At 47.6% G+C, this 72,089-nt stretch overlaps 1 protein-coding gene across 1 annotated transcript; it reads left to right on the top strand.

Annotated features, from left to right (window-relative positions):
- Positions 1-39,860: 39,860 nt before the first annotated feature.
- On the top strand, positions 39,861-70,899 carry LOC147722868 (uncharacterized). The gene is made up of 3 exons (XM_086967403.1): positions 39,861-40,713; positions 45,049-45,058; positions 65,070-70,899. Exons 1-3 carry the CDS (start codon positions 39,861-39,863, stop codon positions 70,897-70,899), a joined length of 6,693 nt encoding a protein of 2,230 aa, XP_086823529.1.
- The last annotated feature ends 1,190 nt before the right edge of the window (positions 70,900-72,089 follow it).

Raw genomic sequence — 72,089 nt, 5'->3', positions numbered from 1 at the left:
TGAGGGTGAGTTTGAGGGGTTGAGGGTGAGGGTGAGGGGTTGAGGGTGAGTGAGTGAGGGTGAGGGGTTGAGGGTGAGTGAGGGTGAGGGGTTGAGGGTGAGGGGTTGAGGGTGAGGGGTTGAGGGGTTGAGGGTGAGTGAGGGTGAGGGGTTGAGGGTGAGTGAGGGTGAGGGGTTGAGGGTGAGTGAGGATGAGTGAGAGTGAGGGTGAGTGAGGGGTTGAGGGTGAGTGAGGGGTTGAGGGTGAGTGATGGTCAGGGTGAGTGAGGGTGAGTTTGAGGGGTTGAGGGTGAGGGTGAGGGGTTCCTCTCGGAAAAGCTAGCAAATGCCCCCTGGCCGCATGAGAACGACACAACGCTGTGGCCTCCGCAGAGGGTGTTCCATACACACAACCACTTGCTGTAGTGCTTTGTCCACTTGTAACGGAATCTGGAGAAGGCCGGGGGTGAAATGTCAACAGAGGAAAGAAAGCAAACTCAACCTGGGGGCCGGAGCTGGAAGCCATTTTATTATCATAACACCCCTCTTAGCGCTGTATAGACAGATAAGACAGAAACGGGGCTCCAGTTACGAGACGCATGTCTTCAAAATTGCACCCATGACATTTTGTTCTAGTGTTCCTGGTGTCCCGGGTACATGTATTGACACAGCCCCCTGTATTAAACTGAAGTAGCCTATAATTGGGTACATGCACTGAGCTGTCATGAATCCTACCCCCACCACACAAAGGTGGTCTCTTACCCCTTAAAACGGTTCAACACACTGTGTAGAGGAGACGCCAACTTCACGCATATCTATGCGAACAACAAATCTATGGTTCCTATCGTGGAGTTTAAGAAATTCTTCAAAATACACCACATGGGTTCGTGTGGTGTTCGAATTCTAAAAAGTCAGAAAAAAAAACGATCTATTAGTAGATCGATCCCAGTACTGAAAGCTACTTATCTAATTCAAGCAGTGTCCAAAAGATATAAGATAAAGTCCGCAATATAACACCAACCAACCGTACCTGTGTAGAATCACCCTCGATGAGACTCGCGTCCTCGACCCGGAAGTGACTACCACCCGACCCGGAAGGCAAGGTTATAGCCTCCACAGGTAGAGAAAGCCTAGAATGCGAACCTCCGTTGTGGATGGCGAGATAAACAACGGGCTGAATTACCGCTGCGGAGGTTAAAAGTCCCGAAAATATAATTAGGGAGGTTCGGAGTCTCGTTAGTAAAAGTGAAAACCGACCAGTCAAAAGTATAATGAAGTGGCTCCAACTAAATCTTAAGGCCGTTTTACGGCTATCCTGACAAAAATGCTCATGTACATAAAAGGCCACCATTAGTAGCACACAAAGGTCCCCATGTAACACAAAGAAAGCGGAAAAGAAAGGGCATTGTGAATAACGAGAAGTTGTAAAACGAAGAAAGAGTGTTATAGCAAGGCAATATGAGAGGCAGGCATGGGAGGAGAGGAGGAGGGGGGAGGAGAGTAGGGGAGGCACGGCCTAGCGGCCGTGCAATCAAGTAGTGAGGGGGCGGAGTTGTGGGAAGGCTGAGAGAGAGAGTAGGCGGCTGGGTGCATGTGCACGCGCATTTAAGCTCAATGCGCATGCGCATTGAGCTTAAATTTATCGTGCACTGCAAGGAATCGCCACGATTCCTTGCAGTGTGGATAAAGAGCGGATAAGTGCCAATACTCTCGCCTTGCTCGATGCGCATGCGCATCGACAGGCGAGACCTAAAAACCACAAATGCAATGGAACCATGCAACAACTAAGCAACCACAACCAAGGACTCTGGGAGCGACCCACAAATACTTAACTCAAAGATCAATGACGTCACCAGGAAGGCCCGTCAATCGTCTCGCTGTACCAAGGTCTACGCCAGGCGCCAAAACAGGTCTACAGTCAGGGCAGCAGTCCGTCGCAGCCGTCAGGAGGCGGGAATCTTCGCGGGAAAAGTCGTCGGGCCACTTATTTCGACAACAGGATCGATGAAGCGGAGTGCACCTTCCCTCGGAGATTTCACACGAAGTTCCTCACGATCGTCGGGCTTGGACCGGTACCACTGATGCAGCCCCACATTGGGCGCCAACTGAAGGACTGGGTTATTTAAGACCCAGCGGTGCCAGGGGACAACACCTGAAACCTTCGTGGGTAACCTGTTCCGGTGTACAAATGACAGAGACACGGGACACTTCCTTCGGCGTCAAAGATTCGAGGTTTATTTACTGCAGGGAACACAGAATTCACGAGAAGTACACAACGGGTATGTTTTCGGGATCTGCTTCAATTTGCTACTGTGGATCGCTCCTTTTTATACACATTTCTCTCATAGGCTAACATGGTACACAAAGGTTTACAACTTGGTTCCAATAATTATCCCCGAGAGGGGTCGCTTTGATGCATTCAAGGTCCGGAACATAAGTACAGAAACATTTGTGGTTCCCAACTGTAAAAACCCATCTTCCCACCATTAGTACATTCCAATCGGCAGTAAACAGATCGAAAAAGGAACAAGGACAGGTGCAGAGGAAGGCAGAAACAGTGGGGAGATCGGAAAGGGTGTAAAAGGGGTGGTATCGGGAAACACGAGCTACAGGCATCAAAGAGACGTGCCTAATGAGATGCACGGCTGAGACAATAGACCGGCACGGCAAGATGAGCCTCGAGCGGGGCCATCTGCCTTACAACATCATCCCCCTCATCATAAAGACACTTTCAAAGGAAACGTGTCTTCCGCAAGAGTCTTGGGAATCCCAGGGTCGCGAAGCGGACAGCGTCCGTTCGCTGGCTACTTGAGGGCAAGAGACAAAATGGATGCCACATCTAAGATGGAACCCGTGGGTACAGATGTATAAACCCACAAAACAGACGAACGGTTTAGGTTAGCACAGCGAAACTGCGCACACCCACTAAACTCGTCATTTGCGGTTTGTAGATACCAGACTCGACCATATTCGTGCGAGTCGGAAACATCACTTACAATTGTCACGGAACCTCACTTCCTGTAGGTTGGTTCTGGCGGTGGCTGGGTCGTTGGTGAGGGAGAGGATCAGTTGGGTGTCGTCAGCGTAGGAGATGATGTTTAGGCTGTATTGGTGTGCGATGGCTGCGAGGGGGCTCATGTAGACGTTGAAGAGGGTGGGGCTGAGCGAAGCTCCCTGTGGTACGCCACAGATGACTTCGGTGGCCTCGAATCTGAACGGGGGGAGGCGAACTCTCTGAGTTCTTCCAGCGAGGAACGAGATGATCCACTCCAGTTCCTTCTCTTGGATTCCAATGTTGCTGAGGCGCTGCACTAGGGTGCGGTGGCAGACCGTGTTGAACGCTGCGGAGAGGTCCAGGAGGATGAGGGCCGTTGTTTCCCCCTTGTCGAGCAGGGATCTGATGTCGTCAGTGGCTGCGATGAGGGCGGTCTCGGTGCTGTGGTTAGCTCGGAAGCCGAACTGCGAGTGGTCGAGGGATCCGTTCATCTCGAGGAAGGCGGCAAGCTGTGAGTCTTTATCGGCACATATGCAATTGGCATCCTGCCTTCTGACCAGGGTCCTGCGTTTAGCTCTCGGGCTTACAAGGAGGCCATGGCCAGCATGGGCATTGCATTGCAGCATTCTAGTCCATTCCATCCCGAGGGAAATGCGGTAGTGGAGAGAAAAAACCAGGACATAAAGCAATCTATAACAGTGAGGGTATTAGGTTCGGGTAACGGCTGGGTCAAACATCTAATAAGTGTCCAACGTAGTCTTAATAATATGCCAAGAAATTCTCTAGGAGGTACCAGTCCATACAAACTTTTATTTGGTACTAGAATGATCATTCAGGACTTGGATTGTCAGACTTCAGTGGTGCAACAAAAAGCCTTTGAAATCAAAGATCGTTTGGCTGTTTTACAGGACTTAAATGAAACACAAAAAAGTCTGAGTAACGAAAAGCTAAAGCCAACTACCACTGAATAAAAACCACCTGTCCCAGCAAGTCCTGTCTGGATTCCAAAGATTGGGGATCTGGTCAGAGAAAAGATCGCAGTGAAGAAGGAATTTAGGCCTTCTTACAGAAAAGCAGTACCTGTCTTAGCTGTCAGCGGAACAAGATCAGTTGTACTACCGCCCTTTGCTGGAAAAAAGGAGAACCAAGTTGTATCAATCGACCTGGTGAAACCACAACCATGTGGCCAATAATAAGTCGTAGGCCCAGTGGACTCCCAAGAAATAGCAGAAGACCAAATCTTGCTACAATCCAAGAGGTTCAAACTGAAAGACTAATCTCATTTGACAAACCTGCAGTAACTAAAAAAGGACTATGCAACAAAGCCATGGAACTTGTGCCTCTTGAAACCCAAATTGCAACCATTCATCAAGAAACACCAGTCTACAACGATGTAGCCTCGGACTATACAAATGTAACAAAAGAAAATGCAAAGATCAATGGAAATCCGGAAGCAATCCCACCAATTGACAGAACTGCATCTGGCTACTTTATCAACTTTGATGACTTTTCCGATGATCCAAGAGAACATGGAAACAAGCCAGCAACAAAAACATTCAAAGAAAAAATCACAGAACTCTTTCATCAACTCAGAGAAACATATATAACTTCACAATGGATTAAATGATGGATTGTGTTAGGCGTATTTTTCCTCCTTCTATGGCTCATCTTGGTTTTTAAGTTTGGGTAGATTTATTGATGGAAAATATAGTACAATGGACACAGCAAGTCAGAACATCAACTTGGTCCTGAAACCACATAGATCATAACACATCAAAAAAAGAGAACTGTCATCAGTGAACATCACAGCCATCCCTATACCTGGTGGTATAGCATGGGACAAAACTGACTATGAAATGTATGGCCCGGTTGAGCTCTTGAAATATCCACACCAATTTAAGATTTCTTTAAATGACTTTGTATAACCTAGTACTTTCTCTGATGATTGGGACTTTGAAAATTTTAATAATATGATGTCAGATTTAGAAATTTCAGCAAAATTTACAGAACATGATTATTTACAGGGTTCGTCGAATTATGAGGAAATGTACTGTTTCAACCACTCTGGGCATCATTATCTGCATAAATCTGCAAATCCTAGAAATATTTTCAGTTATAATCAATGGGAACATTTTCCAACCCCGCCAAAAGGCAGCTCAAAAACATTTTATGAGAAATTCCCATACTTCTCGGGGTTTAATGTCACTGATCCTGAAACATTCTATTTCAAACTGTTAAATAAGACAGGAGTGAAAAACATGTTGACAAATACAAAACTGATTTATTCTGTAAAATTTTATGAAAAAATGTCTACATGTGGTTTTGAATTTTGGAAAAACAACATTGAGACAAAAACCATCTGGGGTACAAAAGAATGGCAGGTACAAGGTTTAGAAGCATTGTTCAGAGCCTGCATGATCCCAGAACAAATAATATTCCTGAATGACACAATTCAGCAAACAACCTGTCTTGGTTTAGCCAAGATAAAAGATTTAAACAACCCGTCTATACCAAAGCCAATGCCTGATAGAAACACCACTACAGACGAGGGGTTAGTCGTGGCCTATATTTTAAAACACTTCCTGATTGGAACAAATGGTTGATCTGGCCTACAGACACTAATAAATAACTGTCATGATAGATTCCTGAACAAAATACAGGGGTTCAAACAGAACAGGCCAGACCCAAGATATTCCCAGAGACAACATCCAGGGATAGTTACAACATACAGTGTAGGAAAACTATGCCTCGACTGGCTACAGAGATCCACACTTCCCGAAATTAAGCAACACTTAACTTTACTTAAAGACGGTGCTGACTTGCGAGATTTCATACTGGGACCTCGCAAACAGCGTCAAAAACGTTTCATATACGCTGGTATATACGCAGCTTACAATGAAGCTTGGAAATTAAATCAAATTGATACTGCTGAAAAAATACGAGAAATTGATTGCATTCATTTGGAAAAAACACTTTCTGCAGTGGACAATGGGTTAACGACTCTATCCTCCAGAATCTATTCACTGGACAGCTGTATCATCTGCTATTGATATAACAGAAACGGATATAATAATGTTACAACATGGTCAGTCCTAATTGAGTTCTATTGTACAGCTAGGCTGGACGTTACAAAACCTCCGTTCAGGTCACGTGCATGGCGTCTAATCAACATAACGTCATTATTTTCTATCTTTATACTTACTGATAGACAAATCTCGTTGGCACAAAAAGGAGCAGACTATATGGTGCTGAGCATTGAAAAACTTGAGAGATTACCATTGACAATGTCAGAAAGACCTGTCATTGAATGGATAATACATGGCACCATTATAATCCCGATAACAACTTTTCAGTTTCAATACTGCCAAAAGTATATACCAGCAGGCCTGTATGAAAGGTTGGGTAAAGGATACATCAAATCAACCTGGAATTTACCTTATACACATAGATGTTGGAGTGGGGGAAAGAAAGAGGTATTTCTTAGTGGTAATAATTGTAAAACATCACTGAGCGGTACACTCCTATGCCAAGGTACAAACTTGCATGGATCTTGCAAAGATTCATCAAACAACCTTTCATGTCATCTGCACGGCACCCCAGCTACACAGATAGAGCCCTTTTTCAGACAACTTTCCAACGGTAGCTACGTTATATTAAGTGACCACAGCTGTTGTGGCTTGATGTCAGGAAAACCCTATCTCGTGAGTGTTACTTCCAGGGTCATTTGTTGTATGCAAGTATTGTATCCAAACAGCAATCCCGACATGGAGGCGGCATTATGGCCTTCTGTGAATATCTCTTCTATTCGAATTGATACTTTAAGCAGAATGAAGTCTATTCTTTTACAGACAACTGTGCCTTTAACCTTATCCAAAGAGACGTATGCCCTGCAAGTTGCAAGGACAGCGGCAGAGATACATACCCTATTATCGACAAACTGCCCCGTGCATTTCGTAGAAATGTTAAGCCAAATTTTGAACATGTCAGATACCAGTGGCATCACACATGTATTTAAGACAATTTTTTCAAGACTGTTATAAGCATGGGCGAATTTTGCGAATCTCGCGTTCGCGAATTTTGCGGATTTGCGAACTCGCAATCCGCAAAATCCGCGAATTCCCGCGAATTTGCAGATTTTTTTTTTTGTGTGTTTGCGCGTGTTTCTGCCAGTTCGCGAGGGTTTTTACAATTTCGCAATTTGCGAACTTACCTGTCGGGTCGCAAGTTTTGCGAACTTGTTGTTTCTACGTGTCCAGCCTGTTTGGGACACTCTTCTTCATCACTGCCACTCTCTGTCACCACTGCCACTCTCTGACTACTCATGCCACCCTCTGGCCCACCCATGCCACCCTCTGTTTCATCACCACACCCTCTGGTTGTCCAGTGTACATTATTTTCGGCAAAGCAAAGCACACCTTCCCTGCCTCAAGTGACCTGAATTAATTTGGGGCTGATTAATGTGTCACAGAATATTTTTTTAGCTGGCACCTGCTTCCTTAATGCTTCCTGATTAGTGATCTTTTGCACTTGCTAAGTGCTTTCATTGTTGCAAAATTAGTTACAACACCTGCCCTGCCCCAACTGACAATAATGAATTAGGGGCTGATTAATGGATTTTAACTTCCAGCCTGGCTCCTGCTTGTCTCCCTTAGCTGTAATTCAGGACCTTTGTGGCATATGTGTAACTATTCTGAGGTTCAGAGCAGGGTCACATAATAGTTGCAACTAGCAACTGAACTCTGGAGAGGCCCCTCAGGAAGCACTACAGGAAATGGCTACTAATGATGAGCCTGAACTTTTGAACCTGGTAAGTAGTTTCAGTTTTGCTAAGATCGTATTTCTGCAATTTAGCACTTACTCGCGGGGTGCGAAGTTGTACTGGCAAGCCGCGAACTCACGCGAACAGTGCGAGCAAGCCATAAAATCCGCTGCTCGCGGATTTGCGGATTTCACGGGAAATTCGCAAATCTCGCGGATTGCGAATTTACCGAAAATCCGCAAAATCCGCGAGCGAAACAGATTTTCCGCCCATGCTTAGACTGTTAACACCTTTTGAAACGGTTCTGGGCATCTTCCCGAATTTTGTACACTCTCTTTTCGGTGGCCTGCCTCTTATTTTGGGACTCATAGCAGGAATTTTATTTTTGTTCCTTCTGGTACGGTATGGCAAGCCAAGTCACAGACAAAACTCAGGCTACGATGGAAGAAACGATCCTAGCAATACGATACCGAGACCGTATCACTAAGGTCCTCAGATTGGCCCGGCTAAGAGATCTGAATACTACCTGGTTTCTTTCATTCAGACCGATCTGGCAAAATTGCATCTTACCTGTGCTTCGATGTCTGCTATGCAGAGAAGAATGCGTGTTGGACGTCTGTCTTACACTACCATCAGCAGTACCAATGGATATCGACGCTTTGCTTTGTCCAGTAACGACTCATGCAACGTGTTATCCCCAGCGGCTACCGATTCTGATGACGGCATTCGTTGAGACTTCACCATTACGATTAGGTGGCGGTGAAGTACGAGATGAAAGCGGCAGCACACAGGTACAACCCTCTGTGAACATTGCTGATCTAGACACCGATGATGGCAATGTATTGCATATATGCACTATTTCAACTTTTTCGGAGTTGGCCCAACTTTCACCTACTGTGGTAGACACGTTTTTTGCTGGCCTATCTGAGGTAATGTTCTCTCCTAACAACGAGAATAACAATTGAAATAGCGAGCACACAGCGTTCCCTGAACTCTGAATTCGGCCTTCAATTTTTATAAACAACACTGCTAAAAACACGTGGAACTATTTTTTCCCTTGAAAGCAACATTTCTTTTCCCAACTTTCAAAATATTTACTTTTTTTGGCACAAGGTACTCTGCTTAAAGTAGAACTATTCTTAGAGAACAGAGCTTCTATTCCTAGAGACTCTATAGACAATATTTTGAATCAGCCTCTAGCACATGTACAATCTTGTATAAATATGTGATGAAATGGTCTCGACCTTCTCTTCTGTATTAAGAGCCATTTCATAAATGTAATTTTCGCAATTCATTCAGCTGATACTTATATTTGCATTGTTTGAATGATACCACTGCTTGAAAGGGTACAGTATAATACTCATTTTCGTGTATCTATACCATTTCAAATGCATTCAATGTATTTTGGGGTGGGCTGGGAAACACATGCATACCTAAATGTTTATATATTGCTTAGTATTTAGTAATGATTGACATTATACGGGGAGTGGGAGTTGTGATCGTATCTAGAACCCTAATTAAATATTCCCGATGTATGCCCTTATGTGGTTATAACAAATTATACCCTTAAAAAGGCATAAGAATCATATCCATATTTAGTAATAGCCAATGCAAACCAAATATGGCAAGGCTATTTCTTTAGACTCCTAGAAAGTACAACGAGTTCTTTCAACAAACCAAACCTCCAGCAACCTGGGAATTCCCCATGCTTTTGTTTTGATTTGTCCTAGAACTCCTGCGAGTCCGAAAGAACGGCCAGTTCTTAGTGACATCTTTTATTGACGTCTTATATCCAACCTTACGTCAAACACGGCACCTTCCAGGTATAAATATACCAGCGTTTGCCTTAAGCAGCACACGGTGCTGTGGAGCAGAGCGGCTATCTACTTATCCGAAGCCCAGCTGATGCGAGTGCCGAAGGAAGCCGTCCCTCCCATTTGACGCACTGAGAAAGACGCTGTCTTTTTCTCCCGCCGAGAAAATCCAGCTCCAGTGTTTCCAGTCACCCTTTCGGGTTACAGTGAGATCAAGTCCTGAGAGCGAGATGCAAGACCTCCTTCATTCTAAATCCAAGGTACGGAGCTGATTAGATCCTTAGAGAATTCTTGAGTCAGATTCTTGGCAAAACGAATTTTTTTTTTTTTGGTGTTCAAACCGCTTAATTATGCATTGCGTACATTACACTGCTTCATTCGCCCACAACCCGGAGGCCAGCAGCATAGGATGTAAAAAAAAGACATAAGGATTCTCATAGTAACATAACACAGCCGTATAACCGGAATCCCAGAGGCCCGGTGGCGTAATCTCTCATCACGTTATGAGTATCTGATAGTCAGTGCAAAGTGAAGAGTATAGTCAAGGATGTAACGCAGTAGAACAGGTTTTTAGTGCATTTTTCTACCTTCCCAATCCCCAACAAGAAACAAAGATCAAAAAACCATAGAGGAAACATAGTCTCTGTCCAATAAAGAGTCTGGAGTCTATACATAAGATAACAGTTCATTGATCGTGTCCTGCCACACAGTGAGTTGTCTATAGTAGCGATATGAAGTGTGCATCTGGGGCCTACAGGTCCCGCGGATCGTCCCAAGGGTGGCTATCCAGTGTGATGATAAGAGTATATGAAAGGGGTAGGGCGACGGGTGCTAACTAGTGGGTAAGGGCTCAGTGGTGCCTTCTACATGTACAGTGTCGTATCAGTAGTAAGTGACGCAATGCCAGGCTAGGTAGCGCTCTGTAGAGGTAAATGCGGTGGATCGCGGCATGATTGGAGGAATGTATCCCGTGTGCACCCGCGTATAAATCTCCCAACTAGGGTGACCAACTGGCATTGGTGCAAATTCAGGACGGTGAGTGTAAAAATTCAGGACAAAGGGTCAAAATTCAGGACACAAATTCAGGACAGGAGGTCAAAATTCAGGACAAAACTTCAGGACAATAGGTACGTTTTACAGACACATCAGAGGTCGCGCAATAGTATATAAGTAAGCCCAGCCATTTCCAAACATATTCAACCGTTTGCAAACCTATCCATCATGTATCCTTCCATCTATTATTTCACTCATCCATCCCTTCATCCATCCCCTCATCCATCCTTTCACACATCTCCATTATCCATCCATCCATCCACCATTTCACCCTATCCATCTGTACACTTATCCATCCACTCTTTATCCCATCCATCCATTCACTCATCCATTCAGCCATTTACCCTTTCACCAATCCAGCCATCCTTTCACTTACTAATCCTTCCACCCATCCACTATTTTAGTCATCCATCCATCCTCCCTTTCTCTCTCCATCAACCCTTTCACTTAGCCATCCTTCCTTACATCCATCCATCCACCCACCCATCCATCCATCCATCTACTCATCCACTCATGAATCCATCCATTGATCCTATCACTCATCCATCTATCATTTCACTCCTTCACACATCTATTCATCCTTTTGTCCATCTACCCTCCCTTTCACTCACTCATCCATCCTTACAAGCACCCTTTCACTCATACGTCCATTCATTTACCCTTGCACTTATCAATCCATCAATCCATCCATCATTTCACTCATCCACCTACCCACCCATCATCCACCCAACCATCCACCCACCCACCATACACCCACCCACTCATCCATCCTTTCACCCACCCACCATCCAATCCACTGATCCATCCTTTCACCCACCCACTATCCACCCACCCACTCATCCATCGATCCATCCTTTCACCCACCCACTCATCCATCCATCCTTTCACCCACCCACTCATCATCCATCCATCCTTTTACCCACCCACTCATCATCCATCCATCCTTTCACCCACCGACTCTCCATCCATCCATCCTTTCACCCACCCATCATCCATCCATCCATTCATCCGTCCTTCCCCTCATCATCCATCCTTCCCCTCATCATCCATCCATCCTTTTCCCTCATCATCCATCCATCCTTTTCCCTCATCATCCATCCATCCATCCATCCTTCTACCCACCCACTCATCATCCATCCATTCTTCCCCTCATCATCCATCCATCCTTCCCCTCATCATCCATCCATCCTTTTACCCACCCCCTCATCATCCATCCATTCCCTAATCATCCATCCATCCATCCTTTCACGCACCCCCTCATCATCCATCCATCCACCCGTCCCCTCATCATCCGTCCATCCACCCTTCCCCTCATCATCCGTCCTTTCACCCACCCCCTCATCATCCATCCATCCCCTCATCATCCATCCATCCCCTCATCATCCATCCATCCATCCTTCCCCTCATCATCCATCCATCCATCCTTCCCCTCATCATCCATCCATCCTTTCACCCACCCACCCATCCATCCATCCTTCCCCTCTATCCATCTCCTCATCCATCCATCCCCTCATCCATCCATCCATCCTCTCATCCATCCATCCCCTCACCCATCCCCTCATCCATCCATCCCCTCACCCATCCATCCTTCCCCTCATCCATCCATCCCCTCATCCATCCATCCTTCCCCTCATCCATCCATCCGTCCCCTCATCCATCCTTCCTTTCATCCATCATCCATCCTTCCCCTCACCCATCCACCCATCCCATCCATTTATCCTTCCCCTCATCCATCCATCCATCCATCTCCTGATCCATCCATCCTTCCCCTCCATCCATCCATCCATCCTTCCCCTCATCCATCCATCCTTCCCCTCCATCCGTCCATCCTTCCCCTCCATCCATCCTTCTCCTCATCCATCATCCTTCCCCTCATCCATCTTTCCCCTCATCCATCATCCAGCTACCCTTCCACCCATACATCCAGCTATTTACATTTTCTCTCCATCCTTCCCCTCACTCATCAATCCATCCATCCTCTCTCATTGGCCATTTATTCAATCTTTCATTCATCCATTCACCCTTTCACTAATTCATCCAGCCATTCTCCGATCCCTTCACTTACTTACTCGCCGACCTTTCCATATTAATTTTGAGCTGAGCCCTTTTGAGAAGAGGCCCATCAAGAACTTCACCCTCGCTGCAGGGGCCGTTCCAGGACTGGGACAAAAGCCACCCAGGGCGGAGACAGGATCCACCACAGGGGGGGACAAGAGCCACCACAGGTGGGGGGCAGGTGGGGGGGACAGGAGCTATCACTGGGGCGGGGCAGGAGCCATCACAGGAGGGGACCAGGATCCACCATGGTGGGCATGCAGTATTGTAGTATCATCTTGGGCTCCTCTCCTGCACAAGACAACGAGAAGACAGGCTCTCTGTCCAAAATGCCACCCCCCACTGTGATTACAGTACTTACAGGAGATACTCTAAGAGAACTGATTGAACTGATTGTCCTCCATACTTTGTTAATCAGTGTGGGTGCGATTGTGCCATTTCTTTATTTTATTACATTATAGACTGCATGTTTGAAGAACCGAGGTTTGCTTACAATTTAGTGACAGTAATTAAGCTCTGTGAAGAGAACCACGTGCTGCCTTGGTGTAATCAGGGGTGTAATCTGGCCGAGTCTCGGATGTTTGTGGCCCTGGGTAGAAATGGAATGTGTGAGCCCCCCTCTAAATAGCAGAGACATGACACATTCAGGGCTGTTTGCATGTGAATAGATGTCGCTGCTCCTGAACCGGCAGCCCCTCCCTCTCCGTCACCTTCGAAGCACCTCTCAACAGGTCATCAAGGGCTGGAGGTGTGCGGGTTGCCATCCCGCTGTGCCTCTCCAATGCTGCGGGGCATCTGAGGAGCATCGGAGTGAAGAAGGGGGGTGGGGGGAAGCTGTGCCGGCTTTAGGGTGGGGCAACCGGTGCCCTGTTAAAATGACGGACAAATGGCATCCGTTAAAGATTCCTTCACGGACAACGGACAGACGGACGAAATTACAGACTGTCCGTGAAATTTACGGACGGTTGGTCACCCTACTCCCAACTCCTAGTGTCATCAGGAAATCTGGTCATGTATGTGTCTTTAGTCTGGAGCAGTACTATCGTCCGCCTGGGCCAGCAGGTAGTCAGTCAGCGGACCCCAAAGATCTTTCGGGCGACTAGAGATTGGCAATAATTCAGCAAACGTACCGTGTTGCTCCTGACAATAAGTCATGTCTGCCATCCAGTCCTTGAATTTAGGTGCCCTGCCGCCACTCCAGCGACATGCCACTCGGCGCTTTGCCAAGAGTAGTGCATTGTCGAGAAACTTCCTACAGGCTTTCGGGATGTGTAAAGTGTGTCCCAGCAGCGTGAGGGGCGGGTCTTCCGCAACAGGCTCCTTAGTCATTGCTGTAAGCGCAGCAGTTACCTGCTGCCAGAACATGCGAACTGGCGGGCACTCCCAGGCCAAGTGTAGAAAACTCGCGTGTTCAGCATTACAGCGCTCGCACCTGTCGGTGTCTGTCAGGTGGAATCTTTGCTTTTTTACTGGAGTATAATACAACCTATGCAAAAACTTGTAATGGATTATTTTGAGTCGACTGCTGGCCGACACCCACGCCGTAAGAGCGCAGCAATATTGCCATTGATCGTCGGTGAGTTTGGTGCCCAGGTCAGCATTCCAGTGCTCCCGCGCTTTCGCCGCTAGCGGTATGCCAGCCGAACTGAGTTGTCGATACAAACCGGAGACCAAATGCGTCCCGTCTTGTGAATTTAACAAGAATTGCAGTGGAAGAAAGATCTCCGGTTCACAAGGGAACCCAGGTAGAATGACCTTCATCCCCTGTCGCAGGCGCAAGTAGTAGAATACGTCAAGCGGGGTGCGGTCTTGGGAGGCAAAAAATTAATCTGCAGTTTTAAATTTCCCATTGGCGAAGAGATCGCCCCAGGAGGCGATCCTCAGTCGGCTACAAAGCATACCAAAGCCACGTTCTTGTAACAGAGCGAGGGTAGGGTGGAATGTTCGTGGTAGTTTAGGAGAGTATAGGAAACAGCAGGATAGGCTCTTAACCATGCGGCGCCACGCGTCGAGTGTGCAAGACACAGAGGTGTTGGACGCTTGGATCAGCGCTTCTGGGCAGTGGAGCAGGCCATTGAGCGGCACTGGGTGTACTATCCAGTCCTCCACCGCCAATTGTGGCATGAAGGGCGTGGGGGCCAGTCAGTGATAAGCGTAATGTGCCTGTGCGCACAGGTAATAGGCCTCTAGGTCAGGCATGTCAAAGCCACCAGAATCATAGGGCTGGATCAACGTGGTCCACTTCAACCGTGGATTCTTACCTCCCCAAAAGAGCCGACAGAGTTCTGATTTCAATGACTTAAAAGAAAAAGCTCCCGGTAGTATGGGATGTTGAGAAAAAGGTAAAGAAATCGGGGCAGCACAACCATCTTGATGAGGAATGCTCTGCCAGCCATGGAAAGTGGAAGGGTGATCCAACGATCCACTGCTGCTGTGAGTTTTGTAATCGCCACTCCGTAATTGGAGCGGATCGTCTCATCCTTATCACGCAACACCTGAATGCCAAGGTATCGAAGCTCCGTCCGGCACCACTCCAGTGGGTAGTCAATCGGAAAGGTCGCGACCGCATCAGTAAGGGGGAAAAACTGAGACTTGGACCAGTTTATGTGTACCCCCGATATGCCTCCAAAGTGTACGAATTCCCTCAATAGCGGGTTCAGGTGTACGTCAAAGTGCTTGACATAAAGTGTAATATCATCGGCATATAACGACACATCTATTTGTCTCTGAAGGCATTGTACCGCGCCCTCTCTATGCAGTTGACGAAGCCTACTGGCTAGCGGTTCGCAAATAGTAGAGGGGATAAGGGGCAACCCTGGCGCGTCCCTCTGGTGATGGCAATGGAATGTGATAAGCGTCCATTGATGAGGACCTTCGCCATAGGCTGAGTGTAGAGGAGCTGTACCCAGGAGATGAAAAGTCTGGGAAATCCCATGGCTGACAGGACAGAAAACAAGTAGGGCCATTCTACCGAGTCGAATGCCTTGGTGGCATCCAAGAAAACAGCAGCTACTGGGAGATCAGGGTGAATGGTACGAAGCAGAGAAAACAGAGTGCGCAGGTTATGTGAGGTGGACCGGCCGGGGACAAACCCAGATTGGTCAGACAGTACTATCCTAGACATGAGTAAGGAAAGTCTGGTGGCGAGGACCTTCGCAAGTATTTTTATGTCGCAGTTAAGGAGGGAGAGTGGGCGATACGAGCTACATGAAGTAGGTGTTTTGCCTGGTTTCAAAAGTGAGTGTATGACCACCTCTCGCATGGAGCTAGAAAGGAAGCCATCCGCAAGCGATTCTTCATGCACCTCTCGAAGAACCGAAGCCATAATATCTATGTAGGTCTTATAGAAATTCGGCGGGTATGCCGACCAACCCAGGTGCCTTGCCATTCTTAAGTGACATAATGGCCTCGCGGATCTCATCTAGCTCAAAAGGGGCTGCCAGGAAGGCCCTATCGCCATCGCTTAGCCAACAGAGGGCTACGTCCCCCAGGAATGCTGTATAGGATGTATCAGCCGGTGCAGTGGTAGTGTAAAGGGAGTGGTAGTGAGTCGTGAAAGCGTCAAGAAGAGCATCTGAGTCTCTGATCGAGTGCCCTTGTTCATCAGTGAGTTCAAGTATGGTGTTGTGGTCTCGTGGGGGGCGCGTTAACACCGCAAGGGCTCTCCCCTGGTTATCTCCCTCGCAATATCTTCTGGCCTGCCAGTGCTTCCCCCTAAACTTCGCCTCCCTGATAGCCTCCTCCTTATATTTCGATAGCTTGACCCGGAACTCTGCATGTACCTCGGGACTGTCAGTCTTTACCATCTTAAGTTCCAGTGCTCTCAGGTCCCCATGTAGTGTGTGTATAGTGTTTTGTATGTCCCGCAGGACCCCAAAGCTTTCAGACATGCAATAGCCTCTGATGGTGACCTTGAAGGCTTCCCAGATGTGTTCTACCGATTCTACTGACCCTTTGTTTCTAGGAAAAAAATCTGCTATTTCCTCGCCCAGCTCAGCACAAAATAGGCCGTCTAACAATGACGCCGGTTGCAGCCTCCATTGGGGTCTAGGATTATCCCACCCAGGGATCTGTGTGTGCATTATGACAGGTCTGTGAAATGCGTACCCTCCCTTTTTGTGGGGTGCAAATGGCGCCACGTGTCTACTAATGCGCCCTCTACAATGATGCCTCCCAACGCCTCGCGAGCTCTAGGTTTGTAATGAGTCGCTCTGTCCGCCCTATCAAGGTGAGGCACTGGTGCCAAATTAAAGTCTCCTCCCCAAATAATGTGGCGGAATCCTGCATCCACTATTCTGCCCCAAAGTGCGGTAAAAAAATCAGGCATGTCTGTGTTAGGCGCATAGCAATTAACAAACGTGACCGTGTCGCGGCCCAGTCGCCCCCATAGTAAGGCGTAGCGGCCTTCCCGGTCAGTCAGGTCTCCGCACTTCTGGAAGGGTACGTTGCGTCTGAAAAGGATGGCGACCCCTCTTGCATATGTGGAGTACGAGGAGAATGTACGAATGACCGCCCATTTGCTGGCAAAGGTGGCTCGTATCTGCGGCGAGAGGTGAGTTTCTTGCAGCATGGCAATATGAACATTATGTCTATTAAGATATGCTATCGCATTGCAAAATTTTTTGGCATCATTAAGCCCCCTTACATTCCATGACATGCAGTTAAATTTAGCCTCGGCCCCTAACATTGCCATAGCCAATGGAGTGTCAATGTGTTCCCCCCCGGTAATCGGGGGGCCGCAGCGATCAATACATCCAGACGAGTCAGTGTAGCAAAGGAGACAGTGTAACGATCAAGCAGACTACGTGTGTCTCTCATTTCCCCAAAACAACCCAACCCCCACCCACTACAGCATCCCAAACATGCCAGCAGCCATCTTTCCCCCCGTTCGCCCCCCACCCCTCAACTTCAAAAACATAAAGGACCGTATGGGGAACACCCAATAGGGGTACAACATCAAGGTCGCACAGCCACTGCACAAGCCGATGGCCTCCGAGACTGTACCACCCTTGGTGGAGGCCAGGGTCAGGAGAGTGGTCCTTGGCATACGTTACCACAGGAGAAAGGAGCCAGCGTGGGTCAGCCGTGCGTGGTCGCCGCTCCTCGTACACTCGAAGCAAGAGCCAGTGAGTGTCATCGTAAAGGAATAAGAGGTCCAGTAGATGCAAGTGCTCAGTTTTCATCCGCTGCCGAGGATAGGTTGTCGTCCTCAGGGTGCGCCTCAGCATTTCTTTCTCCTCTGCGGGCCTTGCGAATCGATTTGAGGAAATCTTCACTTTCTGAGGATTAGTAAAGAAGCGTTGCTTCCCCTGGTGCGTGATCCGCAGCTTAGCCGGATAGCGCCATTGTATTGTAGGGTTTGCTTAGATCGGGCTGCCCGCAGTGCGACGTCACGATCCCGATAGTTCAATAATTTAGCAATGATCGGCCTGGGCGGTAATCCGGGCTTGGGGACAGGCGCTAATGATCGGTGTGCCCTCTCAATGATAAACTGAGGTGAGAATGCATCATCTCCAATCGAGCCTTTGAGAAGTTTTTCTACATAGATCTCCATTCTGCCCGTGTCTGTGGATTCCGGTATGCCCGTGACGCGTATGTTGTTGCGTAGGCTATGGGCTTCCAAGTCCTCATTCTTGGCCACTATGACCCTGAGGAGGTTGTCCATTCGGGCCAATTGCGTGGTGTGGGACGAGGTGATGTCGTCGGTATCAGAAATGCGCTGTTCCGTAGCTGTCAGGCGTTCCTCATGGCGATCCAATTTATGAACCAGGGCGTCCAGCCTTGCGGTCACACCATCAACCTTCTCTACCACTATAGCAAACCCCTGTCTCATCTCCTGGAACAGGCTATGCACATCTAACTCTTTACTAGGAGTGGCACCGGCCCGCGCATTAGTATCACTGGACCAGGGTCAACGGGCGTCACTTTCGCGCCTTTTTTGGCTCCATCGAATCTCAATTTTGTTTGGCGATTCTCAGGGCGCACCATGTTGCCACCCCGTGTCCCACCGCTGCTGTGTGGCCGAGTGTCCACCGAGGGGTGAAACACACAATCACAACAGCGCTCGCGCGCTCTTCCAGCGCCAGCCCAAGGCAGAGATAGCACTACTAGTGTCCGTTAGCTGCCCCCCGATAGGGTATAGGTCACTCACCACTCTCCGCCCCTCTAATCTCCCAAAAGCAAATGTTCAACAGTCAGCACTGTCTGTAATGGCATAACCACAGCTGCGGTGTAGTAATGCAGGTGCAAAGTCAACACCGCTGCATGCATGCAAGCATAGATGTAGGACACATGTTCGCGACAGACATTTGAGGCAGCATCCAATGTTGTCCGCGACAGCGGCAGGCACCCACCGCAGTCCAGGCGCGGGCTATGGCCGGGTCCAGCAAGTCGTCTCCGCGTGTGTAGTGCAGGCAAGGCCACCTCCGATGATCAGGGGCAGAGATCGCACTGGCATAGGAGCAGCAGAGGGGCCCCCCGCTGTCCGGCTGTCAGGATGAGTCGACCCCCGGGTCCTCACCGCTTGTATGGTCCACAGGGGTGGTGCCTCCCGCTAGGAGCGAACGGTGCTCACCTCGTTGCGCCCCGCGACAGTAGCAGCTGATGTCCGGCTCTTCCCTGCCGTGCCAGATGTCTCCACACCACTTCGAGCACTCCCACAGTAATCAGCAGTTCGCGCAGGCAAAGGCAGGTCCGCGACGATCTTCCAGCCAGGGGTAAGGAGCTTGTGAGGGCCACAGCGCTGTTTGTCGGCCTCAGGATCCCGGGCGGGCTCCGCTCAGGCTCCGAATACACAGACGCGGCCCGGGCCTACCTCCTCGTGGCACGCCCCGGGCTCGCGTAGTCTACCGTGGCCGACCTCCTCTGTTCGCGGTCTCCGCGGGTGCTGGCGGTCAATCTTCAATCGGCGTTTACGCCGGCTCCGGCCACAGCAGCGACCCTAATCTTTGGTCCAGAGGGCAACTATCCGCAGCAGATGGTGGGTAAATTTTCTGTGTTTTTCGCCCTGTGGCTCAGGATAAATGTCAGATATTTTGCCATGGAGCGGGAGCTACTTAGTTAGGCAGCCATACCGCTTGTGCGCCCTCTAGCGCCCCCCTTGGCAAAACTAACTTAACTTAAAAACTCCTTTACTCCTTCCCACGTACTAGGCTTAGGTTAGGTACACTTGGGTAGGCGTATCTAGAAGCATCAGTTGAGTACGTTTAGTCAAACTTTTATCATTGTATGTAACTGTATATATTTTATACCTTTTAAGTATCATATGGCTCAGAAACCATATCAATGCTTTTACAGTATTATTTCATAATACTCCTTTTACTGTACGCACTTTACTTTATAACAAGTATTGCAATTGTGGCAATTTCTTTCTCTTGCATGAGAAAAAAGACTGCTCAATAAATAACACCTTTTATTGAAAACGCCCTTCTCAATTTCTCTGCACTCAGGTGAAACTAAGTATGCACGATTGACTGAGTGACATAGCTATCTATTGTTTTCACATGACTGGAGATATACTCCTTATTCTGGGGGAGCAAAGTTGTCATGTTTATGCGGTTGTCAGAAGCTGAATCCCTTCTTGTCTGATCAGGGAAGTTCACTCCTCCCTGTTCATTCGAGAAAGTTTCTAGTGACCTCTGAGCTAGCTGGCAAACCTAAACTAAGTCTAACATATTCAATAGAGACCTAGTCGACCTCAGTCCTACGTCTAAACTATCATTTATGTTATTCCAATGCGCAGAGCCTATTGGGAAAATAGGAACTACACTACATCACAATGTCACAAAAAAGGGGAACGTCGTTTAACGACTCAACTTTTAGCACGCAGTGCTATTACAACGCGATTTTTTAAATTGCATTCTATTACAACGCATGACTCTGGGGGGCGCTCAAGGATAGGGAATACTTTTAATTTACTATCCAACACCTTCCCTAGTGTCAACGGGGACTGGTGTTGGAATAGTAAATTAAAATATTCACTATCCAACACCCCTTTGTATTATGCGTTGTAAAAGAATGCGTTATAAAAACCGCGTTGTTATAGCATGCGTGCTAAAAGCATGCGTTGTAACAACGTACATCTCACAAAAAACCTTAAATAAATCAGTGTTCAAAAACATTTAATAAAGTAATATGAAAACAAAGGCGCTCAAACAATTACACTCACAATTACTACATTCAAAAGACATAAACATATAAAATCAAAAACCAGTGGCAGAGAATAATAAACAAATTACAATATACACAATAGACAAATAATGTGATCTCTGATTTATGCCATGTACAATGCGTCGACAGCGTTTCAACCCAAAATTTCTTTAAGGGTCATCATCAGGACAAATTAGCTTCAGGAGCAAAAGCAACCACTTGATAGGCTTTCTTGACGGTCTTTCTACACGTAGAGAACATCTTCACCTGTTGTACCAATTGTATTCCAACAGGGAACCTGGCAGAATACAAAAATGCCACAGATTGGCAAACCTTCCAAATGAGAACTTGCAAAGAAGTGTCGGACACGATCATCAAAAGATTAAGTGGACAACCCCAAGGAGCAGAACATTCAGGCAATTTGGCTGGCATTTTTGGTGCAACACTCGATTGTAGGACAAATTTTCTGCTCCTTGGGGTTGTCCACTTAATGTTATTGTTTTCATCTTACTTTATTAAATGTTTTTAAGCACTGATTTATGTAAGGTTTTTTGTGACATTTTGACACTCATAGGCTTTTTCCCTTTATTATTTTCCCTTTACTTTTTGGGTGGGTTTTGTTTCCTTTCTTTTGGTCAAGTCTGATTATATTGCTCAAGAACCATTGTTTGGAGTATATTGGTTGTTACCCCTAGTTCTTGTTCTAGGGTCACCCTTGTGGTTAGTTACTTCTTAACCAAATAAAGCACTGGGTTGGACAAACAGATATAGCTCTCCTGAGTGACATGAGTTTCCATACCCCTACACCACCTCCCTGAGAAGTGTGTAAATGCTCTGCTACCACCGAGAGTCAAATGCTGAAGGGCTGTATGTGGCCCAGTTTGTGAAGCCAACGTAGTATATACTCTGCGTCATTTGAGGTAAAACACCCCTGCCCCCACAGCTGAGGCCCAGTTGCCCCTGATTGCCCTATGCTTCCTGAACTGGATCTTACACATGCTCTCTGCCAGAAAGCATATGCAGTCAGTCTGACCAACTATACACTGTATGCCACCTAAGTCTATATGTCAGTGTCATTGATTGTATACAGAATGGCTTATTTACAAGCCCATTGCTCCACCTGTGCTTCACTTTTATTGACTCACCAGCAGCACAATGGGCTTCCCCATATTTACAAGGTCATGGAAAGTTACCCTGTGTGACTTTTCATGGCCTTGTAAATATGTTTCCCTTTTACGCAGAACTCTTTGTGAAAGGGAGTCCATGAGTGTTGCGGTGGGTGTTCCCACGCAACCTCCATGGAACGTGACGCATTCCCAGATTTTCAATATTATGTAAACCTTGGGAATGCGTCAAGAATCCTACACTTCCCCATGGGAGGCATATGGAGGCGCAATGAGGAGAAATACTTTTATGTCTGCCATGCATCAAAATATTGTACATGTGGCCTTAAGTTTTCAATGGGAGTCAGAGGCTCAAGGGGATCAGGTAGGAATGGGTCAAAAGGCACTAAATGCATTGAAGGAAAAGAATCAAAACATTTCTTTTTTAAAGAAAACTAATACTGTTTTAAAAACCACTTTGCAACTTTTGAATAGCCATCAGTACTCCACAACACATGACATAACTCCTTGTGTTATTCTTGAAACGTTATTGTACTGAAATTAATGTATACTGCTATGATGTGAATTTGTAAGCACCATATTAAATGTGCTTCAATACTTCTGAGAATTACGTTTTAGGTCTGGCTGTCGCCATACCTTGTGCGAGCAACAGAAAAAAGCTTTAGAAACACAACCATCAGAGAGACTTTGGCTCCTCCCATATGTTTTCCTTAAATACAGCATTTGATAGGACAGTACTTGTGTGGTACTGCTGAGAAAGAGTGCAGTGCTACTTGCATTTCTATTGACTTCTGAGTGGTGTTTCTTCACCTAACATGGCTACCTCATAAAATGCAATAACGTGGCAGTGTGCAAGAAGAAGATCCTTCTACAATGATGTGATAGTATGGACTAAGAATATTACTCTGTGCGCCAACAACGGTATAACTGGTAGAAGTATTGGTGAATAAAGCTTCCCATCAAGGGATTTCCCCCATCTAAAATGTTTGCTATGTCCAGGGAGATGGCACAGTGGCATCTGAGCCTATTTGCCTTTTCTTCCCCATTTGCATTAGTGACATTCAAAACAAACAAGCATTTGCAATGCAATAGGTTTTGCATTAGGAAAGTGTGAGCTATTGGTATTGTAAATGACAAATGTTTTTTAATATGTGTTGGCTTTGAAAATATATAAATTAATAGCATTGTTATTCACAAAGCCAATAGCTTACACTTTCCTAATGCGAGTCCTATTGGCTATGGCAATGCTTGTTGATAGCAAGCAAGGACAGTGCTGTTGTGGTGCTGAGTGATGATATAGTTGGGCTGAGTGATGTGGTGGTGTATTAGAGTGATGTGGTGGTGTATTGGAGTGATGTGGTGGTGTATTAGAGTGATGTGGTGGTGTATTAGAGTGATGTGGTGGTGTCCCAGAGTGATGTGGTGGTGTCCCAGAGTGATGTGGTGGTGTCCCCGAGTGATGTGGTGGTGTCCCCGAGTGATGTGGTGGTGTCCCCGAGTGATGTGGTGGTGTCCCTGAGTGATGTGGTGGTGTCCCTGATGTGGTGGTGTCCCCGAGTGATGTGGTGGTGTCCCCGAGTGATGTGGTGGTGTCCCCGAGTGATGTGGTGGTGTCCCCGAGTGATGTGGTGGTGTCCCCGAGTGATGTGGTGGTGCCCCTGAGTGATGTGGTGGTGCCCCTGAGTGATGTGGTGGTGTTCCTCAGTGATGTGGTGGTGTCCCTGAGTGATGTGGCGGTGTCCCTGAGTGATGTGGCAGTGTCCCTGAGTGATGTGGTGCTGTCCCTGAGTGATGTGGTGTGTGAGGGTGAGGGTGTGTGGGGGTGTGAGCGGGTGAGTAAGGGTGAGAGGGTTGTGAGGGTGAGGGGTGTGAGGTTGTGAGGGTGAGTGAGGGTGTGTGAGGGTGCGGGGGTGTGAGGGTGACGGGGGTGAGGGTGTGTGAGGGTGAGGAGGTGTGAGGGTGAGGGTCCGCAGTAAATGGTGGCAGGGCAGAAATCATAAGACAGAGAGAAGAGACTGCATGCTGACTGCGTTGGTCAGTTTCAGAATCCGGAGGGGCAATCAGCACAGTCTGCGAGGGATCAACGTGTCTAGAGGCAAAGCATAGCGGATGTAGCATTGCAGCTAGCAAGTCGAGTGTTTTCAAGCTGAGTGTCCCTAGAGAGATGGCAACACAGCAACAGCATTTGAGGAGCAAGGCTACTCTAAACAAGCAAGGTAGGCTTTCACTTTCGTCCAGAAACAAGCTCTACAGAGCAACCCCTGCAACCTCCTCCCTGCCGCGCGTGTTTTCTTATTGCCAAAGACATCAGTCATTTCAAGGGCTGTGAGGCAGGCGGGGAACATTAATCTAGAGAACGAATCGTGTAAACAGGCATGACATCCGTTGAGTCAGTGATTCATGTGAGTGAATACATTGCGACCTTGGGAAAAGGGCATCTCTGCAGCGTCAGCTCGCATGACGTCATAGCTTCCATCGAGGCAGCAGATGCAGTGGCACTGGGACCCCTTGAATCCTGGGGTTTGCTGTATTGCCCAGTCCAAACAGCAGCCGGAGGGCCCGTTTCCTAGATCTCATGACACACTGGTTACGTCACTGGTTCCTAGTGAATGTATGACGCTACAACGCGGTCAGCTACATTGCACGCTGTAACATCGCGTCTATTATATCGCTTCTGCCATTACATCGTGATCTATGACATCGCATCCCCTTGCAACGCGATTGCATTGACTCCCATTAGCCCGAACATCACTCCGCAGTCGATTACGTCGCAGGGCAAAACAACGCGATTTCTTGTATATCCCGCATGAACCCAACTCTACCCCTGCCCCCCCTTCCCGTCCCCCTCGCCACCAAATCTTCTAATTTTCTTACTTTCTTAGTATCGTATATTATTATTTGTTAAATTGCAAGTAATGCAACCCTATTTATGTGAAATTTTTATATTACTTTTTTTTCCGAGGAACGGGGGGGGGGGGTAGGGCTGTATAAAAGGAGTGGACCCACCTCCCTCCATCCATTTTGCAGTCTCTAGTCCAGTGACCCAGACGTGAGAGCAACGTTCGTGTGCAGCGACCTCCGCCATTCGAAGTAAGTCACCTTAATTAATTGTGCATATTTACCAGGAATTACAGGCTTCACACCATGCCTTTACGCCATGGCCAGACAACGGTGGTCGAATGTTTGTAGAATATCTCTGCATAACGGCAGCATGAGCATTTTTCATATGTAGGCCCCATAATGTCCTAGATGCCGATGTAGGTAAAGAAATACCTGCACAAAAGTCTCGCCCTCCACCTTTGTAGGTAGGACAGGCCCTCCAAGCGCAGAACAATCCGTTGGCCGAAGTACACAGGTGCGCACACAGTCAAACACAGTATATGCAGGTGCACACGCTGTCAAACGTATGCATACATTCATAGAAAATGCACACAGGGACGCTTGGATAGGCACTCATTCCCATGACGATTACCATCTGTTGACAAAGAAACGCTATCCTTTGAGCCCATTAGTCTGCCCAGCTGTGCTGTTATTCTTTGCCTGCTGTGGCTCAATGCAACATGTCAAGTGGTCCACACAAACTCTTTCTCTTTCTTCTCAGTTTTACTGCACCTGCTGTTAGGAATCTGAGGATGACTGGTCATCTGTCTGTGACCAAGAAGAGACACTTTCCATAGCATTCCTTGCCCTTCTGTGGGAAACACCCGTTAAAACGAAAGCATTACATCGCGCTTCCATCGCAACGCGACTAGGACATCGCAGGAGGCTTCACAACGCATGCAATTACAATTACCCCCCATGATGTTCCCATCCACCCACCCATCATGCATCCATCCACCTATTAATCCACCCATCCTGCATCCATCATCCTGCCTCCACCCATGCATCCATCCTTCCACCCATCATGCATCCATCATCCTGCATCCACCCATGCATTCATCCACCCACCCATCCTGCATCCATCATCCTGCATCCACCCATGCATCCATCCACCCACCCATCATGCACCCATCATCCTGCATCCACCCATGCATTCATCCACCCACCCATCCTGCATCCATCCACCCATCCTGCATCCACCCATGCATCCATCCACCCACCAATCATGCATCCATCATCCTGCATCCACCCATGCATCCATCCACCCACCCATCATGCACCCATCATCCTGCATCCACCCATGCATTCATCCACCCACCCATCATGCATCCATCCACCCATCCTGCATCCACCCATGCATCCATCCACCCACCCACCCATCATGCATCCATAATCCTGCATCCACCCATGCTTCCATCCACCCACCCATCATGCATCCTGCATCCACCCATGCATCCATCCACCCACCCATCATGCATCCATCCACCCATTAATCCACCCATCCTGCATCCACGCATGCATCCATCCACCCACCCATCATGCATCCACCCACCCATTCATCCACCCATTCATCCACCCACCCATCATGCATCCATCCACCCATTCATCCACCCATCCTGCATCCACCCAACGATGTCATTCTGGGGTATAATCCGAATCAACAGCTGGCAATCATATATGCGACATATAAAAAAGAAGCATTTGTAAGTGTCGTTTTTTGATGTACTTGTAATGTTTTTTGTTATGTGGCTCAGGCGAGTCTCGAGCCTTGGTTCCCAGCACCAAAGTCGGCAGCGCTATCCGTGTTGCCACCTCCTCTCTCGCTTTGCAGGTCCGGCATTTTACACGCCTATCACTTATCCCCCTGTTGCCTCTGTATGCAATCTGTTTAATAAAATGAATGCTGTGTATTAACAGTACCGGTTATTGCAAGAGCAGCTCTCCTAGAGGAAATGAGTTTCTGACGCTCAAGCTTTCAGAGGTTCTGATTTGTGAGCGGTAATGGGTCCAGGCTTAGGCCCTACCGGGTTGCTGTTTTTTTTTCTGCTGGACTGGCAGGGTGGGGGTCCGTTTTACTGCTGGTGGTGGCCTGTTTTTTAGGCTGGGACAGGAGCAACCATGTTTGCTGTCTACATTGCTTCATGCAAAAAGAACAATTGAGGGACAGAATTAAAGCTATTCGGCACACGTGCACATGAAAAATTAATTAACACAGTCATTATTGTAAGCTGTGTAATTATTAATAAAGCTGCTTTGTGATGTCCATCAATGGGTGCATGGACGATGGCTGGATGATGGCTGAATGATGGAAGGCGGGGATGAATGATGGGTGGATGGATGGGTGAGAGGGTGGATGGATGAAGGCTGTATGATTGGACGGGTGAAAGGCTGGATGAATGGCGGATTGGTGGGAGGATGGATGAATGAAATGGTGCGTGGATGAATGGATGGAGCATTTGTAAGTGTTGTTTTTTAATGCACTTGTAATTTTTTTGTTTGTTTATGTGGCTCAGGCGAGTCTCGAGCCTTGGTTCCCAGCACCAAAGTCGTCAGCGCTATCCGAGTATTTTACACGCCTTTCACTTATCCCCCTGCATTTCTATTTATTAATAATTTCCCCCAGGCCATGCACACATATTAGGAATATCACGGGGTCGTTTTTTAATGCACTTGTAATTTTTTTGTTTGTTTATGTGGCTCAGGCGAGTCTCGAGCCTTGGTTCCCAGCACCAAAGTCGTCAGCGCTATCCGTGTATTTTACACGCCTTTCACTTATCCCCCTGCATTTCTAATTATTAATAATTTCCCCCAGGCCATGCACACATATTAGGAATATCACGGGCCTGTCACTAGCGAGGTGGAATGCCCCTGCAACCAAGATCCATGCTTTTTAAGTGCAAGTGTAATGCTATGTCGCTTTTTAATTTTTTTATTGATTAAATGAATTTATGGTAAAGTAATAGCCTGCGAATACCCCTAACCTGCGAATGCCACTGCAACCGAGAGCCGTGTTTATTGTTTATTTATTACATAAGTTCATGTTCAAGTTCAAAATTTATTTTATTAAAGGACTTTCTGTTCACGTTACATAACTTCAAGTTCAAGCGGAATGCTGCTGCCTTCAATTTCAAGCGGAATGCTATGTAATAGCCTGCGACGTGATGGTCCATGCGATGTTATAGCATGCGTCGTAATTGCATGCGTTCTGAAGCCTCCTGCGATGTTCTAGTCGCGTTGCGATGGAAGCGCGATGTAATGATTTCGTTGTAACGGGTGTTTCCCGCGGCGAATCTCTTTGTCGCTTGGTGAGGTCTCCAGAGTGTTGCAGTCTGACATCGGAACCACTGGGCTGCGGAGTCTCATGCCCGGCTGAACTACAGAGTGACACCCTCCGGTTCACTGGCAGCACCTCTGCCATTCTCCCACTGATGTCCTACAATATTTCCGAGTCTCACTCACGGATTCAAAAGTAGCACTCCCACCGTGCCTCAGTGACACACTGCAATAACTCCCGGCCGCATGGCATGGCTCAGGGCGTACCTCTCTTTGTGTCACGACCACAGCTCTTGGGCTTCACTCACTCGTGCACTCCAATGCTTTTGAGCCAGTCTCTGACTGGCTTCAGTATCCCACTGTCACTCACGGAGCCGTTTTGGATCCTTGCTCACTGACGTACTACAACACGCAGGGGTCTCACTGCATGACTCGTGAGCAGGCGGCACTCGCTGCAGCACACTGAGCACCCCCTCACTGCTGCGCTTCTGGGTGTCACTGCAACTCCACTCAGTCGCTCACTGCCATGAGTGTGCCAAGTTGAGCTGAAGCGGCTGTCTGCCTGGGCGCCTCAGAGGGCGTGGCTTCTTCGGTGCCTATATTTGCTCCCGCAGACCCGACGAGGCACCGAGTCACAGTATTATTATAGAACTTTTTTGATCAACGATATCGTTCTCATTCATGCACACATTTCTATTGCAAAACCCACTCTCCTGTACGGAGTTTGAGCTTAACCCGGTACTTATTTCAGTAACGAGCAACCATTGGTTCATGGTCCGGTTCGGTTCGGTGTGACGCTGACCAATGGACATGAGAGGTGGCGATACTTCCGGACCATAAAAGACTTGCTGTGACGCCAGAGGTAAATTTGGTGGGAGAAATTGTCAGAGTTTAGATGGAGTGGAAAGTGAGCAGGTTGTTGGGGAAAAAGGATGGCCGTAAAACCCGGTTTATCAGGAATTGCGCTTTCTAGCTCTGGTCTCAGTGAACCTCCCCTACCCCTTATATTATACATTATGTGTCGCTGTTCGTGTATTAAGGGAAGACAGGAGGGATGGGGGCGTGTTCAGACGGCAATGGTCAGTGTATTCCGGTTGTAGGCAAGACAGGAGGGGTGCGTTCAGATGACAGTGACAAGTCAGGTCCCGGGCCGGCAGCCAATCACAGTGCGGCCCAGGACAAAGGGGCGGGGCATAAAAAAGTCAGAGAAACGCCCCGAATCGCGTTTTCAGGGGAAAGCGTGATTGACAGCCTCTGTCTCCCAATGGCTAGCCTCCATTTATGGAGCTAGCCAATGAGAGACAGAGGCGGGTCATCGATCCGACATAGAACTCAAAAGGTTTTTTAGCGCATGCACACTACGTGTGCACTTGCAGGCAAAACCTAAAAAGGTTGTTTTGCCCCTTCCATGCAATCCGGAAGTGCTGTTCACTGCAGCCTTGGCCTGAGGTCCTGCATCAAAACACTCTCATCCCAGCCCCTCTTCCTACACCAACTTACAACTTCACTTCACTCTCCTCAACTTCACTGGCTCCTTTACGGAGTGCTCCCATCTCACACACCAGCTGTAGCCTCAGCACCCTCCTCCCTCCAATACCAGACCCCGCAGAGAGCTATTGCTATGGGGCCAAGAGGGCCCATTTATTGGTCTATATCAAGGCTTCAACAGCAATAAAAACAACATGTCTGGTCACAGGTGACCACCCCACATTTCTTTACAGTGGCTGTTATGAAGGACAGTGGGGCTCAGTGCAGGGCCTACTAGTACCTCTTGAGCTGTAAATTATTCTCCCACTTGCACTACACCCTTAGCCTGTAGTAGCAGTCAACTCCAATACCAGATCACAGTTGCAGTGCTTCATCCTTAGCCTGTTGTGCTGCTCCCTGTCCTGATGCCTTCGCCTGCTTTCACCACTCCCTCTTGGCTGATCCCCAGTGCAGGGTGAGAGTTGTGAAGGCAGGGTGAGTGGTGTGCCCATGTGAGAATTTGGTGACCAGCATGCACTTGTGAGTGAATGGGGAGAGTAAAAGATGAGCCCATGATACTGCATGATAACTCCTGAACCTCAGTGAGTGCAGTGCGAGCTGTGTGAATGCAGGATGATGTATCCCTAGACACTCCAAGTAATTCACCTTATCCTTTGCAGTTGAAAGTGGGGATTCAAGTGTATTTTGTACTATGATTATCAAAGCCGATTCTGCAACAAAATGTCAGCCTTTTGGACACGCAGAAAGTTACTTTTCTAGAGGTGGAAGAGTCATTGAAGGCAGACCCAGATGCTGAGCTCTGGCTGGAAAACATCCTCTTGGAATTTTCAGGCCAAGACTTCCTGTGGATTCTGCCGCCCAAGATCATATATTTGTCATAAAGCCACTTCCCCCTCATCTAGTGTTTAAATTGTGCACCGTAAAATCAGGAAACCTGGTTCCAGAAACTGTTTACCTGCTAGATAAAATCTGTTTGACCCTAGGCAATTACCTTATTTCGCTGTGCCACTGTCATCTATCCTCCCTTTTAAGAGTACCTTAAAAAAACCTCAATTTAGCACGTGCCTTCTACAAAAACCTCACTTTTATATGTTTCAATCGACTTTACTGTTGCTCCTTACGTTCTAAAAATCTAAGTGTGGCCACATGGCACATTGGTTCATTACTAGCCAAGGACACTGGAATTATGTGCCCTTGGAGGACGAAATTATGCAGCAGTGTTGACTAAATTATGTGTAAAGAAAAGGCAAAATTTGCGGCGTAGCGCAGCACATTTTCTGGTAGTATTACCTCATTATTGTCATTTTTACACAATGTAACACTTCCTCTGAGATATGTCATCTTATTAATACCAATTTAACTTCTAAATACAGCATTAACTAGCTGAAATATGACCATTCAACCTTTGTGAAGGGCCTTCCAGAGTGCAAGAACATGTGTATCGCCATGTTTTAGTAAATTATGATTCGTTTGAGCTAGAGCTACAGATTATGCAGTAGACAAAGGATTGTGTGGCAAATGTGGCAAATCCAGTATTATTAGAAAAATGCCTGAATCGCATAATTCCAGTGGCTCTTCTAATAGCATCGTCATCGCAGGCATGAATGTATCAAAGTTTACTTTTGGAAAATGAATTCTTAGAAATGCCATTCAATTCAGAAATTCATTTTAGTATACTTAAGTGAAACGATTCTAATTTAAATAAACATACTTTTTTGAAATTTGAGTCTTTGACACATTTTCAATTATGAATTATATACCAGATAAAGGGCTCGCTCGGTTCCTTTTTAGGAGTTTAGAGGCAAACCAGTCCAATGGCTAGGCAATTTATGTTAATGTGCTACATGCCCACGTTTATATTGTAAATGAAATCCTTCTAAGTTCCAACCCTGTCTCCGGCTCTGGCAGCAACAGTTCATAACAAGAGTGGGGACAGCAGGGGAGCGGTAGAATTTAAAACACTCAGAGACCCATGGACTGATAAGTGGTCTTTTAAAAACCTGTGAAGTACTTTGGATGAGGCCAGTTCGAGTCATCAGCCCCTGCCCATCCCCAACCCAGGACTGTTGAAGAACCGCCTGTGCCCTCCACCGCCCGGGCTGCGGCAGACGACGGGTGGGGCTAAGGCCATTTTAGCCTCATGGGCGTTGTGCGTCCGGTACCCAGGGTCATCGTTCGAAGCACCATATTGCCTCGTTTTTGTCTCTGCAATATTCAGAGCAAACACACTTTTAAGGAATTATCCAGAGTGATCCCAGTAACACTGTCAAAGATGTCCATTACCCCTTGTAATGATGTTATATTGTCCCCCACACAGTGCTCGGAGCCAAGGTAAGGTTCAACCAGCTTTATTTGAGAACAAGTATAACTGGAAATCATAAAGAGCGCCGAGCGTCTTGCTAGTTGCTGCAACGGTCGCTAATCACGCTCACACCTTCGCGCCTTTCTACTTATACTCTACGCAGTGCGTGCCTCGCTCTCGTCTATAGCGTGACGCGTCATCGCGTTCACGCTCGTAGACTAGAGCGCAACACCACATATCTCTCCCCTTTTGGCACAACAACTTTATTAGATAACTGGGGAGGAATCTCATATTCCGCTCATATCATAGTCTTTATATTTGGCAGGTAAGACGACAGTTCTGCCCGTGCGGGTCCGCCTTACCCGGTTGCTCTCCTCGCCTCCGCCTACTCCAGGGAGATTCTCAGTGTCTTTTCCATTGTCTCTCTCCCCTTCAACTGCGGGGTTGGAGTGGTCATTAGCACGTTCAGTAGTCTGTGTTTCACTTCTTCCTCCTTCTTCACTGTCCTCGATGGATTCTCTACTGCTTTCCCCACTTACAGGTGTCTCCTCTTCTCCTCCTATGCGTGTCTCCTCTTCCACTGGCTTAGGCCACCTTACGATCTTGTTGACTTTCGCCATGCGATCTTGGGACCACACTTTCCCGTCGCTGAGTAGCGCAGCTCTACCTCGAACTTCTTTGACTTGCAAGGGTGGACTATACTTGCTCTCTCCCTTCCTCTGTAGGGTGGGTAGTTTGACTCTAACCCATTCTCCTTCCTCCAACACAGTCTCTTTTACGTTACGCCGCCTGTCATAGTGGGCAGCGTATACCCTTTGGGCCTTTTCTAAGTTGTGCTGCACTACTGCCGGGGACCATTTGCTGGATACAGTTTTTTCTTTCCAAACTACGTTGTCTCAGGTGAACGGAAATCGGCCTCTTAGGATTTGGAAGGGGCTATATCCTACCACTGTGGGGGTGATCCTGTACGCCCACAACATGTTGTGTACTTCTGCTTCCCAGTCCTTCCCTTGCATGATGGCTGCTTGAATTGAGCCCATCAGTACGCGGTTAAAACTCTCCACCTGGCCGTTGCTCGCTGGGTGGTATATTGCAGTGTGCTTTGATATGATTCCGTTCCTCTTCATGAATCTGGACCATTTTTCTGAGACGAACTGAGGTCCTTTGTCACTCAGTATACTCTTGGGGATGCCTTCCCTTAAGAACAAGGAGGTTAAGAATCTCAAAATAGTCTCGGTGTCCATGGCCTCCTGTACGTCCACTTCCTTCCACTTGGAGTATTTGTCGATAACCACACACAGAAACTTGTTTGTTCCCCTGTTGTCCAGCACCGGTCCCAGGATGTCAATGGCTATGTCTTCCCATGGGCTTTGGGGGTTATCGAATTTCCCTAGCGCTGGTCTGAGGGGTCGGAGTATTTTGTCAGCTCCTTGGCATTGCTCACACTCTCTCACCAGTCTTTCAATTTGGGTGTCCATTCCCGGCCACCAGTACATCTGCTTCACCCGGGCCTTGGTCTTCACAATGCCTAGGTGACCTTCGTGCAATTGTTTCAGCAACGCCGGTATGAGGGCCTCGGGTGGAACGACTCTCTCACCTCTGTACAGGAAAATTCCTGCGTCACTCAGGGACAGTTCTTCTCGAATTTCATAGAACTTCCTCAGTTCCGTCTTGAGCCTCCGTTTGTCTGGCCAGCCGGATGTGAGGTAATGTTTGACCTCTGACATCTCCGTGTCTCGCTCATAGGCTGCTGCCCATTCCTGCCTGCTTATCGATATCTCATTGTCCATCATGTTCGCTACCATCTCGACCATTTCCGGTGCTGCCACTGGCGCTTCCTCCATGGCGGACGCTCTACTGAGGTAGTCAGCTACCTTGTTTTGGATGCCTGGCAGATATTCAACGTCATATGTATAGTCCAGCAATTTCAGCGTCATCTTTGCAATGCGCGGGGTGGCTGTGTCATGGCCCGAGGACGTCAAGACTTTAACTAGGGGTTTGTGATCAGTTTGGAGTTTGAACCTGGTGCCCCAGATGAACTGCCGAAACTTGCTCATTGCCCATGTTACAGCCAGCATCTCCTTCTCTATGACGCTATATTTTTGTTCCGTGGGGGATAGGGCCCGTGACGAGAAACTGATTGTCTCTACAGAGCCGTTCTCCCTCACCTGTGCCAGTACCGCTCCCAGGCCCTTGTCACTTGGGTCTGTTGTCAGGACGGTGTTCCCTGCAGGATCATAGCCTTGCAACGGGACGGCTTCACTAATGTCTTTCTTCACCATTTCAAATTCATCCTGGGCTGCCGCATCCCATTTGAATTTCGATTTGTCGCGGATGAGCAGGCGCATTCTGTACGTCTTTGTCGCGAAGTGTCTCACAAACCGACTATAGTACTCTGCCATTCCAAGAAACGAGCGTACCTCTTCTTTGGATTTCGGGGCTTCGGCTTCTTTGATGGCTCTCACGTTCGTTCCTTTTGGTGATATGCCCTGGTTTCCAATTTCGTGTCCCAAATAGGTTACAGAGGGTAGCCCTATTTTGCATTTACTCCATTCTGCCGTGAGGCCTTTGCTTTGCAGCACCGTGAGCACCTTGGTCAGTTTTCCGTCGTGATCTTCCCGGTTGGTTCCCATTACTAGGATATCATCCTGAAAGTACTGGACTCCGGGTATGTCTTTGAACAAACGATGCATTAATTTTTGGAAGACCGCGGCGGCCGATGCCAGGCCAAAAGGCATGCAGCGGAATTGGTAGCATCCAAAGGGCGTGATGAAGGAGGTGTATTTTCTGCTTGTGGGGTGTAGGTCGATTTGGTGGTATGCCGACGTAAGGTCGATGGTGGAGAAGTGGGTGACGCCTTTGGTCTTCGCCAGCATCTCATCGATTCTGGGCAGAGGGAACTTTTCCACAATGAGACATTTGTTGAGTTTCCGGAGGTCTACGCATAGACGGACCTTGCCGTTGGGCTTCTTGGCCACCACCAGGGGGGCCAACCACTCAGAACTGTCTATGGGCTCTATGATGCCCTGCCTCTCTAGTCTCTGGAGTTCGGCTTGCACAGCCTCCATCGTGGATATGGGGATGTTCCTGACTTTGTGTGTCACTGGTGTCGCTCCTTCCTTGAGTATTATTTTGTGGACGAATTTGTCTAATTTCCCTACTGTGCCATTGAACACTTTGGGGTAGGTTTCTTTCCACTCTTCGCCATTCGTGATGGGCTGTTCTTCTGTTAGGAGGATTTGTTCCTTGCCCCCTGGGTCCAGTCTTATTCCTAAGTATCCCGCATCTCTCCATCACAGGACAGAGGGACCTCGTTCTGCCACATATAACTTGCAGGTAGCTGATCTGCCTCGGAATTCAAATTTAAGAGGTCGGAAACCTATCATGGGAATGGTGTTCTCTGTGTAGGAAATGGCACGGATGTCTGGTGGGTGCAGCTCTGGTCCTACTGCGGGCACGAAGTCTCCTTCCCATATGGACCGTTGTACTATCGTCCAGGGGGATCCAGAGTCCACTGCCACGTGCACTTTCACCCCGCCGATGAACATGTCCGTGCGTGGTTTGTCTGTGCGTCTACCAGTCACATCTAGTACTTGACCTTCGATGCATAGCACCATGTCGCTATCTTCCAGGTCGTCTTCCGTTCCAACTTCTGATGGTGCTGACTCGATGCACTTCACGGTGGACCTTTTTTCCTTTTTGTGGCAAACTTTTCCAAAATGGCCGACCAGGCCGCAGAACGCGCATCTGGCGCGAAACGCTGGGCAACGTTTGTCTTGTGCCGAGTGGGCTGTGCTGCCGCACCTGTAGCATGAGAACTTACTTTCCGTGGGTGGTCGACCCGTTTGTTTTCCTGTCCATCTGGGCTCTTGCTTCTGGTCTCCGAAAGAACTTTTCTGTTTGTGTGTGGTCGGGGCTTCATCGATTTTGTTGACCATTTGTTTCAGTGTGTTTTCTCTTTTGGCTGCGTCTGCGCAGCGCTTCGACATCTCTGCTTTTTTCACCATGGCTATGACGTCTTTAAGCGATGTTTCGCTTTGTGCCCATAGTTTGTCCTGGACCGATTTGTTGGTGGTGTGCATTACTATCTGATCCTTTATGTACTCATCTTGTAGTGTTCCGTACTTGCACGTGATGGCCAGGCGCCGTAGAGCAGCTACGTAGTCGTCGATTGACTCCCCTACTTCTTGTTTCCTTTGTTGGAAATTGTAGCGGTCTATGGAGACACACACAGCAGGACGAAAGTGGTTGTCTAGATCTTCCAGCGCATTTTTGAACACGTCGTCCTCTGTTGCTTCGCGCTCTTTGGGAACTATGCTGGCGAACACCCTCACGCCTTCTGGGCCTAAGTTGTGGAGTAACAGCCTCTTCTTTCGAGCTGGGGCGTATGGACCTCCATTTTCGTCTTCGAGTGCTTCTATGTAGTTCCTGAAATATTCCCTCCAGTCTTCCCACTTCATTTGAGGTTCACCTGGCCTGGGTAAGAAGGGGATGGGTGCCATCAGCGTGGAGGCTTGGTTCGCCATCTTGGGTACGTCCCTCGGTGTTTCTATTTGGGCCCTGGGGCTAGTCGGTGCACCGGAGCTTCCTGCTCCTCCTGCGGCGTCTCCCTGGCTTCTGGGGCTGCCTGGGGTGTTGTCCTCTGTGCCTCGCGGAGGGCTGGAGATTTGCTCAGCCTCCTCTTGATTCTGGACAGTGCCTTTAGTTGCCAGCGTGCAGGCTGAGGGACCCCTCTCCTCCGGGACTGCACTGACCTAAGGTGTGGTCTGTGACTGGTCCGCTGCCGAGTAGTGGTGGTGCGCTTCTGCGGCGCTCTACGATTCCGCTTTGCTGTAGCTTCTCGTCTGCTGCTTTCTTGGCCTGGGAGGTTCCTCTGCGCTTCTGGAACCCGACTCCCAGTTTGGCCGTGTGTGTGGACGGTGGGGAAATCCCAATCCTCGTCGCCACTGTAATGATGTTATATTGTCCCCCACACAGTGCTCGGAGCCAAGGTAAGGTTCAACCAGCTTTATTTGAGAACAAGTATAACCGGAAATCATAAAGAGCGCCGAGCGTCTTGCTAGTTGCTGCAACGGTCGCTAATCACGCTCACACCTTCGCGCCTTTCTACTTATACTCTACGCAGTGCGCGCCTCGCTCTCGTCTATAGCGTGACGCGTCATCGCGTTCACGCTCGTAGACTAGAGCGCAACACCACACCCCCTCCCCAACACTTTTAAGTCACTGACAAAGCCAGGTCATATGAAGAAAAACAGCTGCAATCTGACTGCATCAACCGCGCTTCGATACCCTGTCGGGTAAATCTGATTCAGTTTGTACGGGGCAACGTATGCCCCATTCAGGCTGTGGATTTGTATCAGCTTAAATCTAACGTTTGGGGCGATATTGGTAACTTGTTCACCGGACCTTCTCCATTCAGATGCTGAATTCATCTGGGCAGTCCAATTCCCAGCGATCTCTCGCCACATCTGTGTTGCCGTCTCTGTCCGCCACCAGCGCTGCATGTATCTGTGTAGGCAGGGCACAAGTCCTATAACAAGCATTGAAAATGCAATAGGTCTCGCCTTTCATTAAGTTAAAGCCATTTAGTTTGCTGATGGTATTGTATAGCAAAGCAAATGGCTTTAACTTAATGAAAGGCAAGACCTATTGCATTTTTAATGCTTGTTACTCACAGGGTGTCATGGCACTCTGACCTTTGCGGGACATGCATGGAACCAAACACTTTATAACACGATCTATTGACTTCTTCGGTGTGGGCTTACTCATTAAACAAGAGTACAGACCACAGAACTCAATGGTTCTCACTTGATTGACCTGTCGGCGCTACTGTCATTTGAACCCGAGGCTTCAGATTGGACACATATATCGGAAATTAAGACGGAGCTAGTGGAGTGGGAAGCGATCAGCGCTCTCAGCTCTAACAAACCTTTGCTGCCAAAATCAATGATATTAGAAGCGTGATTACTACGTTTTGAACCCTGGGTACTTGTATATTTTAAAACCTGTGCTAGCGTTCACATTGTTTTAAAATTGTTTTAAAATTGCACTGAATAACCTTTTGCTCATTTGCACAATTGAGGATACTAGAAGCGTGATTACGACGTTCCTAAACTGTGTACTTGTTTACTTTTTAAACTCGCACTAGAGAGCCCATTGTTTTAAACTGCATTTGCACTATTGAATAATAACTGTACCTGTTCATTGACGCCCCATTCGTTCCGCCGCGGGAAGTCCCGTTTGTTGCGGAGGGAATATCGGGCAGTTTCGACACCAGCAGGCCACATAGCCGCCCTCTTTGGTGGGGAGGACTGGTGCCGCGCGCTCTAGCTGCCGCGACTTCCGACCTACGAGCCTATTTAGACAGGACCTAGTAGACTGGTGCAATACTAAGACGGAGCTAGTGGAGTGGGAAGCGATCAGCGCTCTCAGCTCTAACAAACCTTTGCTGCCAAAATCAATGATATTAGAAGCGTGATTACTACGTTTTGAACCCTGGGTACTTGTATATTTTAAAACCTGTACTATCGTTCACATTGTTTTAAAATTGTTTTAAAATTGCACTGAATAACCTTTTGCTCATTTGCACAATTGAGGATACTAGAAGCGTGATTACGACGTTCCTAAACTGTGTACTTGTTTACTTTTTAAACTCGCACTAGAGAGCCCATTGTTTTAAACAGCATTTGCACTATTGAACAATAACTGTACCTGTTCATTGACGCCCCATTCCTCGTTCCGCCGCGGGAAGTCCTGTTTGTTGCGGAGGGAATATCGGGCAGTCTCGACCCCAGCAGGCCACATAGCCGCCATCTTTGGTGGGGAGGACTGGTGCCGCGCGCTCTAGCTGCCGCAACTTCTGGCCTACGAGCCTATTTAGCCCTATGCTGGTCCGGACGCGCAGTGGGCGTGCCGGCGACGCGCCGAAGGCGCGCCAAAGGCAAGCCCGTCTGCGCCCGTCCGCGCCGGACCAGCGCCCAGAGCCCTAACCCCTGCCCAAATTCCAATAGCTCACATGAAACATGTCTACTCAAGAGAAACACTTACAAATCTAAGACCAATGAGTGTCAACACTTGACACAACTCCCTGATAGAGGTAAGCCGTACACTCGTTCATGTGGACCCTGTTGCTACACGTTACCACATCTCGCACCTAGCGAGCTCAATTTCAAATTCTCCCCACCCCCCTCGTTCAGCCCTCGAACTGCCGTTCTAAACCAAACATCAAATCCTTAAAAAACATACTTCTAAATGTCAGGTCAATGCCAAAGCATAAACACGAAATTTAAGCCTTCATTGTTGACAACGAGGTCGACCTGGCCTTCTTGACTGAAACGTGGGCCACTAATTCATCTGGGCCAGACTGGAACATCGCAGTACCCACAGACTACTCTTTAGCACATGTGGACAGACAGGGAACTACAGGCGGGGGGGTAGCCATCATTCACCGGTCAATTTTTAAAATACACATTCTCCATCAGCCAGGACTAGAAGCAGAGGCTCCCTGGGCGGATTCCACGAGGGGCTTATAGAGACCTCAATGGATCTCGCAAGTAGAACCTCCAATTTCTTGGTCCTAGGGGATTTGAACATCCACTTCAATCAGGTATTAGACACCACAGCCACTAATCTGCTCAAGGACCTGGAGGCCATGGACCTGACTCAAAGGGTCACTGGCCCCACGCATGTTGGTGGCAATCTTCTGGACCCAATCTTTTCCAACTCCATAGGGCTCTCAGTAAGTAACCCCCTCCCAGTCCCTTGGTCCGACCATTCAGTCATATGCTTCTCTTGGAAGCTGCCTTTAGGCATCCCCACCCCACCTCTTCACTCTTTCTCGACCAGGGTTTGGTCCAAGCTGGACAGAGAGGAGTGGGCAAATAACCTTGGGAGCACGGCCCCCCCGCCTAATGCAGATCCGGATGGGGCTAATACAGATTTCAATCAGTGGCTTGTTCAATCATTGGATAAGGTACTTCCGGTAAAAACTATGGTCAAGAAAAAAATCAATCATCACCAACCATGGTATAATGCCGAGTTTAAGACCTTGAAACAAACGTGCAAAAGAGAGGAGCGCCAATGGCGCAAAGGTTTCGACTCTGAGAAAAAGAACATCTATAGAGCATCTATTAAATTCTACAAAGCGGCGCTTACTCGGGCCAAAGCATCTTACTATGCCCAGAGAATTGAGACAGCCTCAAATGCTCCGAGGGAGCTCTTTCAGATTGCTAGGTCACTGTTAAAAACTCCTGGTCCCCCTTCCTCCCCTGATCAAGTCGGCACCCGCTGCGAAGATCTGGCGGTTTTTTTCGACACTAAAATCAAAAAAATCTTGATTTATATTCCCCCTGTTTCCTTAGCTGGCCCAGCCGGTTGTTCCGATATATTGGGAGGGAACGACAGGCCACGACTCGAGGCCTTTGACATCCTTAAGGAGGAAGCCCTCCCGGCTCTCATCAATTCTGTTAAAAGCGGGTCTCCACTCGATCCCGCCCCTATGAGCGTAATAAAATCAATGCTTCCTGCTCTATCCACACCCATTGCCAATCTCGTGAACTCCTCTATTAGGGCAGGATTCGTTCCGAAGGATTGGAAATTGGCAATGGTAAAAGCTTTAATAAAGAAGCCCTCACTTGACCCCAGTGATTTTTCCAATTATAGACCCATCTCTCTTCTCCCGGGCATTAGCAAGCTTACTGAGAAGCACATCAACCATCAGCTGGCCTCCTTCTTGGAGACCAACAACTTGCTTCACTCCTCCCAGACTGGATTCAGGAGAGGGCAGGGTACCGAGACGGCGCTGCTGAGCGTGGTGGAGGAATCCAGGAGGATTCTGGACACTGGTGGGAGCGTGGCCATTATCCTCCTGGACCTCAGCGCCGCGTTCGATACGGTGAACCACGATACCCTTCTGGCCCGCCTTAACAACTTGGGAGTCACGGGGAGCGCCTTGAGTTGGCTCAAATCCTTCCTGGAGGGAAGGGCCTTCAAGGTGTTCGAGGAAAACATCTCCTCGTGCCCGGTACCATTGCAGTGAAGGGTTCCGCAGGGATCCTCCCTGAGCCCCACGCTGTTTAATGTATACATGGCTCCCCTAGCGGGACTAGTGGCACCCTTCGGGATCCAGCTGGTGAGCTACGCTGATGACACCCAGCTTGTGGTCTCCTTGAACAGGAACGGGTTCTCCTCTGTTAATCTGAGGATGTGCCTTGAGGCGGTCGCGGGATGGATGGATCAGTCTCAGTTAAAGCTAAATGGAGGAAAAACGGAGGTGATGCTCCTGGGGAAGGGAGCCTCCCTCGACAACTCAGAGGCTTGGCCACTCTGTATGGGATTAGGACCATTGCCGAAACCAGAGATCAAGAGCCTTGGTTTCTGGCGTGACACAGAGCTTTCCTTCCGTTATCAGGCTAGGAAAACCACGGCCACTTGTTTTGGATTATTAAGGATGATCCGTAAGATCCTCCCCCTGTTACCTGAGGCAGCAAAAAGGACACTTGTCCAATCTCTGGTTCTATCAAGGATAGATTATGGCAATGCCATCTACCTGGGCGCCCCTGCAGGGGTAATCCAGCGGCTCCAGATCGCACAAAATTTTGCAGCTAGAATCCTGACAGGCACTGGCCCGAGGATGTCGGCTAAACCGGCCCCGAAGAAGCTCCACTGGCTCCCAGTGAGGGAACGGATTTCTTTTAAGGCCTTATGTATTACACATAGGGTCATGCATGGACAGGGTCCGGCCATTCTGAGGACCTTGATTAGGCCCTAGAAGTCCCGGAGAGACCTGCGCTCAGATGATCAGAATTTAGCTGAGATCCCGAGAGTCCGTAGATCTAGGACCGGGGGTCGTCTCTTTTCTCTGAACGCAGCCAGGCTGTGGAATTCGCTATCCCCCCCCCCCCCCTTCGACATGAACCCAACCTGCTGATCTTTAGAAGGAAATTGAAGACCTGGGTTTTCAGCAGAGTATAAAGCTAGATTTATACAGTGATGTAAATAGCTCCTGATCCCGTCGCTGTGTACTCTCTGGGCTCCGTACAAGCGCTGGGATGCTCCTGAGTAGCCATGCGCTATATAAGAGTCTGAAATAAATAAAAAGAGGCTATATCCTTTTCGGTCAAGTTTAACAACCAATTAATATTCACAGGCCTCCTGCTATACCGACCTCCAGGACCCAGAGGTCCCTTCACTAACGCCCTTCTAACATTCCTGGAGTCCACCTCAGATCAACCCACCTTCACTGTACTGGGAGATTTTAATTTTCACCTCGAGGATAACAATTCTACTGAAACCACTACCCTTATAGATAACTTCCGTAGCTACGGATTAACCCAACTAAGGGCTGGACCCACCCATACGGCTGGCCATACCCTAGACTCAATTTTTACCAATAATCACCACATCAAGGTCACGTCCACCATGCCTCTCCCCTGGTCCGATCACGCTGCCATCAACTTCACCCTTGCAATCACTTTGACAAATGCAAGGAGAAAGGACCTTGTACTCCCGACCAAATCCCGTCCATGGAAAAAACTAGAAGCCACCTCCCTAGCAAACACACTCAGCAGGGACATACCTGCCTTCGTTAGTACGGATAGCAATGACGGAGCCCGTAAATTCCACACCTGGCTCACACAGGCAATGGACAAGCTAGCCCCAGAAGAATCCAAAAACCCAAGATTCGTTCAGCAACCTCACAATGGTACACCCCTGAGGTTAAATTGATAAAATTGAAATGCAGGAGGGCCGAGAGGCTTTGGCAAAATGACTACAGCCCCCAGTCAAGAAAGGAGTATACTGCTGCCCTACACAAATACAAGCTAACCATAGAGCAAGCTAAGGCTGTCTTTTATACAAGGAAGATTCAAGAGTCCTCAAAGGAACTGTTCAAAACCATCACACATCTAGCCAAAAGTCCCAGGGAAACCATCTTCAAACCTCACTAAGACTTTGTCGAAAACATAGCACAATTCTTTCAGCAGAAAGTTCAGACAGTCTATGATGACCTTCGCCTGCTACCCACCTGTGAAGAGGTCCCCCACGAAAAAGATCAACAGGTGTCAGTTCCGGAACTCCCCAATTTCTTCCAGCTTAGCAACGCTCAGGTCGCCACCCTACTCCTACAGACTAAATCTGGCTCTCCGCTAGACCCATGCCCCCCTCACGTTCTACACCTGGTCCCTGAAACTATCAGCCAAGCTCTTACCTCCCTCCTCAACATTGCAATTATCTCTGGGCAATTTAACCAGCAGTTGGAGGAAGGCTTGTATCAGGCCCATCCTTAAAAAGGAGACACTAGACCCTAAGGAAGCTAAATACTACCGCCCAATATCGTGTTTACCCCTCCCTGCCAACATTCTGGAAAGTGCAATGAATCAGGAGCTAACCAAACACCTTGAGGACAACCACCTACTAGACCCCACACAACATGGCTTTAGGGCCTGTCACTCAACGGAGACTGCTCTGATCATAGCATCGGAGGACATTCGTCAGACCATGGACAAAGGAGGCAGAGCTGCTATGATCCTATTGGATCTGACAGCGGCGTTTGACACCGTTAATCATGGTGTCCTCATAAATAGACTAAGAACGCTGGGCATCACACACACTGCCCTAAAATTGCTTCAGTCCTTTCTAGAGGCACGCATCCACCAAATTCACTGGGATGGTCTCCATTCAAAGGAGTTCCTTCTACCATGTGGAGTCCCTCAGGGTTCGGCTCTGTCACCAACCCCCTTTAATCTTTATGTCACTCCCCTAGCTGCACTGATAAAAACCCATGGCCTACATTTAGTCTCTTACGCCGACGACACCCAACTGGTAGTCTCACTGGCGCAGTCGGTAGAAGCCACCGCCACCAGTTTCAGGAACTGTTTGTCAGATGTTAAGAAATGGATGAACGCTCACTTCCTCAAACTAAACACTGAAAAAACTGAGGGGATCGAGTTTGGCCAAAAACCCTCCATTTGGAACGATCTTTGGTCTCCCCCAGAAGCTGGCATCTGCCTGGCTCCGGCCAACAAGGTCAGAAACCTAGGTTTAATAATGGACAAGGACCTTTCCTGTACAGCCCAAATCAACCAGGTCACTTCGGCCTGCTTCTTTACATTTAAGGTCCTCCGAAAAATCCTGCCCTACATCCCTTTCTCCTTGAGGAAAACAGTAGTGGGAGCATTGATTATGTCCAGGGTAGATTACTGTAATGCCCTGTACATAGGTGCCGGCGAAAAACAACTTAACCGACTCCAGTCAATCCAAAATGCAGCGGCCAGAGTACTGCTTAACCTCCCCAAACGACACCCTACTTCCAAAGCAATTAGTGAACTCCATTGGCTTCCGGTCAGGAGAAGAATTCAATTCAAGGTCATGTGCCTGGCCCACAAATCCCTCTATGGGCTGACCTCCAAACAGCTCTCCAATCTTCCTCCCCCATATGTACCTGAGCGCTCACTCAGATCCAGTTCCCAAAATCTACTGTACATCTCCAGGACTAAGAGAGTCTGTTGGGGCGGCAGATCTTTCTCTCATCAAGTCCCCAAGCTCTGGAACAGTTTACCATCCTCGCTTCGTTCCGAAAAGAGCATAGCTAAGTTCAGAAAGGCACTGAAGACCTGGCTTTTCGTGCTGCCCTAATCCAACTCCTCTCTTTCCATCCTACAGCACCAAGACACCTCGGCATAATAGCGCTCTAAAAATAATTCAGTCGGTCAGAAATAAGATAAAATTCTTCAGAGATCCCTAGCTGTTGTAGTGGTAGCTGCATTCAGTAGTGCTTACCACCTCTGACGAGGAGTTGAGGTCCATAAGCCAGGCAACATGCTGCTCCCAAACAACAGGTTAGATCCGTGGTTTCCAAACTGTGCGCCGCGGCACCCCGGTGCGCCGCTATGAGGTGCCAGGGGCGCCGCGCTCACGAGTTGGGAAAGTGCACTTTTGTGTCCTCTTTCCCTCGATGCACATTTACTTCCTTGGCGGGTAAAATACCAATTGGCGTGCATAATATTAAAATAAGCTTCTGAACTCCCTTTGGCCCTGGCAATAGTTACTCCACATCCATAGTTGTTGATTATTTATTTTATCTTATGCAACTAACAAGCATTGATAAAGTAAAGCCAATAGTCCTGGCTTGTTGGAAGTGTGATTATAATATCTTCATTATTGCATCCCAATTACTTTAGGAAGCCACCAGTAAGTACTCCTGAGGTCGTTCTGTACAATTTACTCATTAGAGTGCACCTGCAGTTTTGTAAGAGACAATGGAGCACTTTTATAACAGATGGTACTGTTATTTGACACATTTAATTTCCTTTACAAACAGTAGTAAACTGGACATTGGGGTATTTCTCTATTAAGCCACTTGGCGAAGGAAGATGATGCCCCAATACTGATATAGCCGGGGACCAATATACAGGCACTAGTCCATTTTAATTTTCAATATAAATCGGCATGTTGTTATTGGCAACATTACCGGTTTCACTGTGGTCACTGACAGAACTCCCGTTCAGGTAACACTATGATTGGCGGGTGGCGGTCTTAACAGACCTACTAGGTTTGAATAACTTTATACAAACCAGGATATCAATCAATCAATCATATCATTTGTAAAGCGCACTACTCACCCATGAGGGTCTCAAGGTGCTGGGGTAAGGAATGCTGCTACTGCTCGAAAAGCCAGGTCTTGAGGAGTTTTCTGAAGGTCAGCAGGTCTTGGGTCTGCCGTAGGTGGATGGGGAGGGTGTTCCAGGTCTTTGCGGCGAGGTGGGAGAACGATCTGCCATCTGACGTCGCTCTTCGGAAGCGGGGGACTGTAGTGAGGGCGAGGTCGGCGGAACGTGGCTGACGGGTGGGGGTGTAGAAGCGGAGTTGTCTGTTGAGGTACGTTGGTCCGCTTTTTTGGAGTGCCTTGTGTGCATGGGTGAGGAGCTTGAAGGTTATCCTCTTGTTGACCGGGAGCCAGTGCAGGTCTCTCATGTGGGGTGTGATGTGGCTGCGGCGAGGGATGTCGAGGATCAGGTGTGCAGAGGCGTTCTCGATGCGTTGGAGCCTTCTCATGAGTTTGGCCGAGGCTTCTGCGTAGAGGGCGTTTCCATAGTCCAACCTGCTTCTGACAAGGGCCTGGGTGACTGTTCTTCTCGTTTCAGTAGGGATCCACATGTAGATCCTACGGAGCATGCAGAGGGTGTTGAAGCAGGAGGAGGAGACGGAGCTGACCTGTTTAGTCATGGAGAGGGTGGAGTTGAGGATGACCCCTAAGTTGCGTGCGTGGTCGGTGGGTTTTGGAGCGGTTCCCAGTGCGGTCGGCCACCAGGAGTCGTCCCAGGCCGAAGGGTTGGATAAGAGGATGAGGACCTCCATCTTGTCCGAGTTCAGCTTCAGTCGGCTGTTCCTCATCCATTCAGCAACGGCCTTCATTCCTTCGTGAAGGTTGGTTTTGGCGGTGTGGGGGTCCTTGGTGAGGGAGAGTATCAGCTGGGTGCCATCGGCGTAGGATAAGATGCTGAGGTCGTGCAGACGGGCAACGTGGGCGAGCAGTGCCATGTGGATGTTAAACAGAGTTTGGCTTAGGGATGAGCTCTGGGGTTTGCCGCAGATGATCTCGGTAGCTTCGGAGCAGAAGGGGGGGAAGGCCGAGGCTCTGTGTTCTGCCGGAGAGGAAGGAGGTGGTCCAGTCCTGGGCCTTTTCTTGGATCCCGGCGTTGTGGAGGCGTGTTTGTAGTGTGTGGTCGCAGACCATGTCAAAGGTGTCTGACAGGTCCAGGAGGATGAGGGACGCCGTTTCTCTGTTGTCCAGCAGGGACTTGAAGTCATCAGTGGCGGCGATGAGGGCAGTCTCGGTGCTGTGTTTGCTGTGGAACCCAGACTGGGAAGGGTCCAGGATGTTGTTCTCCTCGTGGTAGCAGGTCAGTTGTTCGTTGACGGTCTTCTCCATGACCTTTGCCGGGAACGGGAGCAGGCAGATGGGCCGGAGTTCCTGAGGTCCTTGGGGTCTACCTTGGGTTTCTTGAGTAAGGCGTTGATCTCAGCGTGCTTCTAGCTCTCCGGGAAGGTTGCTGTCTCGAAGGAGGTGTTGATGACTTTGTGGAGATGGGGTGCAATGGATGTGCTGGCTTTGGTGAAGATATGGTGTGGGCATGGATCTGATGGAGATCCGGAGTGGATGGTGTTCATGATTTTGATGGTGTCATCGTCGTTGATGTTGGTCCAGTAGAGCAGGCGGTTGGTGCGGGTGGTGGTCGTTGGGGCGGAGGACTCAGTGGTTGTCGGGGCGGTTATGGCGTTGAAACTGTTGTGGATGTCTGTGATCTTGCGGTGGAAGAAGGTGGACAGTGAGTCGCACAGGTCTTGCGAGGGTGGGACGTCGTTGGTGTTGGACCTGGGGTTGGAGACTTCCTTCATGATGTTGAAGAGCTCTTTGCTGTTGTGCGCGTTGTTGTCTAGGCGGTCTTTGAAGGAGGCCCTTTTGGCGGATCTGATGAGGTGATGGTGTCTACGGGTGGCATTCTTGTGGGCGGCGTGGCTGTCCGGTGTTCGTTCACGGAGCCAGATCTTCTCCAGCTTTCGGCAGGTTTGCTTGGAGGCCCGAAGGTATTCAGTGAACCAGCTGGCTTTCTTGTTCGTATTATTGTTGGAGGGTTTCTTGATCGGGGTGAGGGTGTTGGCCCAGTCGTTGATCCACTGTCTGAGGTTGCGGGCCGCGGTGTCAGGGTCGGTATGGTCGGCGGGTGGGCTCTGGGCGAGGGTGGTGGTTAGCTGGTCTTCGGTAACTTTGCTCCAGCAGCGGTGAGGCATCTGTTGGGTGCGGTGGTGGGTTTCTTGAAGGTTAAGTGGATGCAGCGATGGTTGGTCCAGTGGAGTTCAGTGGTATGGTTGAAGGAGACGTGGGGGCTTGGGGAGAAGATGGGGTCAAGCGTGTGACCGGCGGAGTGGGTGGGTGTTGTGACGAGTTGTCTGAGTCCGAGGTTGGCTAGGTTGTCAATCTGGGTGGTGGAGTTGGTGTGGTCATTGTTCTCGAGGTGGAAGTTCAGGTCCCCGAGGAGGATGTAGTCCGTGGAGGCGAGGGCTTGTGTGCTGACGAAGTCTGCGATGGAGTCACTGAACTGTGGTCGGGGTCCGGGCGGTCTGTAGATGAGGGTTCCTCTGAGGGTGGTGTTGGGGTCGGTGTGGATCTGGAAGTGCAGGTGTTCGGCGGTGCTGAGGGTGTCGTCGGTGTTGATCGAGACTCTGAGAGTGTTCCTATGGACGATGGCGATTCCTCCTCCCGCTCTGTTCTTGCGGTCCTTGCGGGTGATCTTGTAGCCTTCCGGGATGGCTATGGCAATTTCGGGTGCCGAGGCGGGGTTCAGCCAGGTCTCGTCAGGAAGGCGACGTCTGGGGAGGTTGAGTCAAGTAGGTCCCAGAGTTCAACAGCATGTTTTCGGGCGGAGCGGGTGTTGAGAAGGATGCATCTGAGGTGGTTGGGTTCTTTCCTGGTCGGCAGCATGGTGGGGCGGATGCTTGTGAAGCTGTAGTTCCGGCAGGTGAAAGCTCCGTGGATGCGCTTCGGGGCGCCCAGGAAGCAGGTGTGTGATGGTCCGGTGTTGAGTGCGTGGAGGGTTCTGGCATTGTAGCGGTGTCGTGGAGTTCGTGGTGTCCAGGGGTCCTGGCGCTGGGCGCGGTCCTGGCACGGACGGGCACAGACAGGCTTGCCTTAGGTGCTCCAGCGGCTTCCATATGATGGGATGTGGGAGGGAGGAGCAGCTGGGAGGCGGGAGCGTGGCGTCGAATGGGATTGCAGGTGGGTGGGGCCGCAGGGACGCAGCGGCGGGAAAAACTGGCGGGCCGCGGGAGAACTGGGCTCAGGAAGGAAAAACAAGTTTAGGCAAGAAAACAAGTACAAGCACAGAGGAATACAAACAAGTCTGGGCAAGAAAGCAAGTTAGGCACAGGGGAATAAAAACAAGTCTGGGCAAGAAAGCAAGTACAGGCACAGGGGAATAAAAACAAGTCTGGGCAAGAAAGCAAGTACAGGCAGAGGGGAATAAAAACATGTCTGGGCAAGAAAGCAAGTACAGGCACAGGGGAATAAAAACAAGTCTGGGCAAGAAAGCAAGTTAGGCACAGGGGAAAAATACAAGATTAGGCAAAAATAATGCAGGCAGAGCCGTGCAGCAGCGTGGGGAGCGACCTGCCTGCGAGCAGGGTCATAGGTCGCTCCATACAATTGTTACATTGGAATCATGTTAAAAAAAAAACGACGACGGTGGTAGCCTTGACACTGTTGGATATATACAAAACTTTATTGAATGTGCAAAATCATGTAGTTGCAAAATGATTAATCAAAATTGGTTTTAACATTTACACAATCATGTCTGTCAATAACTGGTTAATATTACAGATTGCCGCTCTGATTAAATGTGTAAATTGTACACTTTAATGAAATGAGTAGGGAACTATATAGTTTTCCACATCTTTCAAAAATGGCGCCCAAGTTACTTGACAGCACTGAGGTCTAGTGATGTAACGAAGTCCTTTGTCTGTGTTTACCTATGCTTTACGTTTGTATTTATGCACGGTTGTTGCTGCAATGAAATTGCGTGACCAAGACTTTGTTCGTGTTGAAACGCATAGCGGTTTTGCAGTTAATAAATCTTTGGTGAAGACATCTAGTCTCTGAGAATGCATCATTACCAAGAAATTGGATTTGCAGCAATTAACATACCAGCAGTGGGTTCCAGCCGGAGGTGCACCAACCGACTACGGGGCAAAAACCCTGAGGAGCCTGATCGTGGGTTTCAAAATATATATATATATATATATATATATATATATATATATATATATATATATATATAATAATCCACCGCAAACAAATACATTTACAAACACTTGAAGCGAGAACAGACATTGCCCCATCAGCTATGGCACAATGAAGTGTACCACCTTTTATGCAACTGTGTACAAGTGTGCTACTGTCACTAACCTACATCTAAGGTGATGGAGTACAATCCTGTTCATTCATGAGATGGTACCACCTCGCCTGCACCGTTAGGTGGCACTAAAGGCTACAGAAACTAGTAACGTTCAATTCTTTCTCTGGAAAACATGTCTTGGAATGATGTACCCATCAAATACAGCCGGAGTGGAGCTCCCGCATAATTCGATACGAGCCCCTCAAAAGACTCTATCACCAGAAACAGAGACTTGTGTTGTATTTACAAAAGTTATGTAAACGCTTTGTGCACACGTCACAGTGTGCTGCTTTATGTCCCCCTTCTCTTCCCGTAACCCTTCCCTCCCTGTTATCAGCTGAGCGTTCTGGAATGTTGACAGACCCCAGCTGATGACTCCAGTGACAGGACGCCTCCCCGCGCTCCCTTCCTGACCTCAGCTGCGTTGGTGTATTAGGCTACAATAAAGTTTTCAATTTGAACCGCTTCAGCTTCATCCTTACAAATTGGCGACGAGGGCCAACACAGCAAACACCCACGTGCTGATATTGGTAAAAGAGGCGAGGAATACTCATGAAACAAACAGTTTAACCTCGCAGCAAAATTGAAGGAATTTGAAAAACGAGGTCAGTGTATAAGAGGAGATCATTGAAAATTAAGGCGGGATTTAAGAAAGCAGATTGTTATCTGCATGACTAATGATGTGAGAGACTTTCAAGCATTTCAACTTTAATGCGCGTAATATATATTGAATGACTTGGCATCTAAATACATGAAAGTGCAGCGCGTAATACTCGAGGATTAACTCCCCAGTAAAAAATGCTTTATTTCTGATGAATTCAAGTCTTGTTTGGAGCATTCTGCGGTCCTGACAGAAACAGTCAAATGCCGAATTCCAATTGTCAGCTGTTAACTGTCAACCGCAAAATCCTCACAGTAGCTCCTTTGACACTGTCACCAGGCGGGTCGCTCCCCCCATCCGCCACGCAGCCCCCTGTGGATTGAACCGCTTTTGCCACCTGCCTGCTCGCTCCCTTTTTTATTCTGTACCCCTGCGCCTGGCCTCTGTGCCACTTTGTTCTTTTTTCATTCTGTGCTCCTGTGTTTTGCTTTCTGTACCCCTGCGCTCTGCTGTCCCTCTCCCGCCGTCTTTTCCCGCCGTTTTTTTCCCAGGCTCTCCCACGCTGCTCAGCCCCTGCGGCCCCACCCCCTTCACTCCCATTGGCCACCCCGCTCCCACCTTCCAGCTCTCCTCCCTCCCTGCCCTCATATGGAGGCCACAAAGCGGACTCGCGCAGTGGGCGCACCCCTGGCGCGCCTAAGGCAAGCCCATCTGCGCCTGTCCGTGCCTGGACCGCGCCCAGAGCCAGGACCCCTGGCCCCCGATGATGCCTGCCCACACGACGGACTTACAACGCCGCCACCCTCCACGCACTCAACGCCGCCCGGAACCCTGCCTGCTACCGAGCCATCCCGAAACGCACCCACGGACCCTTCACCTGCCAAGCCTGCAAATTCAGCTGCCTCCAAACCTGCACCGCTCCCGCCAAGCCAGACACCAACAACACTCACCTCAAGTGCATCCTGCTCAACACCCGCTCCGTCCACAGACACGCCGTCGAACTCTGGAACCTCCTTGACACAACATCACCAGACGTCGCCTTCCTCACAGAAACCTGGATGAACACCTCCTCAGCCCCCGACATGGACAGATCACAGCTGCGTCCACTTCAACTTCAGGAGAACCACGACCCACCACCACCCGCAACAGGTTCCCCGCAGAAGCTGGAGCAAGATCACCGCCAACCAACTCACCACCTCCCTCAGCCAGAACCCTCCCACCAACATGAGGGACCCCAACGAAGCAGCCCGCAACCTCACACAGTGGCTCACCAACTGCGCCGATGACCTTGCGCCACTGAAGAACCCTCCCAGCAGACCCGGCTGCAAGAAAGCCTCGTGGTTCACCAACGACCTCAAAAACTCCAAGAAAACCTGCCGCACCCTCGAGAAAGCCTGGCGCCACGACCAGACAACAGACTCGGGAGACTCGGGAGACACACGGGAGTACGGAATCAGAGTAATAAACGGGCGGCGGCGAGAAACATGGTTGGTTCACAGAATTGGCAATAAAAAGATTGGATTACCACCAATTTGATGTGAAGTGGGATACACAGAGATTTAGCCATAACGCCGCAGTATACGCCCAGCCTGTCATATACAGGACAACGGATTTGAAACGGATTTGGTACTGATGGAATCTGGAAAATTAGAGAAAGGATACTGGAGTGGAATTTAGTGGCAGAACAGGAGGTTGAATTACAAAGCCAAGTTGAGCCCTGACGAAGCCGCATGGTTGTCAATAACCTCGGCGAAACGAGTTGGCATGGGATTGGAGTTGGATATATAAACAAATAAAAGAAGAAACTCTCAAGAGCCTTTGGACTATTTGATATTGCTGAAGTGCTGAATTAATTATCAAAAGACTTTACATGTTGTGATAAGTGGAGTGCTGCAATACCATATTGTCACCAACATGAGGGACCCCAACGAAGCAGCCCGCAACCTCACACAGTGGCTCACCAACTGCGCCGATGACCTTGTGCCACTGAAGAACCCTCCCAGCAGACCCGGCTGCAAGAAAGCCTCGTGGTTCACCAACGACCTCAAAAACTCCAAGAAAACCTGCTGCACCCTCGAGAAAGCCTGGCGCCACGACCAGACAACAGAGAACATGACAGCCCTCAAGAACGCCACCCGCAAACACCACCAGCTGATCTGCACCACCAAAAGGACAGCATTCAAAGAATGTCTGGACAACAACACCCACAACAGCAAGAAACTCTTCAGCATCATTAAAGAGCTCTCCAACCCCAGTGCCTACAACAACGACATCACACCCTCGCAAGACCTCTGCGACTCACCCGCCTCGTTCTTTCACCGCAAGATCGCTGACATACACAACAGCTTCGGCCCCCACAGGGTGCTCCATGTCAACGGACTGAAGACATATGTTGACAGGGCAGACATGGGCTTGCTCATGGCTACTGATGAAGGACAGGAGGAAGAGAGTGACCCTCTCCCAGACCTGCTCTCTCAGAACCCTGATGACGGATCAGTAGATGGTGTAGCCTTGGCAGGCAGCCTCACTGAGCTGCAGCAAACTGACTGTAGACAAGTTCTGCAGCAGTTCAGACATATGTTTTCCCTGACTCCAAGTAAGACTACCTGGTGCACTCATGAAGTGGACACTGGGGGACAGCCTGCCTGTTAAACATAAGATTTACAGGCAACCTGATCATGTCAGGGACTGTATCAGGACTGAAGTCCAGACAATGTTGCAATTGGGAGTGATGGAGCCTTCAGATAGCCTTGGGCTAGTCCAGTAGTCCTAGTACCTAAACCTCACACCCAGGGTGGTAAGAGAGAGATTAGGTTTTGTGTACACTACAGAGGTCTCAATGCTGTCACTAAGACAGATGCCCATCCAATACCAAGAGCAGATGAGCTCATATACACTTTGGCCTCAGCCAAATTTCTGAGCATATTTGATCTGACAGCTGGCTACTGGCAGATCAGACTAGCTGATGATGCAAAGCCAAAAACAGCATTCTCAAACCCTAGTGGACATTATCAATTTGAGGTAATGCCCTTTGGTCTGAAGAATGCACCTGCCACATTTCAAAGGTTGGTGAACAAAGTCCTCACAGGTCTGGAAGGCTACTGTGCGGCTTATCTTGATGATATTGCTGTCTTTAGCTCCACCTGGGAAGATCACCTGATCCACCTGAAAAAAGTTTTGGAGGCCCTGCAGAAGGCAGGCCTAACTATCAAGGCTACTAAGTGCCAGTTAGGGCAGAGTCAGGTTGTGTACCTGGGCCACCTTGTAGGTGGAGGCCAGGTTCAACCATTGCAGAGCAAAATCCAGACCATCATGGACTGGGTTGCTCCAACCACCCAGACTCAGGTCAGAGCTTTCTTGGGCCTGACTGGGTACTATAGGAGATTTGTCAAGGGGTATGGTTCCATTTTGACACCCCTAAATGACTTAACTTCTAAAAGAATGCCTAAAAAAGTTCGGTGGCCATATGCACTGCACTAGTTCTGCAAAGTCCTAACTACTCCAAAGAATTCATTGTTCAAACAGATGCTTCTGAGTTGGGGGTACGGGCTGTGCTATCACAATTAAATGAAGAAGGTCAGGACCAGCCAGTAGATTTCATTAGCAGAAGGCTGACCCCTAGAGAGAAACGTTGGTCAGCTATTGAGAGGGAGGCCTTTGCTGTGTTTTGGGCTCTGAAGAAGTTTAGACCATACTTGTTTGGTACTCACTTCACTGTTCAGACAGACCATAAGCCCCTCTTATGGCTAAAACAGATGAAGGGTGAAAATCTCAAACTACTCATGTGGTCCATTTCCTTACAGGGAATGGACTATACAGTGGAACATAGACCTGGGAGTAACCATGCCAATGAAGATGGACTCTCCAGATATTTCCACTTAGAACATGAAGACTTGGTCAAGGTTAGTTTAATGTCCCTGCTTCCTATGGTTACCCCCACTTTTTGCTGTGCTTCACTGGTTTTTCCACTTTAGTATGGCTGTGGCCCTGCTGATCAGGCCCACAGCCTAGTTGTACTCTCTCTAAATTGATACCATGTACTTTAGTACATACCAGATTGGTTACTGGGTCACCCTTGTGAGCTCTGTATAGTGTACCCTAGGTACCCAGGGCATAGGTGCACCCTAGGCCTACCAGGAGCTGCAGCATGTATTGTTCCACCCCTGGTTAGCCTTCCAAACTGACACCACAGGTCTGCACCTGCAGCCTGGGTAAGGTGGTGTAATCACCCCTTACTGGGATATAGTATACCTATACCCATATATATATATATTCACTGAAAAAACCATAGGTTATAGACCATATATAGTTAGGAATTAGCATTTACAAAACCTTGAAAATTCACTGAAAAAAACATTGGTTATAGACCATATATAGTTATGGATTAGCATTTACAAAACCTTAATTTACTCGCACAAAACCATTGAAATTCGCATATATAGTTAGTTGCACTAACTATATATCGCGCACCCGCAATCCACTGCTGATGATGTCACATATTACATCATTCATAACATGGTCAGTGACATCACTGATGACATCACTGATGACAACACCCAGTGACTGTATGTTTCTGTAAAGTTAAAATATGTCTTACATATTGAAGAATGAGTGGATGTATAAGTGTCTGGATGAAGGATTTAGTAGGTGCATGACTGACTGTATGAGTGAGTGATTAAATGTGTCTCACTGAGTGCATGGGTTAGTGACTAAACTGTCTTAATTTGTGCATTATTATGTCTGTTGTTCTGTAAACTGCTGCATGTGTTAATCAGTAGCTATATGAGTAAGGTTTGTGGACCTGACTGTTTTTTTCAGTGAATTTCAATGGTTTTTTAATAGCAAATATGAAAAGCTTTAAAATGTCAAGTACGTGATAGATAAAAACATTTTCGTGTTTATGCACGCTGCACGCTGATGTGCTTTGAACGCTGCCCCCCCCTCTTTTCTTTAAGGAGTATTCTCTCTTTGCAGATAGTGAAGGGTAGGTAACGCAGGCCTTTGCCCCCGTTGTAATCCGTCGTGCCTGCTTCTCTATCCATTTCATTGATTGTTATCCAAGCATTTACTGTTTTAGAATTGGTTCTCTTTGGTTCATTCTCTATTTACAAACAAGCACAGAGTCGCAATACTCTGTTTAGTCTTTGCAGATAGTGAAAAATCGTTTAAAAAAACAAAAGGAATCGAGCAAAATCAGTAGGCCACTAATGGGATCTCTTTTTGACCTTGCTAAAATAGAAACATTAGGAACAACCCCTCATGAGAAATACGAAACTAGTGACATGAACTGAGCTCGACACCATGATGGCTGCAAGACAGCTCGGCTCCGCCACCCACCCCGCCCAAAATAACGACAAACCCTATGCAAATATTATAAATATATACAACACACCAGCAAAGTAACAGGGTAAAACGTTTTATTAAATAACTATTTACATGGCAGCCTGCTGCAACATCCATCACTATTCCTGTCGAGGTAGCATAGCTGGCGGCCTAGGGGTGGAGGACCGTTGTGCAAATTGCCCGGGGACGACACCTTGCGCCAAGACTCGTCCCCAGTACATCCAGAGCTGATGTCCGACAAGTTGTGTGTGAGGATGCCTTGCTGATGCCGCCACCCCCACCACCACCTTTTTGTTGCCTGATCCGGCTAGCTCAATCGATCGAGCATGAGACTCATGCACTCTGATCTCCTTGGCCTCAGTCAAGCATCAATAGTAACATTTTCATACGTGAGTGTAGGTTCATGGTTTTCCATCCACAGACTAAAAGCCTGGAGTGGGAGTGAAATAACCATAACTAGGTAACAAGGAAGGCAGACGCTGTGGGAAGGACTCTGGATATGGTATGTTCCTTGGTCCCTGAGTTACTTCGATGTCACTGCCTTGCACAAATGGCATAAGTCCTGGATGTTGGGTGCCATAGTTGAGGGTTCTGAGCAGCGCTTGTAACACTGTCTGAAGTTTATTTGCACCTGCTGCAGCTTCACTATTCTCAAAGTAAGTGGGGGCTGTTTGTGGACCTGACTGCATTGGAAATCAATGTGATGCGGTGCCTCCCTGAACCGCTTGACGGAGGCCCCCGAGGGGCGGTGTGATGGCGCCGACCCCCTCCCCAAGTCTTGTTGCCCTGGTGTGGCCTGAGATCGCCCCCGACATAGGCGGCCGGCTCCCGGGGTCAAGCGGAACTTTTTGCCTTTTGGTGACTCTTCCATTCTGAACATTGTCCCACAATCCGTTTGACCTGAAGACACGTCCTGCGGTGCCCTAGTCCGACCATCACATATTCCTGTGCCAGGAGACGGCGTGGGATGCACTAGAAGGGAGAGGCGGCGCGAACGAGCCTCCCCCACCTCCCCAGGTGGAGGTTTCTCAGGTACACCCCAGCACTTCACGCAACCAGCTGAGTTGCGCCCGCTCTTGCGGCTACAGCGTCTCGCCCACCATCCACTTGAATTGCGCCCACTCTTGCGGTGCAGCGATAGGCGGCTGCAACAGGACTCTCAAAATGGCGGCCGGCTCTTCGGATTTAGGCCTAGTCCACTAAAATGGCCCTGGGACACCTTGGAACTCGGACGCTTGACTGCTAGGGCATGGACCCCATTCCCAAAAGCGTCCCCTCAGCCTTGAAGATTTTACAAAAGTCACCGGGGCCCCCGACTCCCGCAGACTTCCGGTGGCGAGCGACTGCCATGATTGCTCGCGGAATGGCCACGACGTAGCCACGGGGTGCTCTCATGCTGACGCCAGCTTCAACCTGAAACATCCAGAAACACTGTAGACTACCAATTCGATCAGTTCCGGTGGAGCCCCAAAGTGACCCGGTAGAGAAGAACTTGCGCTCCCCTCTTTGACTGATTGTTCTTGTTGCCTGTCCCTTCTCTTGTCATTTAACAGAACTTTTTGGACTGCTGAAAGGGGTTGTATTCCGACCGCTGGTTGGTGGAGACATTTTGACTATATTCTGGACCTGCGTTGTCGCGTAATGCGTCATATGACGCGCCGCGTTAGCGCACCCGGAAGTGCTCCGGTGCGCAAGGCGCAGCTTCCCGGAAACGATCCAGAGCGTGGCGCGCGGCGCGCAGCGCGTAACGTAAGCATAACAGGTCATGTGACTTGTTAATAAAACTTTTCATTGGTTCATTTTACTTTTGTTATTCTAATGATGAAAGGCTTGGTCATATGACCTAAAAATAACGCTTTTCATTGCTTTCGAACATTTTTTTTTTTCCCAAATGATGAAAGCCCCACCTTTTTTTTTCTCGCTCTGACTTGTAAAGCAAAGGACCCAGATGCATTTACAGTTTATCACTAACAATGTTCCAGGCTAATGTATTTTCCCGGGAAATTTACAACTGTCCTGCAAGTAAAATATTCCTTTTTCGAGAAAAAGGGCGTTTCTTCGTCCCATGAGGGAGCCGTTGAGCAAAAGAGGCTCGGCCTGCTGTCTTAGTCGCTGATAGGCATGAATATCGGATTCTTATCGATCACTTTATGTTGCAGGAGTAGAAAACACAACAGCCCTTGACCATTTATCTTTACTGCGTTCCTGCGTATTATACCTTTTAACCGTCATGTAATTGGACTGCTTTATTTCACTTGCCTTTTACTAATTTGAAAACAGTGGCTATTATTCAAAACTTTACCAATGTAGGTACTACTACCATGTTTTTTTTAAAAAACCTTTATTGTGAAAATGTCAGTATACAAATACGGGCCTATAACCACGTAGGCTGGCCACGGAGCAAACTGGAATCGTATATGATGAGGGAACATTTACACTGTAGAAGAACGTAACGGGCGACCCATTAGATTGCAAGAACTAAGGTGTCTAACATTTGCGGAATCGGTGGACGTACATTTTATAATTAAAGTACGACAGGGCCAGTTACAATAAAATTATCTAGATATACATTTGCGGGCAAGTACCATGGGTGACGTTAATTCGAACTTTCAATAGTACAGTAATCAATAACACATCAGAACTTAATATCAATAGGGATGTCAAAATGTTCAATCAATTCTCGTTCCCGCCCGCCATGTGCTTCAAAACTGCATACGTATCTCGTGATATCAAGGTTGGGCAACCAGTACACAACAAGGAGTTACGAGTCCCATTTATACCGGCGCCATTTTGGGCGAGGCCGGGCAGGTCCAGGATATAGTCAAAATGTCTCCACCAACCAGCGGTCGGACCAGAACCATTTTCGGCAGTCCAAAAAGTTCCGTTAAATGACAACAGAAGAAATAGGCAACAAGAACAATCAGTCAAAAGAGGGGACGCTTTCGTGAATGGGGCCCATGCCCTAGCAGGCAAGCGTCCGAGTTCCAAGGTGTCCCAGAGCCATTTTAGTGGACCAAGCCCAAATCCAAAGAGCTGGCCGTTATTTTGAGAGTCTTGTTGCAGCCGGCTATCGCTGCACCACAAGAGTGGGCGCAATTCAGCTGGATGGCGGGTGAGTCACTGTACCGCAAAAGCGGGCGGAACTCAGCTGAAAGGCGAGTGAAACGCTAAGAGGCACCCCACTGCAGATGAGGTGCCTCCACCTGGGGAGGAGGGAGAGGCCCGTTTGCGCTGCCTCCCCCCCCCCCGGCACCCCACGCCGTCTTTCGGCGCAGCATTGTAGGATGGCCACACCAGTGAAACTGGCTGGACACCACCTCGGTGCCATCCGGATCTCGGCGCGTTCGAGTCACTGTACCGCAAGAGCGGGAGAAACTCAGCTGGATGGCGGGCGAGACGCTGTACCGCAAGAGCGGGCGAAACTCAGCTGGATGGCGGGCGAGACGCTGTACCGCAAGAGCGGGCGGAACTCAGCTGGATGGAGGGTGAGACACTGTGCCGCAAGAGCGGGCAGAACTCTGCTGGAAGACGAGTGAAACGCTAAGAGGCGCCCCACTGCAGATGAGGTGCCTTCACCTGGGGAGGCGGAAGAGGTCTGTTTACGCCGCCTCTCCCCCCCCCCCCCGGGCACCCCACGCCGTCTTTCGGCGCAGCATTGTAGGATGGCCACACCAGTGAAACTTGCTGGACACCACCTCGGTGCCATCCGGATCTCGGCGCGTTGTGCTGCCTTCGGCCTATTCGCACATCGGTCCGCTACTGATGCCGCCTCACAGGCCAACTGATTTTGTAGGCTTTTTATAGCCCAAAGCCGCATAACAGGTCATGTGACTTGTTTATAAAACTTTTCATTGGTTTATTTTACTTTTGGTTTACTAATGATGAAATGCTTGATCATATGACCTAAAAATAACACTTTTCATTGGATTAAAACATTTTTTTTTCCCAAACGATGAAAGCCCCACCTTTTTTTTTCTCACTCGGCAATCCAAAAAGGTTCCGTTAGATGACAACAGAGGGGACAGGCAACAAGAACCATCACTCAAAAAAGGGGAGGGCAAGTTCTTCCCTACCGGGTCACATTGGGGCTCCACCGGAACTCATCGAATTGATAGTCTACAGTGTTTCTGGATGTTTCAGACTGAAGCTGGCGTCAGCATGAGAGCACCACCATCTCGTAGCTCCGTCGTGGCCATTCCGCAAGCAATCATGGCAGCCGCTCCCCACCGGAAGCCTGCGGGAGTCGGGGGCCCCCAAGACTTTTGTAGAATCTTCAAGGCTGAGGGGACGCTTTAGAGAATGGGGCCCAAGCCCTAGCAGACAAGCGTCCGAGTTCCAAGGTGTCCCAGGGCCATTTTAGTGGACCAGGCCCAAATCAGAAGAGCCGGCCGCCATTTTAAGAGTCCTGTGGCAGCCGCCTATCGCTGCACCGCAAGAGTGGGCGCAACTCAACTAGATGGTGAGCGAGACGCTGTAGCCGCAAGAGCGGGCGGTAAAACAGCTGAATGGCGGATGAGGCACAGTGTAGCAAAAGCGGGCGGAATGGCAACTGAAACGGTAAAGGGGCGCCCCACTACAGCAGACGAGCCTCCACCACTCCGCCGCCTCCCCCCCTACCCCCTCCCCCCCCCCGGGGCGCCCCACGCCGTTTTTCGGCGCAGCATTGTAGGATGCCAAGACCAGTGCGGAAAGTAAAGGACATCACCTGGGTGCCGTCCAGATCTCAGCGCGTTGTGCTGCCTTCGGACTATTCGCACAACAGACCGCTACTGACCATTGTTGCTTCTGTTTAAATTTTTTTTTAACGTGTTTACTGTTTCTGGTGCTTTGTATATATTTATAAGTTATTAAAGTGTTATAATCCTACTACTTTGTTGGAGTGCTATATATTTTTAATGTGACACATAATTGTGAAGACTTTGATGTACAAAAAGGCATCCCTGGAATCTTCCTTTTCAGGCTCGGTCCCACACACCCTCACAGAGAGAATCCCCTCCCCAATCACAATACAGGATCGTTATCAGATAGTAGGAACGAGTGTGGTGTGACGGATCTCATCGGGTGGGGGCCTTGATCTACTGTAACTCCTTTGAAGAGGGGTGATTATTTACAGTTGAGGCCATAAACTACATCCGCAGGGCTAGGTGATAGCCTGGGACCGGCCTGGACAATCAGACACAAAGGAAGAGGAATTTCAGAGGGTGCGGTAGTGAATAGGGTGAAAGGGTGGTGTCGGGCGGGCACAGGGTGTGATTCTCAGGGAAGAGCAGCGCAGATGGGGAGAGGTTTATGGCCCATGCATAAGAGAGAGCCCGGGGGTGACCAGTGCGTGGGGGAGATGCTTGCGAGGGTGGGAAGCCATGCTGAGGATCGGCGGCGTGCAGAGAGTGGGTCTGGTCAAGGCATCTAAAATGGCTGCCGTGCAAAAGTGTGGCATTGGAAAAAAAGCAAGATGGCGCAGACAATGTTTATCAATACGGATTAATTTATAACAATTATTTTTAACAATATATTTACTCGCAGTGTCAAAATGGCGGTCAACACTTCCTGATTTCCTTCGAATCAAACGTTAACAGACGTCACGCAGCAAAAAAAAACGCTCACGCGCAGCCGCTGGAAGACAAGTATCAACATACATGAGCATCCTCAGCCACCCTCAGAAAACATAGGGGGTCAGGATACGTCTCCCGTACCCCCTTATACCCATTTCTCACATTGTTTTTCCTCCATCTTGTAATTTAATTAAAAAGAAACACAAAATGGCGAATTCCCGTTTCGCGTCCCGATTCGCTACCTGGTTCGCGAACCGGAAAGCGCTTCTACCGCAAAAAATCAATTTTTTTTTATTTGCCCCACGGGACCCTTTAATAACCCCAACATCATTCCTAGGGGGTCAAGAAGGGTCTACCTTGTCCCCTTTCATTAAATTCCCCCTTCGTTTTTCTCCTCTTCTTGTCTCTCGATCCTACCGAGAGACAAGATGGCGGCCGCACCGGACTGTTTAGAATGTTGACAGACACCGGAGAGCCAATCAGCTTCGCTTCGCAAAGCTCCGTTACGCGAAAAGTTCGCGAACCGGAGCGCTACCCGGGACGCTGTCACAGATATATCTGTTTTTTAAAACGTTAATTTCTCAAAATCGACTGGAGCACATATATTGAGACCCAGCAAAGGCACATCGGGCTAACAGTCCCTACAATTTTGCCAAGTTTCGTGCAAATCCATTCAGCAGTTCGAGCTAAAAGTGAGGCCAAACGCCCTATGGAAAACTCAATGTTAAAAACGCGTTTTGGGACTCCCCTTTTTTCTCGGCCCCCCCTTGACGTAACCCCCCCAAATTGTCTGGGGCTGCTCAGAAACAAAATGTGCCATTTTCCTGAAAATTTCAGCCGATTCCGTCCACAAACGCCAAAGTTATTAGACATAGAATTTTCAAAAGTCCCATAGAGAAAAAATCCTAACTATATATACCTACTGGCGACCGCCAGTAGGTAATATATAAACACATGTTAACCTATAAGTCACTCCTATGGCAGGCCTTGACAATCCTGGAGGCAGAGAGCTTGGTTTTGTGTGATAGGGTGCCCTAGCATAAGCTGAGCCTCTCTGCAGCTGTCGGAACCACCTCCTTATAGCTGTTCTATGATATAGCCATACCATATACTCTTAAGTGCATTATAATCCTCGCAGTTAATGCTAACTTTGGTTTGGCATTATCAAAACATGTCGTGTAAGGTGTTAAACACTTTGGAATATTACCCCCCCCCCCCCCCCCCCCCAACCAGTTCTGGCAGAGGGGGGTAGCATTCCACCCTTCTAGAGGGAGAAGACATGTGGTTACTGGTTTACCCGGTCAAAGTTAAACAGAACTGAGGCATCAGAAAATGGATGCTGCAGCCACAGACACAAGTCTGCCCTCCTGCTGCTGGATGAAACTCTGGCAGGGTAGGCCTGGACAATAGGTTTCCTGACCAGGGAGGTGCTGGCACCTCCCCAGTCAGGCTTTAGTTTATTGGGGCAGGGTGGGTTGCATTCAGTGAATGCTTTTCAGACACTGCCTGGGGCACACAAGGTGCTCCATGCATTTCCCAGTTCAAACCGGTTGCTGGGGCGCTCAACCCCAGCTCTGGCGCGAAACTGGACAAAGGGGAAGGTGTGTAACCACTCCTTCCCCAGGTCCACCCATAGGTGGGACCTTAGAGTTAGTCCAACCCCTAAACTTCCAGTATAGAACCTCAGTCACTAGGACTTCAGATTACCCTGGACGAAAATCTGCAACATATATCTTGGACCTTCGACATTCCATATTGACTGGAAGACGGAAGAAATCTCCCTTGTGTTCAAGGAGTGACCACCCTGTTCAAACAGGCACCAACTGCATCCTTGCCAGTCTGCATTTTTGAGGCTCCCACCGGATCCTGAAAAATCTGCGACACAAGACTCAGACTTCCAGCTGACCCGAGATCCCAGCAAAGCTAAGATCCATAGCGGACACGAGAGACATGGGACCGGAACTCTTGGACATCCTGCATTTTGCAAACTGCACCTACTTCCCGAGGTGTCCCGAAGTTGTGCATTGGGGTGTTTGAAGCCCCAGCCCCGAGCACCATTTGCACCAAAGCTCAGAGTCCCACACTCCACGAGTGTACCGTGGGCCCGCTTTGTGCATTTCAGCTCGACACGTCTTCGCGTTTCCTAATCCATTGGCTAGTGGGCCCCCACAAAGACTTTCCTTTGATTTACTTTGCGATCCTGGTTGCTCCAGGCTTGCTCCGACTTCCCTGCAAAGGAGAAGTTCCCCAGACCTTGCTGGTCTGCACCGAAGCCAATCTCGACATCCAGCGTGTTTTGCGTTTGCTAAGGCTTGTTGGGTCCAATCCGGATACCGACACCGCAGTCAACAAGATCCTTCATGGAACAGCTCGAATCCAGCTCCTGGCATCATCGACCCTCCTGGACCATGTGGCTGAAGAGACAAACTTCACTTCTTTTCCTGAAATCACCCGACATTGCCTGGCATCTTCCTGTCACCATCCTGGTCACTGGCAAGTGACCCAGACTCTGTCCCTTCTGCTTTCAGGTTCTTCAGATCTTTGATCCACCCTTGGATCCACCCGGACACTTTTCTTCTGGTCGCCTGAAGCATTTCTTCGCAGCTCTCCATTGGAATCAACAACGAAACCCGACACGAATAGACACCTATGCACCCGGCTTCTATAGGTGAGGTAACACGAGTACTCCGGTGCTCCAGTGGGTATTGACTCTTCATGCGTCCTAGTCTAAAAGGGCTTCATCGTAGTTAACCTCCTTGTGCCCTTAATCTTTAAAACTGTACTTTGTTTGTTCTCCATGGAAAGTCAATGGTAACCCGCTGCTGTGTTTAGACACTGCACGCGTCTCCCGTGGGCCTCCTACATCCTAACCTTTGGTTGTTCCTTGAAGCCCCAGCAATTTCACAGGCCCTAGGCCTCCTTTCTATTCCACACATGGTTCTTATACCATTATTTTAGTATATGGTTTGTGAGGCCCCTAGGGCAAAACTTATAATGTGCAGCTTATCGTATGCTAATCAAGTTCCTTGTTTTGTACTTTTACCTCTGACATCATAAAGAGTTCAGAGGGTTGTGTTTAGATTAAATACATATATATTTGATATATACCTTGTGTGGTGTGCTTACATTTGGTACTCAATAGATTATAAATGGTAAAACAACTTGCTTAACTTGCCTCTAAGTCTTAGTCTGAAGGTTGCTCTCCACAGCTACCACTATGATAGCTTTCTATAAGGTTGACTTTACAACCTACCATCAATAAGGGTTGTTTGGACTGGTGCAAGGTGTCTCACTAGAATAGTGGACATCATATACCAGGCCAACATCTCACAGTATGTTGATATGATGCTACTAAATCATGCTGTACATTTAAAAACCTCAATAAAAAGAGTTTGCAAAAAATGTCACAAACAAACAAGCAGTACATTGATAGAAGAAAACGTCCTCCTACTTACTGACTTCCCAGACTGCTAATTATCCATCCTCTGAGTAGCAACATGCAAACAGCCCTGGGGTGATCGCTGTTCTTCAAACATCGTGTCTACCTTTTTAGCAACCCAGGGGAAAGCTTTGTGTAAACGTTTTAAACTCAGAAATCCTAATGTCAATATTTTCCATCTCTGTGGTCCAAAAATGTGCATAGTAGATGTGTTTTGCTTTCTTAATTCATAAATTATCGTAGCAAGATATAACATCTTTAGAACATTGCTTGAGTTCCTTAGATCATGTTAAATAAGGAAATGTCTTTTTTGCAGATACAAAGTTCCACTGTTTCCAACTGAACTTCCTCCTATGGTTGCAGTGAAGAGACCTTGTGATCCGAAATGGAAACCAGCAATGCATGAATATCCTACAGGTAGTGAATTTAAAGATTTGCTTCCTCTAAAAAGTTCCAATTTGAAAGAATTGTATCAACGTGGACTCAGACATGCAAATGAGAGTAGTAAAATGGATAATGTTCCGGTGGACATGATTACAATAAATAGAAACAGTGTGAAACGTCTCAAACCTCAGATAACAAAGCGTACTGAAGATGTCTTTGAAAACATTTGTAAAAACATCATAAAAGAGCTAAAGTACTCATTTTCCTTAGTCAGCGATTTTTCAGAAGACTGTTTTACTTTAATCAAAAAACATCAACTTAATGAGTCCACACCTGAAGTGAATTCACCCCTTGAAATGAGTGAAAAAGATATCTCAAAACTTGAAGTGTGTTACGTTTCTAAAGATGTTACAGAAAATCTATTTGTTAAGCTAGAGTCTACAGTTGTGGACACGGGTACTGCTTCCACGTCACAGCAAGGCCACAAAAGCAAAGGGGCATTTAACATTTCAGGCAAAGAACAAATCTGCAAACAGCCAAAACAATTGTTTCTTTTTAACAGACAACAACCAACTGTTACGTTTGTATCTCAAATCACGGAAGAACTAATCCACACTGTCTCCAACAAACTGGAAGCCTTTGCTGTTTCCAAGCAAACGTGTTTTAATATAACTCAAATGACTGACATTAGACATCCACAAACATCAATTTTCAATGGACAAATTGGTAGCACAACTAGGAATATAGTCCGGGAAGTGACAAATATGATCGCTTGTAAAAGAATAACACAGCCCGATGATCAATGGGTAACCCCAGCACTTGAGAGAGAGGAGATGAAACAAAATGCATTGAATACGAGTAGTGAAAGAGCCAATCTGTTCAACTGTATAGCAGATATTTTGAAAAGTATATTAGGAAGCATTTTAAAAGAACTGGACCAGGACAATAATTCAAAAACAACTAAGCAGAAAATGTTCCCGTTGCATGAAAGACAAATTCTGCTTGGACTCGTTACCACTATTTTAAATGACATAAATGCATTGGGCAGCGAAGGTGTTTTACAAACAGTGCACTCTGAGGCCGCAGGAAAGGAAATACTATTGCAAGAGTTCTCAAGTGACCATCCTGTCCCTGTCATGATTACATCAAAACAAAACAAAATCATTCCCAGACAATCCGTCACAGATCAGTGTAATAAAATGGAAATCCCACCAGTTCATTCTGCTGGAACAGTAATTTCTTCAGATAGTGGACTCGAAGAATCCTCCACATCCATTCACATCTCTTCTACCTCAGGGACGGCTACGTCACAGAGCTCAGAAACTGAAATATCCGAGAGCAAAAGTCTGTGCGAAAACACATTACACGACATAGAAGTGATTGCAAGCAAAAAGAAAATTCGACCTTTAATAAAAGCCGTCGAATATTTTGTAAATGACACATTAGCAACGATAATGGCAGATAAACAGTTTCCTTATTCATCTTATTTTTCACCTGAGGATTGTCAAATTGCTTTGAGATGTCCACCGGAATCCATTCTGAGCAGCAAACACCCATTCGCTGCTGTGGATGTTTTGGCTTTTGTTCTGCATAACGTAGAGTCTGTCATCAAGTTGCTCAGCTTGGCTTTTGACTATAACCTCCATTCATGTGCTGCAACTTTGCCTACTATGCATTGTGCGCCTTTTATGGGACTGTGCGCCGATCTGAGGGTATACAAAGAAGGCATAGTTGATCAAATCCACGAAGTTCCAAATGAATGTGTATTACAACTTATGAACATTCTAAAGAAGATAGAAGATTGTCACAACAAAGATCCATTTGCCCATGACCTTAAGGGTAAATCCCCACTTCAAGTTGTAACACAGGTAACTATTTTAAAAGATGTTCATGAACTTATAGTACACATGATTTTAACTGATTTAATTGAGTTTCTGGAATTAAAATCTTTTGCAAACCATGAGGAAAACCAATGCAAAAATGTTTCCAAAAATAAAATTCCATCAAAGCACGCAAGAAAGCTTCAGGTTCCTGTTTCCAACAAAAACTTCTCAAAGGCAGATGTAACAAGATCACCAACGACATATGCAAAGCAAGATAAGTGTTCCTTATTAAACTCAAGTGGCAATTCAGGTGCTTCCATACAGAAGAAAGCTAACACATTATATTTGCGAACTAAGTTACGTAAATTTGCAATGGAGATTTTAAGTGCAATTTTAAATGCTATTCAAAAATCTGCAGTGGAGGAAAACCAAATAAAGGATTCAAATGTGATTACATCCACTCCTGAGAATGACACAATTAGAATAATTTGTAATTCACTTTTAAAAGCATCATCTGGTAAATCAGAGTACAAAGGAAAGGTTGAGGATTCTAGAGAGAAGTCTACAAAACCGGTTCCTAAACCTGCAAAAGGGAAACTTCGTCGATGTGTAGGTTTACCTTCTATTATTTCGTCAGAGATGGAACAAGTTGGAAAGGAAAGCCAACATGTTTCTCAGAATACTAATGGCCTTGCTAAGATGTTAAAAAGAAGGTCACAGATCCTGTCCGAGAATAAAATGAAAACTAAAAATCCTCGTCTCTTGCTGGAAAGGGTCTCAAAACTAAGTGAGCACGATGGTGTTGTGTGTATAAACAAGATGTGCCCAATAGTGAAGGCAGCCAAAGCGGTGGTAGTGGACACCTTAACCGCCATATTGGCAGATGTTGAGTGCATTGCCTTTCTGAACAATAAAGAGGTTGTGTCCGTTGTACCGAAGTATCCGCTGAATACTCTCCTTCCCTTCTCAGACCCGAGTGTCACAAGGTTTTCCATTGATATCACAGAAACCATGCTCAAGATGCTCAGCGTGGCCTTCGAACAAGCAGGAGTATTCCACGACACCCCGAGCGGCCATTTTATGGGGCTGTGTGCAGACCTGTGGTTACTAAAAGAAGATGTCGGTTGTTTGACGTCTCTTGTAGATGTGGACATGCCATTTGTAAACTTATTTTCCAAGCCCCATCACAAGCAGGCCTCTCTCACGTCAGAAAAACAATCGGCATTGGTGAATACAATCAGTCAACATTTGATACGGGTGATTTCGAAGAAGTTCGCCAGTTTTATACAGGTGGATTTCAAGTCTGGCTTTGTATATAGAAGAGACGAAAAACAATCTGCCGCGAACTCACCTCTAGGAATGACTTTGGTGCTTAAATTGTATCCCTATGCACGGGGGGTTTCAGAGGCTATTTTTAACTTAATAAACGAAGCAATCGATGAAGAGCAACAAAAAGACCTGTCAAGTGGAATTAAACAACCAGGAAATAAATGGTCTCTTAAAAGAACATGTTATTCAGTAAAAGTAGCTTCCTCTACTGAGGTAAGCAGAGAAAATGTTGGTGCAGTCGAAATAATGTGTTCTGGCGATCAAAAGAAAACTTCCAGTGAAATTGATATTCCGAATGTGAATCAGTCTAAAACAGGTATTTCGTATAATTGGGAACAAGAGAAAAAAGAAGTAAACAAGAGGACTGCACAAAAGCAACTTGACCCACGCTACTCCACCTTCCAGAAATGCGATTCCAGCTCAGTGTTCAAGCAGCTTAAAAATATTGTGGAATTCGTTTTTGACAATGTTATAAAAAACAGCGAAGAAGAATCTAAAACTCCACAGCGTTGTCAAACCATAAAAACAGTCAAGCAAATCGTAATCGAAATTTTCCAAAATTATTTCGGCGACCTGCTGTTGCATCACAGTGATCATTCAAACGCAGACGGTCAGTCTTATGGGAGAGATGTTTCGGCTGCGGTTATACGGCTATGTAATGAAAATGCTGACAAGCTGGTTTCTCCCGCAGAAATGAAGTTTCTTGTCTATGATGTGATCAGAGTGGTGTTCCAGAAGCTGCACGTGGCTTTTTTATCCGCTACACAATTAAACAATGGGCAGTGTCTGGAAGAATACAACCATCCCATCCATGGCTCAGTTATTATAGAGCAGATAAACAGCCTATGTGAGCAGCCAAACAAAGGAGCTAATCATCCTTCTGTTAAACACCTGTTCAGAAAGGATATCAATGATAAAATGGGAAATAATTCAAATAACAAATCTCCAATGGCATTTCAAAGTGATATAAACAGAAACGTAAGCAGAGAAGTAATCAACAGACAATATTTAGAAGAATTTAAACACCCCGTTCATGGAACAGTTATTATTGAGCAGTTAAACAGCCTTTGTGAACAAACATGCCAAGGAAAAAAACAATCTCTTACTAAACCAAGGCTTAAATGGGAAATTAATAAAAAAGTGGTAAATAACTCAAATAATAAATTGAACCAGACATTTCAAAATTCTCAAAACAGAAATGATGAGCTAGAGCACCGTGTTTCTTCCCCTCTCTTTAATTTTGTGACTGATGTGTTGGAAACTGTCATAAACAAACTGGAGGCCTTTGCTGGGACGGAAATAGACTCCATTTTCTGTGCGGGTAACCAAAACACAAAGACTCAAACAAAAGCACCAGTTTTCAAAGCGAGTCAACAGGATTCTAATTCACTAAGCAAATATTGCGCACAAAATAATTCAGAATACTTTGTGGAGAAAGAAGCTAACTTTTCAGTGCCTCCATTTAAATTTGACAATCGCACTCCAGCTCAAAAAGGGAAATTAATGTCATGTCACCTGGCACGCACGAAATTAAAAGCAAATGCAAAAGATGCAGTTAGAGCCTTATTTAAAAGAATCAGAAAAGAAATCCATATCATGCCACACGTCAGGCTTCGTTCAAGGGAGAACACTGTTCTAGAGGCCATTGTAAATGCAATTTCGGAGCATGCTCAATACCAAGCTACAGATAAGGGGGCTGAATCGTTGAAGTCCAAAGTTCAACAAAACCATTTGCGTGAGAGTAACTTTAGCGAGGTCCCTGCTTGCAAAGAAAACTTTCGATTAAAGCCTAAAAACACTGCTCAGTATGCTTCAAATTACATTTATCAAAGAACAATGCCTGATATAAAGAACTCTGAACGTCTCTACACTCACAATCGTGATCACACTACATATGTGTCTGAATCACAGGGTTTGGAGTCAAGTCATCGAAACTCAGATGCCTTCAAGCCAAATGCTTTCATTTCGGAATCCTGTGCAAAATGTGTTTCCTCTGAGATGGAAGGGCGCGTGCAGGACAGCCCCTTCGGGGCAACGCGGATAGGTCGAGATACAAGATCCTCTCATTTGTCAAAAATGGGGGGTTTACCTCTTGTCAAAGAAAAATGTTTCCATGATGCTTGTTGTCAAAATCAAGGTCTAGGCGGTCCATCATCAACTGGCCAAGTATCAGCAGGTCTGAAGGTTTTACCAGCGTCATGTGCTTCATATCAATTAAAAGGGAAGCCAAAGGACCTTACAACTGCTTTTTATGAACCTCTTGGTAAAAAAAGAGATTCATTTCCCACGACTGATCACTCACGTTCACGTCCAAATATGTATGTGGGGAAAAGAGGAGGCTCAACATTGAAAGCCACAGGAAGAGACTTGGATCAGACAACACACCAGAAAGATTCGAAGAGGAACATAGTTTGTGAACAGAGTATTGCTGCAAAAAATAGATTAAACACTCTTTTAGAGATCATACCACCTTATAAAAAGGCTTCTACGGGTGGATTCTGTCAGAAAATTCACCAACATCAGCAAGCTGCTGAACAAACTCAGGTCAACAAGTACGGTTTAAGAGATGTAAATCATACTTCACAAATCATAAATGCAAAGTATAGATGACAGCTGTAACAATGTTGTAGCAACACAAAAATCTTTATTAGAGCTGGAAAATAAAATTGCCTATTCTAAAGAAAAGAACATTGAAGCTGGAGCCTGAAACTTTCTTTTAGTTTTTTTTTTGGTTAAAGTTGCAGAAGTGAATGAAATATTAATAATTTTATACACATACCAAAATGAATCTTAAAAAACATGCTGGATCATACAAAAACGTTTATAAAGCACCATAAATCCTGAGGTTTCTAAGCGCTTTCACATCCTGTGTCTGAGTTTAAGCCACTGGGTAGAGCTGGGTGTTCAGGTTGACCTTGAAAAGAGTCAGATTGATAATCAAATCTAAAATCCAACAGACGTCAGTTCTTTAGCTGTGCGCCTGGGCTTGAGTGTTTTGCCAACCAGTCTTTGGTTAAGACGGCAATTTATACTTAGATAGGCATCAATAATGTATTTGGGCAGTGCCAGTAAGTAAGTAATACTTTATTTTATTTGTGAAAATCATAAAAGGGTGGATCTTACCACCATGGGATATAGCTTTACATCTTTGAATCAGCATAAAAACAACATAAAATCACACAAAAAAAGAATACATTAAAATAACACAAAGCTTAGCAAATTGCTCAAATGTGCAGTTACTGTGTAAAGTTAAAAAACACAAATGGAGCTGGGCAGGGGGATAACTATCTCATTACAGCTGCCAGACAACAAATGGGTGTTCTAAGCGGGGGTACAATGCTTGGGGGTTAAGTGTAACTTAATGGAAATAACACATTGTTAACTCAGAATGAAGTTTTTTTTTTAATGCTGGAAAAGTGAAAATAAAGAGTATCCATTAAGAGATTGAGGGAGAGTCCGGACCCAGCCTTGGGGGGACCAATTGGCACAGGTCGTCTTTAATTGTTTCCCTGTTTTCCAACTCTTCGGCAGCGTGGGCCAAGAATTTTATAGTTTTGCAGGAAAGTTGTATCCAAGACCCTCTAAGGCATTTTATTACAGCCGCCCTGCAGGTTCTTACTTGCGCTTCTCTTAGGAGTGGTAACAAAATTTTGGAGTGCCAGGCATATGCATAATAAGTGCAATAATGACTCTACGCCCTTGCCACAAAGGCGACAGTTTGAAGTTGGCCTGGTCCGCAGCCATTTGGGGGTAAGGTCTTTGCTCAAGAACCAACCCAGCCTCAGAAGGCTTAATTTCCT

The sequence above is a fragment of the Lissotriton vulgaris genome, chromosome 4_1 (assembly GCF_964263255.1).
Source record: "Lissotriton vulgaris chromosome 4_1, aLisVul1.2, whole genome shotgun sequence".
Taxonomy (NCBI): Eukaryota; Metazoa; Chordata; class Amphibia; order Caudata; family Salamandridae; genus Lissotriton; species Lissotriton vulgaris.
Note: the sequence above shows the minus strand (reverse complement) of the source record. Positions and strands in the feature narration are given on the sequence as shown.

What these genes read in the sequence shown, in the direction of transcription:
- LOC147722868 (XM_086967403.1), top strand. Translation starts at nt 39,861, where the DNA reads ATGGTCAAGAAAAAAATCAATCATCACCAACCATGGTATAATGCCGAG.